The sequence below is a fragment of the Hemiscyllium ocellatum genome, unplaced genomic scaffold (assembly GCF_020745735.1).
Source record: "Hemiscyllium ocellatum isolate sHemOce1 unplaced genomic scaffold, sHemOce1.pat.X.cur. scaffold_1879_pat_ctg1, whole genome shotgun sequence".
In the NCBI taxonomy this organism is placed as follows: domain Eukaryota; kingdom Metazoa; phylum Chordata; class Chondrichthyes; order Orectolobiformes; family Hemiscylliidae; genus Hemiscyllium; species Hemiscyllium ocellatum.
In genome coordinates this window covers 5,802-77,890 of record NW_026867904.1, presented here as the reverse complement: position 1 = coordinate 77,890, position 72,089 = coordinate 5,802, and the positions used below count along the sequence as shown (strand labels likewise).

General features: G+C 45.5%; 1 long non-coding RNA gene across 1 annotated transcript; it reads left to right on the top strand.

Annotated features, from left to right (window-relative positions):
• Positions 1 to 29,955: 29,955 nt before the first annotated feature.
• LOC132810755 (uncharacterized) lies at positions 29,956 to 59,781 on the top strand. The gene is made up of 3 exons (XR_009643065.1): positions 29,956 to 30,059; positions 35,065 to 35,171; positions 59,168 to 59,781. It is a non-coding gene; the product is annotated as an uncharacterized LOC132810755 (long non-coding RNA).
• The last annotated feature ends 12,308 nt before the right edge of the window (positions 59,782 to 72,089 follow it).

Below are 72,089 nucleotides of genomic sequence, written 5' to 3'. Positions count from 1 at the left end.
AATTGAGTATCTACTGCAGAAGTTTAGGAATTAGGATGTTAGGGATTGAAGAACCTGACAGAGACAGAGAGAATGGTGTGGAGATTCCAAACAGAGGAAGGATTATCTGGACTGGAGGATATTACAGAGATCACTAACACAGAATGGGCCAGGATTGATGCCTGCTATCCCCTGTGCTGTCGCATTGAGGACCAGTACAGCAGAGGTGAAAGCAGGACCCTCACAAGATGGTGGGAATGAAGCCTAGAATGTTGCTGTTCCTTGCCCAGCTCTGTATCTATGTCCTGTCTTCCAGGTCTGAATACAGAAGTCTACTACCTCCATCTTGTGCTGTTTACTGTGAGTGATCTTACCGGCTGCAGGATTTACTGAAGGCTCCAGATCTCCCTCTCCATCTCTCTCTCTCTGGCTGACCAACCAGCTTCAATGAGGTGATGGATGAGACAGGAGTTAGGAACATCCTGATTACCTGCATGAGACAGAAATAGACAGAATGGGAAATTAGACTGATGTAATGAGGATAACTCATGCAGAGTGGCACTGAGTCCAGCAGAGATCTCGAGAATCCCAGTCTCCATCCCTTGTATGTGCTGCTGCGTCTATCTGGAGTGGACAATTCTGTTGACTCAGCATCTCAGAGCATCTGTAAGAGGGAGAAATGCTGCCAGAGGCAGCAAATAGACCGACACAGCGAGGGGTACCACATAGAGAGATACTGAGTGATATCACATTACTAGACACTGTATTAACAGGGAATTGTTTGAATTTGTAACAAAGGCACTGGGATAATTGTGAGGGGATTCAATCTTCATATCTCATCATCTCTTTGGCAGTGGCTCACAGATGAGGCTGACTCTCTCCCAATCTCGGGGCGAGGGTGGGAAAGTCTAGAGTTGGCTGTACAAACCGATGTGGCCTTCCACACACACTATTACACATGGGGCATGAGGTGGACATGGGAAGAGGGTGGGTGGGGCGTTGGCGTGACAGCGCTCTCCTTGTGCTGTTTTCTGCTGGATTCCTATTTTCACCACAGCAAGTTTCGAGGTGCTCAACACCTTCCCAATGCTCTTTCCCCACTTCGGACGGTCTTGGCCCAGGACTTAACAGATTTGATTAAGAGATGAAAAAAAAACGATCAATTCTGAGAAGCCAGCATTTAGAAACTTGGACACATTTGTTAAAGAGATCGCTATGGATTCTCCTAGCAGGAGGAGTGCAGTAGGAAGAGGAAACATTGTCAGATGATAGGAACAGGGAGAATTGAAGGTTCTGGAGGTGGTGAGGGTGTAACAGAGAGAGGCAAAGTCCTGAACAATGTTACAAAGCCAGTACGGATTGCTGCAGCTAGAGCTGTTTGCAGAGTTAGGGATGGAGATATGTATTCTCATTGATTCATTTGCGGCCTGAGGATGTCACCGGATGGACCAGCATACATTACCCCATTGCTAATTGCCTAGAGGCAGCTCAGAGTCAGCCACATTGCTGCGGGACTGGAGTCACATGTGAGCCAGACCATGTAAGAATGCTAGATGTCCCTCCCTGAAGGACACACGTGAACAAGTTGATTTTTTCCAGAAAATCAACAATGCTTATACAGTGACCTCACTAATGTCCTGTACAGATACACCATGACATCCCAACTCCTACTCTCAATGCTCTGCCCAATGAAGGGTAACCATCCCAAACGCCTGCTTCACCAGCCTGTCTACCCATGACGCTACTTTCAAAAGACTGTGTATCTGCGTCCCTGGGTCACTGATTGACAAGGGCCCGAACGTTTACTTTACCAGTCCAGCCTGGTCTGTTTTACCACAATACAATATCTTGCATTTCTCCACCTGTTCTTTCTAAACTCACTGACCCACCTGTACTGTTGATCCCTTTGTACTCTTCGATAACCCTCTTCACTGTCCACTTTATCACCAATTTCAGTCTCACTCCCAAACTTGCTAACCATGACTCCTGTATTATCATCCAAGCAGTCACACCTACACATAGGTATATAGGAACTGAAGGACTTAAAGAGATTACACAGACCTGGAGTGTTGTATGCAGAGGAGTAGATTAAACTGATAGGGATGGTTTTAGAGACTCAACAATGTTTGGAAATAATGGGGGTTGCCATGGTGATAGCATGTTTCAACAATTTGGAGGATATAGGTCTGAAGGAGCTTTGTCAGTTAGCGATGGTACAGTACAGGGAATTGTCGTGGCTTCCGTTTCATAAGCAATCCATAAGCACTTACAATAGCCTGTTTGACATGTGCATTATTTCTCGACCATTCATCAGACAGCACTGCAAATACTTCACTGCCTCCGCCTACCAGCTTAGACTGAACTAACATTACTCAGAAGACCTCAGGCCACTCTGTCTGTCTATGCAAAGTCACAGGTAGTTAGGATAGCGAAGAAGGCGCTTGGTATACATTATTGGTCAGACTATTGAGTACAGGAGTTGGGGGGTCATATTGCGGCTGTACAGGACAGTGGTCAGGCCACTTTTGGAAGACTGCATGCAACTCTGTTCTACTTCCTATCGGAAGGATGTTGTGAAAATTGAAAGGGTTCAGAAAAGATTTACAAGGATGTTGCCAGGGTTGAGCTATAGGGAGAGTTGAACAGGCGATGGTTGTTTTCCCTGGAGAGTCGGAGGCTGAGGGGTGACCTTATTGGGGTTTATAAAATCAAGAGGGACATGGATAAGGTAAATAGACAGTGTTTCCCCTGGGGTGTGCGAGTCCAGAATTGTAGGGCAAGGTTTAGGGTGAGAGGAGAAAGGTATAAAAGAGAACTAAGGGGCAACATTATCACGCAGAGGATAGGACATGTATGGAATGAGCTGCCAGAGGAAGTGGTGGAGGCTAGTACAACTGCAACAGTTAAAAAGCATCTGGATGGATGTATGAATAGGAAGGGTTTAGAGGGAGATGGGCCGGGTGCTGGCAGGTGGGTCTATATTGGGTTGAGATATCTGATCTGCAGGATGGGACCGTGAATGTATTGTGGAACCTGGAGGATGTTATAATTTGAACTACAGGTAATTTTTGATTGGATCTTTCAGCCAATCTTACAGATGGTACAATTGCAACATTTAAGAAGCATTTGGACGGATATATGAATAGAAAGGGTTTGGAGGGACATCGGCCAGGTACTGGCAGGTGGGACTAGATTGGGTTGGAATATCCTGTCGGCATGGCCGGGTTTGACTGAAGGGTCTGTTTCCACGCTGTACATCTCTATGACTGTAAGATCGGCTGAATGGTCCAATCAAAAATTACCTGCGGTTCAAATCATAATATCCTCCAGGTTCCACAAGCCATCCTCGGTCACATCCTGCAGGTTCTATGAATCCCGCAACCTCCTGCAGGTCCCAAGTCCCTTCCTACATTTGTACCATCCTCCAGGTTCTGCAGCCCTTCATACCTCGTAACATGGCACAGACTCTCCAACTCTTCCTTCCTCTGCAATGTTCCCTAGAAGGCACTGGAGGATGGTGGGGGTTACAGAGATATGGAGGGACATCAGGATGGCAGGAGTTTGCAGACATTAGGAATATAGGGACTTGAGGAGGTTTCACAGTTTATGAGTGTTGTAGGGTCTGGAGGAACTTACAAAGGTAGGCATAGTTTGAGATTGGAGGATTCTGCAGAAAGCCTTTATGTGGTTAAAGGCAGAATTCTTAGCAGCGTGCAGGAACAAAGGGATCCTGTGTCCCTCAGGTTACCACCCAAGTTGACAGGGTGTTAAGAAGGCATATGGTGTATTGGCTTTCATTAGCAGGGGGATTGAGTTTAAGAGATGCGAGGTTTTGCTGCAGCTCTACAGAACCTCAGTTAGACCACACTTGGAATGTTGTGAACAGTTCTGTTTGCTTCATTATAGGAAGGATGTGGAAGCTTTAAAGACAGTGCAGAGGAGATTGAACAGGATGCTGCCTGGACTGGAGGGCATGCCCATAGAAGGTAGGTTGTAGAAGCTGGGGCTTTTCTGATCAGAGCGAAGGAGGAAGAATGGTGACATGATAGAGGTGTACAAGGGAATGAGAGGCATAGATGGAGTGGATAACCAGAGACTATTTCCCATGGCGAAATGGCGATCACAAGGAGACATAAGTTTAAGGTAATTGGCGGAAGGTTTAGCTTAGATATCAGAGGGATATGGGCCAGGTGCTGGCAGGTAGGACTAGATGGGGTTGGGATATCCTGTCGGCATGGACGGGACTGGTATGTTATTGACACAGTGTGGTGGGTGTGTGGAATGGACTGCCAGCCGTGGTAGATTCAGACGCATTCCAGATATCTAAGCAACTCTTGGATAGGCACATCAATGACAGTAAAATGTAAGGTATGCAGGTTAGTTTCGTCTTCAGAGTAGGATAAAAGGTCAGCACAATATTGAGGGCGGAAGGGCTTGTACTGGAATGTGCTAATCCATGTTCTAAATAGCAAGGGTTATGATGGCAGCAAGAGGTTTCGGGAAGCGGGAGAGGTTGTGATCTGAATGAAGTGACACAAATAGGAGGCGTTGCTAAGGTTGTATGAGGTAACAGAGACAGCAATGGTCTGATCTGGAGCAGATGTCCCAGACTGGGAGGGGTGTGGGGACTGGAGGTGGTTTCACAGAGAGGGAGGGGCACAGAGCCACAGGAGGTTACAGACATGTGGAGAGCTGGCGGGCCTACAGGAGTTCATGGAGATGGGAGGTTGGGAGGAATGGAGCAGTTTACAGGGATAAGGATAGTGGTATTTTACACAGACAGGAATGTTTCAGGTGAATGGAGCTGAGTACAGAGATAAAGTGGGTTGTACAGATTAGAAAAACAAATAGACATATGGAGGGTAGTCGTGACTGAAGATGTTTATAGATACAGGAAGGCTGAGGTTCTGCAGGTTATTTAGATAAAGAGGGTGTGGAATCAGACAGATTCTCCAAGTGACAAAGACAGCAATTTTGGTTGGAGACAGTTTCAGAGATTAGGGAGCATTAGTAACCTCCTCCAGTTTAGTCAGAGTGGGAAGGGTTGTAGGGGAGGGAGACGTTTACACATGTAAGAGCTGGAGAAGATTATGGAAATGAGTAGATAGATGGAGACACTAGAGCAGCTTACATTGACAGGGTGGGTGCTGGCAATGAAAAGATATCACACAGATAGTGGGTCTTGTAGGAACTGGATTGAAAGAGTCACAGGCATTGGAATGACTTCTGCAGACTGGGAGTGTTACAGGGACTGAGAGGTTTGTAGGGTCTCCACAGATTGATGGTGTCTTTAAGAATAGAAGAGTTTATGTAGATACTGAAAGCTTAAACCCAATGCATGCAGTCTTCATTTCAAGACCAGAGCCTTATTATCCCACACCAGCCAAGGATCCCTAACCCTGCCAGCATTTCCCTTTATCCCAATGGGGCAGACTGGTCCTGGATTCTTCAGATCACACTTTGAAAAGGCTCCCATTTGCCAGTTGTTTCTTTTCCTTCAAACAGACTCACCCAATCGATTAGAATCATAATGTGGAGGTGCCAGTGTTGGACAGGGGATGTACACAGTTAAAAATCACCCGACACTTGGTTCCAGTCCAACCAGTTTATTTGAAAGCACTAGCTTTCAGAGCACTGCCCCTTCATCAGGTGGTTGTGGAGCACAATCCTAAGGCACAGAATTTATAGCAAAAGGATGGCAGGGTCATGGAATATTATAGCAAACAAATTTAGTTGAAGCCTTTCATCTGTTACAGTGATCACCAGCGCTTCCAAAGCGAGTTGGATTATAACTGGGCATTGTGCAATTTTAAATTCACAGCATTGACGCTGGCCAGATCCTGCAGAATGGCCCCAAACCTGGCCCTGTTCCAGTTTTCCTCATCAATCTGGGGACCTGCTGATCTTCCTTCATAACTATGTTAAAACAAAGACAGTTGTGGGCACTGTGTTGCACCTGCCTGAGTAGAGTAGGGCCCTCTGCATATTGATTTAGAAACCTTTCTTGGACATATTTGAAAAATTGCAATCTGTCCGAGTCTTTTATACTCCAGGTGGCCCAGTCAATACAGGGAATATTAAAATCTCCAGCCTGTACTCCTCTATTATTCCTATAGTTATCTGCAATCCCTCAACACAGCTGCTCCTCTGGTATCTGTTGGGTCTACTCAGTCTACAATACAGTCCCAACAAAGTGACCACCTCTCTTCTTTTTTCTAACTTCTAACCATGTGGAATTTTAAATGAATATATGTTTTAAAAATTAGAATTAACAATCCATAAATAAGTATTGATAAAAATCCAAACACTTGACCTTCAGAGAAAGACGACAGTTCACTTTCACGTGGTCTGCACGACATACCCACAGCAAAGTGTTTGCCTCTCAATGACCCTGTGAAATGGGCGAGCCAGCTGCTTAGCTCAAGGGCAGCAAGGGATGGGCAATAAAGGCTGGTCAGCCAGAGACACCCACATCCCAGACCTGATTTTAAAACAATCCATTCAGATTGGTCCCAGCACAGTTCCAGTGGAACAATGTCCTGGCCAATCACATTGGTAGGATTATGGACAGGGCTTTAAACTGACAAAGAGGATGCTGGGACAGGCTTCAGGTGAAAGAAGCTTTCCAAATCCAAATAGAAAAGGTGAAGCAACAGAAAATGTGACCGAAGACAACAGAAAGGAACAGGATGGGCCAAATTTTAACTAAAACTGTAGATCAGCAAAACCATTTGTGACAGGAAATTGTGGGAAAGAGTAAATTATGTTTTTTATTAATGGACAAAGTCTCTGCAACAAGGTAGATGGATTTGTGGCACAGAGATAAAAGAGATTTTGACACCAGAGAGATGTTGTTACAGGGCGAACAAAAGGTGGACATAAATATTCAATGTTTCGCAACATTGTGCAAACTCAGGCAAAATGGGTAACACTAACAATAATGGGTAAGACGGGCATTACAGAGAAAGCATTTGGTCTCAGATCATGAAGTAGAGTCAGTCTGAATGTAACCTCTGGCTACTCCTTGCCAAGGACACAAGCAGCAGAACAGTTTTAGACCACTGAACAGCATTCCCTTGCTCATCACTGCATTACACAGGAACTCATTGGAATTTTTAATAAAGGAATGGTGAACATTTATTGAAATTTCAATATTCGCAAAGTCTGGGACAGTCACACGGACAACAGTGATATTGGAAGAGGAGTTCAGAGAATTTTTTTCAGTATTTCTTAGAATAACACATTGTGCAACCGGCGAGGGACGTAACTGTCTCAGAGTGACTGTTGTGTGAGAAAACTTAGTGAATGAGTTATGTCATTCTGGAGAGATCCTCAGGAAAATTGTGATAAAGTGCAGTTTAAAGAAAAATAAAGTTTTCAAGTAAATCACAGAAAGGACAAGCTACAAATAGAAACAAAAATAGCCAATTACATGGGTTTGAGAGGAAAACTGACCAAGGTAAATAGGCTACACAGACTGAAATGTGTGTGTCTGGAAATGAACTGTGGAAAACATTTGAATGAACAGTGTAAAACACTCAACAAAAGGACATTCCATTGAAACAGACAAAAACTCAGCAAGAAATCCCCACCGGTCCCTCACTCAGGACAAAATGGATCATATTAGATTAGGAAGCTGAGAAGATCACCACAAAATACTTAAAATCCTCAAGTGAGAGTTTTAGAGTAAGTTTTAAAGGGATTGCAATGGGTCTGCTAGCAGGAGGAGGGCAATGGGAAGAGGAAACATTGTCAAGGTTTATTGATACGTTAGGAACAGGGAGAGATGAAGATGCTGGAGGTAGTGAGAGAGTTACAGAGAGTGGTCAGGGCCTGAACGGTGTTACAAAGCCAGTACGAATTACTGCAGCTGGAGGGGTTTGCAGAGGTAGGGAGGGACATATTTATTTTTATTTATTCATTCATGGGATGTGGGTGTTACTGCCTGGACCAGCATTCTTTGACCCCATGCTAATTACCCAGAGATTGTTGGTGGATATATATACTTTGCTGGACTCAGGTGAAGTGTTGAATGACTGGCGGATCGCTAATGTGGTTCCTTTGTTCAAAAAGGACAGCAGGGATAGGCCAGGTAATTACAGAGCAGATAGTCTGACAGCAGGGGGAGGGAAATTATTGGAATGAATTATGAGGATGAATCCACACTTGCAAAGATAAGGATCAACTTGGTTTAGTCATCACAGATTTGGCAGAGGAAGGTACTGTCTGAGGAATTCAGTTCAGGTTTTTGAAATGGTGCTGAAGTATATTGATGAAGGCAGTGCAGATGATGTGGGTTACACGGACTTGAATAAGTCCTTTGATAAGATGCAAAATGTAAGGTTGGTCCAAAAGGACTGGGTTCCAAGGCAGGTTGGCAAATTGGATGCAAAACTGGTGGGTAGAATACTTTCACCAACGGGTGTACACAGGGATCTGTGCAGGAACCATTGACCATTAATGACTCGGATGTGAAAGCAGAAGGTATCATTAGTAGGTTTGCAGATGATATGAAAGGTGAGGGTGTTATCCACAGTGAGGGGGATGGTCTCCGTCTGCTGTTCGATGTCGATCAGATGAAAATCTAAGCAGAGTTCAGTTCTGATTGAAGTGAGGTGATACTCTGTGGGAGGTACGATAAGCGAAGGACAGACATAATGAATGGTAGGACTTTGCGGAGTACTGAGGAATACAGTGACCTTGGTGGACAAGTTCATAGATCCCTGAAGGTGTCAGCACAGGTTTACAGGGTGGGAAAGGCACCTCAACTGGGAGCGGGAGAGGGACCCACATCCTGCTGGGGTGAATTGCTAGAGATGCTTGAGAGGACATAACCTAGTCTGGCAGGGTGTTGGACCTTAAATAAACGTAAGGCCAGAAAGAAGATTGAGACTGGTACACGTGTTAAAGACAGCAATTTCAGCAGATAAGCCAGGCAAGAACATAGCAGGCAATGGGGGAAAACTGATGATTCAACTGCATTTATTTCAATACAAGGGGCCTGACAGCTAAGGAAGATGAACTCAAGGCATGGATTGGAACATGGGACTGGGATATTATAGTTATTACAGAAACACAGCTGAGGGAGGGGCAGGACTGGCAGTTCATTGTTTCAAGGTAGAGATGCTCCAGGAAGGGGAGGCAGGAGAGGACGTGTGGTGGTGGGTTTTGATTGCATGAATCATCCCAGCAGGACTTAGAGAGGATATTCCTGTGGGATCGCCCAGTGAAGCTATGTTAGTGGAACTGAGAAATAAGAATGGGTCATCACGTTGATACGATCTGACTGCTGACCCCGAATAATCCATGGCAGACTGAGGAACAAATGTATCGGGACATCTTAAATATCAACCATAATAATGGGGCTGTTATGGTAGGGTTTTTGAACTTTCCAAACCAAGACTGGGACTGCCAGTGTTCAGTGTTTGCAAGGGGAGGCATTTGGTAATTGTGTTCCAGGATCTCCCAATCAATATGTAAATGGCCTGAAAAGAGAAAGGGGTAAAACCTGACCTCCCCTTGGGAATCATGGTAGGGAAGGGGACTGAGATGTGAGTGGGAAAGCATTTTGCCAAAGTGACCACAGTTCTAGTAGTTTGAAAACAGCTTTGGAAAAGGACAGGCCTGGTCCACAAGTGCAAGTTATAAAATGGAGCCTGACCAATCTTGATCGTATTAGCCAGGAACTTTCAAAATGTGATTGGGGAAGGGAATTATTTACAGGGAAAGGGAAGTTTGGCAAGTGAGAATATCTTTAAAGTGAGATAAACTGATCGACTAGCGTCAGCATGTTCCTGTGTGTGTGCAGCTCAATGCTGACAGCATTCGGAAACACTGGCTGTCTATTGAGGGTCTGGTCAAGGAAAAGGGGACACATGTCAGGTATAGCCAGCTGGATCAAGGGAATCCCTGAGGATATACAGGGGCTGTAGGAATACACTTTGAGTAGAAAACAGGAATGGAGAAAGGCTCAATGAAATAGCCTCAGCAGAGAAGGAAAGGGGAATCCAAAAGTGATTGTATCAGTATATTAGGAGTGCATAAGGAACTCAGGACAAAATAGTATCCATTAAAGATCAATGAGGCCATCGATGTGTGGGACTGCAGGATATTTGCTAAGATCCTAAACAATTTTTTCACTCCAGAACTTACTGAGGACAAAGACTGGGGAACTCAGGGAACAAGAGTAATACATGAGACCACATTCGGAGTCCTCTGCAATTCCAGTCTCCCTGCTATAGGAAGGATGTTGTGAAACTTGAAAGGGCTCAGAAAAGCTTTACAAGATATTGCCCGGGTTGTTGCTGAATAAGCTGGGGTTACTGTCACTGGAGAATCGGAGACTGAGTGATGACCTTACAGAGGCTTATATGAACATGAGCGGTATGAGCGGCATTGAGATTGCACAGACATTTGCGAGGCCTGTTCTGCAATACTCTGTGCAGTTCTGGTCGCCCAGTTATAGGGAGGATATTATTAAGCTGCAGGGGATTCAGAAGAGATTTACCAGGATATTGCTGGGTATGGAAGGCTTGGGTTCTGAAAAATGGCTGGATAGGCTGAGTCTTTTTTCACTGGAGCCTGGAGGTTGAGACATGATACTATAAAGGTTTATGAAAAAAATGAGGTATATAGATCCATTTAATGGTAGCTGCCTTTTCCGCAGGATGGGAGAGTCTCAAGAGGAGGGGCCACATTTTTAAGGTTAGAGGAGAGAGATGTTCAAAAAAAAGATATGGGGCAATTTGCTACACCGAGGGTGGTTTGAGTGTGGAATGAACTTCCTGAGAAAGGGGTTGATGTGGGTACAATTACAACATTTAAAGATATTTGGATAAACAGGTGAATAAGGAAGGGTTGGAGTGCTATGGGCCAGCAACAGGCAGCTGGGAAGAGTTGAGTTTTAGATGATGGTGGGTATCAGCTGAAGGGTCAGTTTCCATGCTGTATGGCTCTATGACAAGAATATGGTTTTATTCCATTATTGAAGAAAGGATCAGGGCTGGGTCCACTAATGTGCATCATCTACATAAATGATTTGGTTGAAAATATAGAAGTGATTGTTCGTAAGTTTGTTGATGATCAAATTAATGGTGTAGTGGGCAGTAAATACGGTTATCAAAGGGGATCTTGACCAACTGGGTCAGTGGACCAGGCAATGAAAGATGGAGTTTAATTCAGGTGTTGGATTTTGTTAAGACAAACCATAGAGGACTAATACAGTTAATGGAAGGGCTCTGGCCAGGGTTGTCGAATAGAGAGAAAGAGAGAGAGAGAGAGAGAGAGAGCGAGCGAGAGAGACCAGGGGGTGCAAGTTTCATTGTTCTTCAGAAGTGGCATACCGGATGGACAGGGTGGGAAAAGCGACATTTGGCAAATTTGCCGTCATTGACAGATGAATCCTCGGGGTGGCCCTAAGAATGGTGAATAGCCAAGGGTAGGTGAGTCCAAAACTCGAGGATATAAACGGGACGTGAGAGAGCAAGGATTTGAAGGGGGAGCTGACGGGGAACATTATCCACAGAGGATGGTGCATAGATGGAACAGACTGCCTCAGGCACATGGGAGAAACAAGAACAATTACAGCATGGAACAGATATTTGGGAGGTACATTGAGAGGAGAAGGTTTGAAGAGATAAGGGCCAAAAGCAGGCAAATGAGACTCATTCAGTTGAGGTAACATGGGCAGCATTGAGGAGTAGGACCACAGGTTCTGTTTCCGTGCTGTATCACTCTGTATCCAGTTAAAGAGGATTAATGTACCAAAATAAGGCATGTTGTGGACACTGAAGCAAGTTACAGCGATAGGGATGGTAGTCTGGAATGCAGTACGTCTCAACTATGTGGAGGGACTATCGGGAAGGGAGGAGGTTACAGGGACAACTACTGTTATAGGAGTTAAAAATGACTGAAGACACTGGTGCACAAGCCATGCACAGATACAGTGTTGCAGAGTAGTGAGTCTTAATACAGTGTTGGAGGGAGAACACAGAACAGAAAGATCCCAGGCAGCATTCACACCCTCTCGTGGGAGGCCTGCTTTCCCCTCTGTTGTCCTGATGCTCACTAAGACAGCACAGGCCTGGACTGATAACTCTGAACTCCCGATGCTGTCTCAGTGCAACATAAGTTAAAGTAGATGTGATGATTGAGCATGGGGTGTGTCTATACTGTGCTCCCCATCAAGCACTGTATCTATATCATGTATTGTTAGCCGATGTTTGCAGCCCTCCCATTGCTCCCTGCTCTGTGCACTGTGAGTGATCTTACCTCACTGCAGGATTTATTGAAGGCTCCAGATCTCCCTGCCCTTTGTCTCTCTGGCTGACCAACCACCTTTAATAAGGTGATGGATGAGACACACAGCAGTTGGGAAGTCTATTGAGTCAGGAACTTCCTGAGTACCTACAGGAGACAGAGAAATAGACAGAATGGAAAATTAGACTGATGCGGTGAGGGTTACACAAGGAGAATGGCAATGAACCCCACAGATATCTGGAAAATCCCAGTCTCCATCCCTGGCCTGTGCTGTTGCGTCTCTCTGGAGTGGAGAATTCTGTTGGCTCAGGATCTGGAGTAGCTGCAAGAGCGAGAGACACTGACAGAGGCAGCAATTAGACCCACACAGTGAGGGATACCACATGGGGAGAGACTAAGAGAGATCACCGGAGTGCTGGAAGGCTTCAGGATCACACAATCATGTTGGAAGAATGGGTTTAGCTTCATGTATCAGTGCTCAGGGATGAACAACCAGTGAGCAGGTGAAGTGATGACCCAGTAACATTATTGTTAGGGCATTTGTCCAAAACCTCAGTTAGTGCTCAGGGGAGGCAGGTTTGAATCCAATCATAAGATATGGTGGAATTTAAAATCAATAATTTTAAAAATAGCAATTAACAATCCATAAACAAATATGAAACCATTGCTGATGTACAAAAATCATAATCCCTTAGATTAGACTTTGTACAGTGATACTCTGATATTGATGAGGGCAGTCCAGATGATGTGGGTTACATGGAGTTCATTAAGGTCTTTGACAAGGTCCCACACGGAAGGCTGGTCCAAAAGGGAAGATCCCATGGGATCCAAGGTCAGTTGGTAAAGTGGCTCCACAATTGGTGGAGGGTTGGTTTTGTGATTGAAAGCCTTTGCCCAGCGGGTGTACCACAGGGATCTGTGCAGGAGCCATTGCTGGACATTATGGACATTAATCACTCGGATGGGAAAGCAGAAGGTAACATTAGTAGGTTTGTAGATAACATGAAAGGTGAGGGTGTTGTCCATGGTGAGGGGGATGGACTCAGGCTGCAGTCTAATGTCCATCAGATGATAAACTGAGTAGAGTAATGGCAGACAGAGTTTACTTCTGATCACTGTGAGGGAATGCACTGTGGGAAGTCTAATAAATGAATGATATCCATCATGAATGGTCGGTCCTCCTGGAGTACTGAGGGACACAGGGACCTTGGTGGGCAAGTCCCTGGATGTCTGAAGGTGTCAGCACAGGTAGACAGGGCTGGGAAGGCACCTGAACTGGGAGCAGGAGGGGGACCCATATCCTGGTGGGGAACGTTGCTGGAGCTGCTCGAGAGGATTTAAACTTGTCTGGCAGGGCTGTGTGACTCCAAACAGTCGTAAGGCCAGAAGGAAATTTGAGGCTGGTACAGATGTTGTAGAGAGCAATATAAATAGACAAGGCAGGCACGAACATAGCAGACAATGAGGGAAAACGGGTGGATTAAACTGCAGTTATTTCAATGCAAAGGGCCAGACAGATAAGGCAGATAAACCCAGAGCATGGATGGGAACATGGGATTGGGATACCATAGGTATTACAGAAACACAGCTGAGGGAGCGACAGGCCCAGCAGCTCGATGTTCCGGAGACAGATGCTGCAGGAAGGATAGAACAGGAGGCAAAACAGGCGGAGAGCTGGTGGTTTTGACTGGGGGAAACATCCCAGCAGGACCTAGAGGGAGTATTCATGCAGGATCGCCCAGTTAAACGATACTAGTGGAACTGAGAAATAAAAATTGGCCATTAGTTTTCTATGGTCGGACTACAGCGATAGGCAATGGGAGATGAAGGAGCAAATATGTCAGGAGATTTCAGATATCTCTTAGAATATTAGGGTTGTAATGATAGGGGATCCTAACTGTTCCAAACCTGGACTGGGATTCCTACTAAGTTAAGCATTTGGATGAAAGGAATTTGTTAAGTGTGTTCCTGAAACTCCCAGTCATTATGTAAGTGGCCCAACTGGAGAATGGGGCTAAAGCTGACCTCCCCTTGGGAAACAAGGTCGGGAACGGGACTGAGGTGTTAGTGGGGGAGCCCTTTGGAAAGTCACCACAATTGTATTCGTTTGAAAATAGTGATGGAAAAGGAAAGGCCTGGCCCACAAGTTCAAGTTATTCAATGGAGCAAGATAGTATTGGACAGGAATTTTTAAAGTAGATCTGGGGAGGCGATTTGCAGGTATGTGGATGGGTGTATGACTAGCAAAGATTTAGAGGGATATTGGCAAAACTTGTGGCAAATGTGACTAGAAACGTCATGCAGGAGTTGGTCTGAAGGGCCTGTTTCCATGCTGTATATCTCTATGACTCAATGTCTTGAAATGAGTCCACATTATCGAAGAGGAGGTGCTGGAGGGTTTAAAACACAAAGGTAGATAAATCCCCAGGACTTGATCAAATGTAGCTCAGGACATTGTGGGAAGCTGGTGAAGACATTGTAGGGCCCCTAGCAGAGATATTTGTACCATAGAGAGATGCATGTGATAGGCTGATAGACTGGAGGGTGGCATTGTGGACAGTGAAGGTGGTTTTCTGAGATTACAAAGGGATCCTGATGAAATGTGTGAATGGCTGAAAAACTGTAGATGGAGTTCAATCTGAATAAATGTGAGGGAATGCATTTGGTACAACAAACACGGGCAGGGCTTATACAATTAATAGTAGGACCTTCGGTAGTGTGTTGTAGAACAGAGGGACCCCGGGGTTGAGGTACATAATTCTTTGAAATTTGCAACATGGAGAGACAGGATAGTTTAAAAAAAGGTGCTTGCCTCATTTGCCTTCACTGCTCAGTCCTTTGGATATAGGAGTTGGAAGCCATATTGAGATTATACAGGCCATTGGTGAGTCCTCTTCTGGAATACTGTGTCCAGTTCTGGTCGACCAGTTATAGGAAGGATATTATTAAGCAGGAAAGGGTTGGGAGGAGATTTACTGGGATGTGGCTGGGTATGAAAGGCTTCAGTATAAAGAAAGGCTGAACAGGTTGGTATTTTTCACTGAAACCTGAATGTTGACAGATGACCTCATAGATGTTTATAAAATCATGAGGAGGATAGATCGAGTTAATGGGAGTTGTCTTTCCCATGGACAGGGGAGTTTCAAGGCAAGGCATTACATTTCTCAGTTTAGAGGAGAGACATATAAAAAAAAGACATGAGGAGCACATTGTTACACAGAGGATGGGTTGTGTGTGGAATGAACTTCCCAAGGAAGGGGTGAATGTGGGGACGTTTACAATGTTTAAAAGACATTTGGATTAGGGCAGGAATAAGAAAGGTATGAAGGAATATGATCCAGGAACAGGTAGGTGGGATGAGATCAGTTTTAGAGTATGGTTAGTGTTAACCGAACAGTGTGGTATGACTCTCTGACTATGATTATAATGTTGTGTCATTAATTAAGAAAGGCTGCAAGAGAAAGCCAGGGAGCTACAGGCTGATGAGCGAGACATCAGGGTGGGTCAGTTGTTGGAGGTCGTTCTGAGAGGTAGGCCTTATTACGGACAGCCAGCATGGCTTTGTGCGTGGAATAACATGTCTCACAAACTTGACCGGAGTTTGCTCAAGATGTGACCAAAAAGATAGACGAAGGCAGAGCAACAGACGTTGTTTCTGGCTTCAGCAAACCCCTGTTCAGGGTGAAGCATGATCCATTGGTTAGTAACGGTAGACAACAAAGGATCAGGGAGAGCTTGCCAACTGGATACAAAATGGGATGACAATGGGAGACAGAGGATGGTGGGAGAGGGTTGTTGTTTAAACTGGGGCCTCTGACCAGCAGTGTGCTGTAAGGATTGGTGATGGGACCACTGTTGTGCACCATTTACATAAACAATCTGAGTGAAAAGAGAGCAGTTCCTGTTAGTATGTTTGTGGATACCAAGATTAGTGGAAGAGTGGGCAGGGGATATAGTTATCGAAGGGGATGTTAATCAACTGGGCCAGTGGGCCAAGGAATGAAAGATGGAATTTAATTCAGGTATTGGATTTATTCAGACAAACCAGGGAGGACTAACACAGTTAATGGTTGGGCCCTGGAGAGTGTTGTAGAAAAGGGAGAGACCAAGGGGTGCAGTTACATTGTTCCTTGGACTGGCATCACAGGGGGACAGGGTGTTGAAAGCGGCAATTGGCACACTTGTCTTCATTGGTCAGTGCATTGAGTACATGAGTTGGAGATATTGGTAACACTGTCATCAATATTTCCCCCAGGCAGAGGAGGCCACGGGGTGCCATTATAAAGGTTTATGAAACAATGTAGGGCCTAAGTACGGTGAATAGTCCAGGGTAGGTGAGTCCAAAGCTAGAGGCATAAACGTGAGGTGAGAGAGCAAGGATTTAAAGAGGGAGCTGAGGAGCAACATTATCCACAGAAGATGGTGCTTAGACGGAACGGACTGCCAGAGGAAATGGTAAAAACAAGTACAATTACAACATGGAAAAGATACTTGGGCAGGTACATGGAGAGGAGAAGGTTTGAAGGGATATGAGCCAAACACAGGCAAATGTGACTCATTTCATTTAGGAAACCTTGGCCGAAGAATCATGCCGCTCAGAAACAGACCCTACGTCTGCAGTTATTGGAGGAGGAGAAGACTATTGAGACAAGGCATGTTGTAGAGATTGAAGCAAGTTACAGTGATATGGATGGTCATCTGGACTGGAGGTTTCAAATATGTGAAATAATTGGTGAGAGGGGAGATGACAGAGATAGGAACTGTTATAGGAGTTAGAATGATTGAAGACACTGGTCCTCAATACAAGCCATAGATAGTGTTGGAGAGGGAATAGGGAACAGAAAGATCCCAGATTGCATTACCACCCTCTCATGGGAGGCCTGCTTTTCCCTCAGTTGTTCTGATGCTCCCCAAGAAAGCACAGGCCTGGACTGATAACTGGGAACTCCCGATGCTGTCTCATTACAACAAAACTTGCAGCAGATGTGGTGATTGAGCCTGGGTTGTGTCTGTACTGTGCTCCCCCTCCAGCACTTTCTCTCTGTCCTGTTTTGTTAGCTGATGTTTGGATCCCTCTTACTACTTTCTGCTCTGTGCACTGGAATGATCTTACCTGGCAGCAGGGTTGATTGAAGACTCCGACCTCCCTGACTGTGTCTCTCTGGCTGACCAACCATCGTCCCAGCCAGCAGTTGGCAAGTCTATTGAGTCAGGAACTCCATGCGTACCTGTAGAAGACACAGAAATAGGCAAAATGGGAAATTACACTAATGCTTTGAGGGTGACACATATAGAATGGCACTGAGCCCACAGAGATCTGGAAAATCCCAGTCTCCATTCCTGACCTGTGCTGCCTCATCTCTCTGGAGCGGAGAATTCTGTTGGCTCATGATCTGGAGTAGCTTCAAAAGTGAGAGACGCTGACAGAAGCAGCAATTAGACGCACACAGTGAGGGATACCAGACGGTGAGGTACTGAGTCACTACACCAGAGCGCCGGGTCAAACAATTGTGCAGGAAGAAAGGGTTTTAATTCATGTTGCACTGGGATATACAAACTGTGAGCAGGTGAAGTGATGGCCTTGGGGCATTATTGTGTGACGATTTATCCAGAAACTCAGCAAGTGTTCTCTGGACACAAGTCCAAATCCCACCATTGCAAATGATTGAATGTGGATTGAATGTGAAATAAATGCTTCAAAAATGATGTAATTAAAAACATGTAAGTGAGTATTAAACAATTGCTGAGGTTAAGAAAAATCCATCGGTTGCATCCCTGTCTTTAGTGAAGTAATCTAAGGTGGGACTGGGATATCACAGGGATTACAGAACAACAGCTGAGGGAGGGACAGGACAGGCAGCTCAATGCCCCAGGGGACAGATGCTGCAGGAAGGACAGAAGGGGAGCTGAGAGAGGAGGAGAGCTGCTGGTTGTGATTGGGGTGAAACATCACAGCAGGGACTGAGAGAGGAGATTCCTGCGGGACCGCCCAGTGACGCTGTGTTCATGGAATTCATCAGTAACAATGGGCCTTCCCTTTCCTCTGATTGTTCTACAGACCCCGGTAGCCCCGCCCTCCTGCACCTTGACCTTCACAACATGGCGGCCCAGAGCGCTCCCTCTTCCCTCAAACAAATGGCGGCCGTGACCCTGAGCCGCTTCCCCGATCAGAGACCGCCACCTCCTTCCCCGGGCCTGGAGGGGCTTTTTGGTTTTTTTTTAACTTCTATCCGAGATTTGTGAATTCTGTCCGCTCCTTTCTCCCAGCGACGCTCCCACACCCCGGCTCTGAGCGCCGCTCTCTGAAGCCGATCGCAGCTACTTGCCGGAGAATTCAGCTCCGTGTCTCTCCCTCTCCCTGTCCCGATCAGTGTGACTGCGCATGTGCCACATAGGAACCAAACTGCGCGTGCGTCTGAGGTTTCTGGTGAGTTTATACAGATTATTCATAACTGAAGAGAATCATGGGTGATATATTTGTCATTAACAACAGTTCTGTCGACTTACAGATATAGAGTTGGCTAGTATGAGAGTAGATTGTTCGGTCCAACTCAACCATACTGGCCAAGTATGTAAATTACCAGTCGTTCTGAGTTTGAAAACAAGTTTCTTACTCAATTTGTGCAAATCGATTGAAAATATGTACGTTATCAGATTTACATCACAACTATTTCTTAAAATCTCACATTGATTTATGACAGAGGTTTAACACTCCCACTATGTAGTGAAAACGATCAATCCTGCAAAACAGTTTGCATTCTGACCAATCCTGACGCGTTCACTCCCGAGAATGCTTTGGCCCCGCCCCTCACTCACTCTGGTTGGAGGACCGGCCGCTGCTTGGTCCTCCAGTTCCGCCCCTTCCTCCCATTTGCAGAGTTGATTCGGGCGTGACTCAGCAGCTAAGCACCAGAAACATTAAGGGACAAGGGAAGTTAGAGTCGATGTCTTGTGATGCGGTGAAAATATCCCGAATCTTGACCGGGAGGCCTGGGTTCAATTCACAGCGAGTGCAGGTGTGTCTAATAACAACTTTAAACAGGTTCATTCGGAAAAACAAGGGAACCGAGTAAAAACAATAGAAAATGCATACAATGTGGTGGGGTTCTCAGTGCTCAGATGATTTTAGTCTTTCCCAAGTGTTTCAGGGCCCCAATGGGTCCCAGTACAGACTATTCCACTCCACCTAGTGCGCAGCCAGATACCAGGATTGTGGGGCAAATTGTTGTGGTGGGATCCAGAGGTGCTTTCCCTCTATTTTGGAGGTAAAAATAGGTGAGAAGAAGCAGGGTTTTGTATGGAGTTACCTGCTCCCCTCCTGTTGCAGCAACTTATTATTGCCCTAACTTGACCTCGTACATTTTTGGTAGCGATCAGTGACATTTTGTAAGCCAACATACAAGATCTGTCACTCTGTTTAAGACAGCAGAAATCTCTTGTAGCACAATAGTCATAGAACAATACAGCGCAGAACAGGCCCTTCAGTCCTTGATGTCACGCTGACCTGTGAACTGATTCTCACCCCTACACTATCCCAAAATCACCCATGTCCTTATCTAAGGATTGTTTAAATCTTCCTGATGTGGCTGAGTTGTCTACATTAGCAGGTAGTACATTCCACAACCTTGCCCCTCTCTGAGTAAAGAACCTGCCTCTGACATCTGTCTTAAATCTATCACTCCTCATTTGTAGTTATGCCCCCTCGTGCATACTGACATCATCATCCTAGAAAAAGACTTCCACTGTCTACCCTATCTAAGCCTCTGATCATCTTGTATGTCTCTATCAAATCCCCTCTTAGCCTTCTTGCCAAGGAGAACAGGTTCACGTCTCTCAGCCTTTCCTCGTAAGACCTTCCCTCCAGAGTAGGCAATATCCTGGTTAATCTCCTCTGCACCATTTCCAATTCCTCCTGTCCTTCCCGAAATATGGGCACCAGAACTGCACACAGTATTCCAAGTATGGCTGCACCAGCTTTTTTATCTTTGCAGCATGATATTGCGGCTCTGGAACTCAATTACTCTATGAATGAAACCTAACACACCATATGTCACCTTAACAGTACTATCCACCTGGGTGGCAACTTTCAGGGATCTATGTACATGGACTCCGACATCCCTCTGCACATCCACACTACCAAGAATCTTTCCATTGACCTAGTACTCTGCCTTCCTGTTATTCTTCTCAAAGTGTATCACCTCACATTTAGCTGCATTGAACTACATTTGCCACCTCTCAGCCCAAGTCTGCAGTTTATCCAAGTCCCCCTGCAATCTGTAACACACTTCCACACTGTCCACTACTCCACCGACTTTAGTGTCATCAGCAAATTTACTAATCCATCTACCTATGCTTGCCTCTAAGTCATTTCTAAAAATGAGAAACAGTGGTGGTCCCAAAACAGATTTTTGTAGCACACCACTAGTAACTGGACTCCAGTTGAATATTTTCTATCAACCACCACTCGCTGCCTTCCTTTAGAAAGCCAGTTTCTAATCCAAACTGCTAAATCACCCTCATTTCCATGCCTCTGCATTTTCTCCAACAGCCTACTATGTGGAACCTTATCAAAGGCTTTACTGAAGTCCATGTATACCACGTCAACTTCCCTACCCTCATCTACATGCTTGGTCACCTTCTCAAAAACCTCAATGAGGTTTGCGAGACATGACCTGCCTTAACGAAACCATGTTGATTATCTGAAATCAAATTGTTGTTTGCAAGATGATTATAAATCTTATCTCTTATAATCCTTTCCAAAACCTTTCCTACAACAGAAGTCAGGCTCACTGGTGTATAATTACCTGGGTCATCTCTACTGCCCTTCTTGAACAAAGGCACAACATTTGCAATCCTCCAGTCCTCTGGTACCAAACGTGTAGACAATGATGACTCAAATATGAAAGCCAAATGCTCTGCTATCTCCTCCCTAGCTTCCCAGAGAATCCTTGGATAAATCCCATCCAACCCAGGGGACATGTCTACTTTCACTCTTTCTAGAATTGATAACACCTGTTTCTAACTAATCTCGATCCTTTCTAGTCTAATATCTCATACCACATTCTTCTCCTCTACAATATTCTCCTTTCCCTGAGTGAAAACCAATGCGAAATGTTCGTTAGCACCTCTCCGATCTCCACATGGTACACACTCAACTTCCCATTCTGTCTTTGATTGGACCTGTTCCTACCGTAATCATCATTTTATTCCTCACATACCTATAGAAAACTTTAGGATTCTCCTTTATTCTATTTGCTAAAGACTGCTCGTGTCCTCTCTTTGCTCTTCTTAACTCTCTTTAAATCCTCCCTATCTGATCTGTAACTCTCCATCTCCTCATCTGAACCATCTTGTCTCATCAACACATAAGCCTCCTTCTTCTTCTTAACAAGCTATGCAATTTCTGTAATAAACCACGGATCCCTTACCTTATCACTTCCTCCCTGCCTGACAGGGACATACCTATCAAGGATATGCAATATCTCTTCCTTAAACCAGCTCCACATTTTCATTCTCTGCATCCCCTGCAGTTTGCTACGCTATTCTATGCATCCCAATTCCTGCGTAATTGCATTATAATTGTCCTTGCCCCATTGATAACTCTTGCCCTGTGGCATGTACCTGTCCCTTTCCATTGCTAAACTAAACATATCTGAATTATGGTCATTCTCTCCAAAGTGCTCACCTAAAACTAAATCAAACACCTGGCCTGGTTCATTACCAATCACCAGATCCAATGTGGCCTCCCCCCTTGTTGGCCTTCGACATACTGTATCAGGAAACCCTCCTGTACACACTGGACAAAAATTGATCACCCAACGTATGAGAGTTATAGCATTCCCAGTCAATGTTGGGGAAGCTAAAGTCCCCCATAAGCTCTTCAGCCACGTTCTCAAACAGACTCGCTACCTCTCTGCACAGAAGCTAAAGTCCCCCATAATGCCCACCCTGGTACTTTTGCACTTTCCCAGAATAATTTTGCTAATCCTCTCTTCAACTTCCCTGGAACTCTGTGGAGGCCTATTAAAAAAAACTCTAAGCAGTGTGACCTCTCCTCTCCTGTTTCTAACCTCAGCCCACACTACCTCAGTAATAGAGTCCTCATCAAAAGTACTCTCAGCCACCGTTATAATATCCTTGACTAACATGACTTGCATGGACCCATTGCAGTGCTTCAAACTCCATGAGGCAGCCATACTCTCTATGACAGACAGACTCAGTCTGGAACCTCCTCTGTCAGTATTATTGCCAGAGCCCGTAGCCTTTGCACTACTTAGCCATTTCTTGATGTTATCCAAACTGAATCAAACTGGCTTAAAACTCGCATCTGTGATGTTGGAAACCACTGCAGAAGGATGAGATGGATCATCCCACTTTGCACTTCTGGATACAGATAGCTGCAAATGCTGTTGTCGTATCTGGTGCATGGATGTGTGAGGCCCCTCCATCAGTAAAGGTGGGGATATCTGTGATGCTTCCTCCAGTGAGTTATTTAATTGTCCATCACCGTTCACAACTGGGTGTAGCAGAACTGCAGAGTTCCGATCTGTTCCATTGCATGTAGGATCACTTAGCTCTGTGGCTTGGTGCTGATGCTGTTTGAAATGCAGATGGTCCTGTTTGGTAGCTTCACCAGGTTGGCACTTCATTTTTAGGTACACCTGGTGCTGCTGTTGGCATGCCCTCCTTTCCTGTCCTTTGTGATGGGTGAGAGCAGGATTTACAAACCCATGAGATTACAGATTGTGCTGGAGTACAGTTCTGCTGCTGTTGATGTCCCACAGTGCCTCAGAGATCCAGTTTGAGATTCTACATCTCTTCAAAGTCTGTCCCATTTAGAACGGTGATAGTGTCACTCAACACAATGGAGGTTTTTCTCAACTTTCAGCCAAGACTTTGTCTCCAAGAGGAATGTGTCCTGTCCGATACTGTCATGGACAGATGTATCTGCAGCTGGTCAATTCATAACAATGAGATCAAGTATGTTTTTTCCCTCTTGGTTCCCTCACCACCCATTGCAGACTCAGTTGAACAGCTGTGTCCTTTAGGACCTGACCGGCTCAGTCAGTAATTCTGTTGCAGAGCTAGTCTCGATTGTGAACATTGAAATCCTGTACCCAGAGTACGTTTGACACCATTTTACTTCCCCAGTGCTTCCTCCAAATGGTGTTCAACATGAAAGAGAAGTGATTCATCAGCCAATGGAGGACGGTACCTAGTAATCAACAGGAGCCATGAGACTTCCTGGTGTCCGGAGTCAATGCTGAGTACTCAGAGGGCAAATCCTCCCTGTCTGTGCCACCACCTCTGCCTGGTCTGTCCTGCCGGTGGGACAGGACATATTCAGAGATTTCAGGAGAAAGTGAAGACCGCAGATGCTGGAGATCAGAGTCGAGAGTGTGGTGCTGGAAAAGCACAGCAGGTCAGGCTGATGAAGGGCTTAGGCTCGAAACGTCGATTCTCCTGCTCCTCGGATGCTGCCTGACCTGTTGTGCTTTTCCATCACCACAATCTCAATATCTTGGGATGGTGATGGTGGTGTCTGGTCATTGTCTGTAAGGGTTGATTTCATGAGTATGAGAATGTCAGGCTGTTCCTTGATTGGTCTGTGAGACAGCTCTGCACATTTTGACACCAAACTCCAGATGTTAGTCTGGAGGACGTTGCACCATCCAGAGGGCTGATTCTGTGGCTGTATTTTCTGGTGCCTTGTTAGATACCGAGTGGTCCACCCAGTTTCATTCCTTTGTTGAGACTTTGCAGTGATTAATACAGTGAGTAGCTGGCTGGGCCACTGTCGCGTTGGCAGGATTTTTTTTTGCCATTGACAATGGTTTCATGGAGATCAGGAAATTCCTAATTCCAGTTATTTTTTCTTGAATTCAGATTCCACCATCTGCCAAGTTGGGATTCGAACCAGGACTTCAGTCATTTGTTTTAATATTTTGGATAAAAGTTAAATATATTAGGTTTGTTTAATCACTTTAAATATCACTTACCCAGGTTTTGTTTCTTTGTGAAACACTGTCCATCCTCCTGTCTCCTCCATCCAACAAGAAGAGTTTGGAGCACATGGCGTTTCTCTGTCACTAAGACTGAGATAATCCAATCTGCTGCTTCCCTCCCTCTCACTAGCCCACAGAGCCAAACTGCCTCACATGGTGTTCCTGGTTTTTGTCCTAAACTTACATCTTCTTCCAGTCTCTTGTCAAGCCTTATCAGAACTCATCTTGACCCTTTACCCTAATTTCACTAAACTATAGACTTTCCAACTCTCTTTCCTCCTCCTTCTCATCAGTCCCCCTCACTGATTCACCAATATTGTTCCTTGTTCTGTCTTTTCTGGTTTTATCCTTCTCTCCCAAAATCCTGCTCCATCTCCACTCTCTCCCTTTCCTTTCTGAATTCCTTGCATTTGGTGTCCTTGGCCCCTCCTGTATCTCACGTACACACTGCCAGGAGGTGCCATTGTGCAAAAGCACCATGTTGGGTTTCACATGTACACTGACGATGCCCAGCTCTCCCTCCCCGTCATCCCTCTCCGTTACTCCACTGTTACTCAGTTATCAAACTGCTTACCACATTCCCACTACTCGATTCGGTGCAGTTTCCTCCAATGAAACATTGTAATGGTTAAACCCATTGTCTGACAAATTCCTTTCCCTTACTGCTGAGCCTCTCCCTCTCACTGGGAACGATGCAGCAGAACTACACTCTTCACAATATTATTACAGTTATATCTGATGTGAAGCTGACCTTCTGATCAGACATCTACACAATCCCAAACACCAGGAATTCCAATCTCTTAAATGTTGCTTGTCTCCTCCTCACTCCAGATCCATTGCTACTGAAACCCCTTACCCGTGTTCCCTTAAACTTGATGAATCCGAAACAGAACCCTTGATTCTGTGACTGACTCAGAATCTGGTTTCAAACTCCCCCCTCTGTATTTACCCTCAGACACATCAGTATTTATTCTGTCAAACCCCTTAAGAATCTGGTGGTGCAGTCTGATTGTAGGTTGTGGAAATGGCAGGGGATGATGTGTTGTATCTGGGTGGAAGTTAAGGACTTGGTGGGGGGAGGGGGGTGTTCTATCCTTGTTGCAGTTGGAGGTGTGGGTTTCAAAGGCAGAGGTGCAGGAAGTGGAGGAGATATAGTGGATGGTATTGACCACATGGGAGGGGAAATTGCAGTCCTTGAAATACGGGCCATTTGGTATGTTCTGGCCTCACTGGAACACTGCAGTAAGCATGAGACAGACGTTGGCCAGGGAACAGGCTCGTGTGTTAAAGTGGCAGGCAGCTGGAAGCTCGGGTCTGTTTTTGCAGCAAAACGTAGATCATCAGCTGCCATTTCCGCCACCTCCACTGAGATGCTGCCAGACCCAGATTCCTGTCCCCTCCATTAACAGCTATGCACTCTCCCAATTAGATCATAATCCACTCCTTTGTCTTTCCAAATGTTCCTGTCTCTCTCTGGGTTCTGTCCCTGCCCATTATTTACTCTTTAACCCCTATCTCCTGCAGTACAAAGATCTGCAGGTTAGTTGAATTGGCCAAGCTAAATTTCCCATAATGCTCAGGGATGTGTAGGTGAGGTGCATTATTCAGGAGAAATATACAGTAATAGGGTAGGGGAATGGGTCTGGGTGGGATACTCTTCGGAGATACGCTGTGGACTTTTAGGGCCGAATGGCCTGTTTCCACACTGTCAGGATCCTAATTTTCCCAGCTCTCATCGGTCCTGAGGAAGGGCCACTGGACAGATTCCTGTTCCCAGATGCTGCCAGACCTGCTGAGCTTTCCCAGCACCTCCTGCTTGTTGTTCCTGATTCTCACCATCCATCCACCTTCCGGGTTTGATTCAGGCAGGGGGAGGATCCCACCACTGACCTCACAATGGGGTCCAGCTGATTGATGGCAGCTTCGGACCAATAGGAAAAGGGGGTGGGACTGGTGGACCAAGTGGAACCAGCTGGTCATCCAAACAATGGGAGTGAATGAGGGGCGTGGCCAGTGGGATGACACGTCACCAGTAACTCTCCCTGTGCAGTGCCACGTGACTCGGCCATTGGTGAATGTGGGAGACACAAACAGAGAAGGGGAGAATGGCCTCGGAGACAGGAGATAATGATGCACTTTAGACTGGGAAGTCTTAATTACACTCTGTGCGGAACGTTAGTCTGAATTAGAAACTCTTTCCCACCTTTGCAGCAGATGGGAAAATGGCTGCGGCCCTCAGGCGGTGAAAGGTCCTGGGATATGGCCGCCATCTTTATTGGGGGCAAGGTACAATGAGGCACATGGACATGTCCCATTCCTAGGATGGGGGGGCGGTGGTTGGGGGGGCGGAGGTGGGGTGTCATTGCACATATCACTCGTCTGGCAGGAATAGCGTGTGATTTTAGGAGAGGCATTTACACATCAAGCACATACCAAGAGAAAAGTATGTCTTTATATTCTTCCTGTACTGACTGAGTTTTGTTTTGTGAATTCATTTCATAGGATATTAAATCAGAATAATTGAGGCTGGGATCTCAAAAGCAAGTTTTTACAGTCAGTGGAGTCATCAGGATCTGAATATCATTGGCATTTAACTGTGGAAGGAGAAAGGTTTGTCTGTTCTGTTTGTGGGAAAATATCTCCGATATTTTTGTTAAGCAGAAAGATGTACAAATTTGTGGTTGGATCACCCTTTGGGTGTGTGCTCTGTTCTGGGCCCTGCAGCTGAGGAAGGAGATATTGCCCTGAGAGGGAGCACAGATTTATCCAAATTACACCTCGTCTCTTTGTAAGAACCCTCAGATTTAGACCCAGGCACCCACTCCGTGATGTTAACCCGTAAACTTCATATTTTCAATTACCTGCAAACTTCCCATTAAATGTCCTTTTGGATTCAAATTCCAGTACCTTTTCAGGTGCAATGTTCCAGCTTCTGACAACTGACTGTTCATTCAGAAACTGCTAAGGTCCATGTTGACTCTGGGGTTACAAAGGGCTGAATTGAAAGATGAGATGCTGTCCCTGAGCTCCCATTGAGATACATTGGAACAGTACAGGAGGCTGAGGGCAGTGTAGGTGTGAGCAGACAATGACAATGACAGGGCTGCACTGTGGGTGCTACTTGGCTCAATGAGTGTTTTGGAGTTAGATGAAAACAGAGCGAGGGGAGACAGGGAGAAGGTGAAACTGAAATTCATTTTTAGTTCAGGCCGTTCAGAAATTCACATGGTCCCAATGGGAACAGCCAGTTTTTAAGTGATACCTGCGGGGTATTTGTTAACAGTTTTTAAAGTAGTTTTCCTGAGGGCAGTTGAGAGTTAACCACATTGCTGTGGGTCTGGAGTCACATGTAGGCCAGACCAGGTGAGGATGACCGTTTCCATCCCTGCAGGACATGAGTGAACCAGATGGGTTTTCTAACAATCGACAATAGTTTCATGGTCATCATTCGCCTTTTCATTCTAGATTGTATTGAATTCCGATGCCGTCATCAGCCATGTTGGGATTCTAACCCTAATCCTCGGAACATTGCACATATCACTCGTCTGGCAGCCATTTCCTCCCTTTTTAGCAATGTTTAAAAGAAAGTTCCATCATTCTACGCATACAATGTGAGATAAAGTACTGCAACCTCCATGTGTCAGCCTCTCCAAAAGGTCAATCAACGGAAATTTGTTTGGGGGTGAAATATTTCACTTTTTTTTGTGGGGGGGCGGGTGGGTGGTGTTTATTAAACAAAAACGAATCCAAATAAAAATCTGATGCCACAGACGTGTAATTTCTGAAGCCGGAGGGGGATTACAGAGACAGGGAGGGTTGTGGGGCCAGAGGGGGACTGTTGTCCAAACATCACTGTGGTGTACATGGACTGCAGCATTTCAGGGAGGCGGTTAGCCACCACTTTCTCCAAGACAAGGAAAGGTGGCCAATAAATACTGGTCTGGGCAGCAAAGGCAACCCCCAGTGAATAAAACCAAGCAGAGACCTCTCTGAGCTGACTTGCTGTGAAGTTAAAAACCTCTGGAAATGGAGTAGGCAGAGAAGAGAAACAGTGACATTTCACAGCTGCCCTCGGAGAGACCTCCCCCTTGGAAGTACTCAGAGCCGGGGATCAGCTCAGTGAGTTTCAGTCTCTTCAAACATCAATCTTAGTCAGTTTTATTTTATTAAATCTACAATAGTGAGTAAAGTGAGGATTTCTTTTTAATGTCTTACGGTCTCTTGATTAAATGTTTAAGATATAAAACATAAGTTATTCTCGGGCAGTATTTATCGAGCAGTAAGACTGTGCCTTTGCCTTGGTCTGTAGATTATTAAGGCAGAGTGATGGCCTGTTGTAGAGTGGCGTGCTGTTCCTGTTGGATGTGGGAAATTAGGGAGAGTTTCAATGATCCTGATGATTATGTCTGCAGGAAGTGTGATTACAAATTCAATTGGATCGCATGGATTGGTGGAGGAGTGATTAAAGGCAGTGAGGAATTGACAGGAGCCGGGGGGTGTGATAGGTGCAGTCTCAGGATTGCAGGATACTGCAGATACAGTCAGGTAGTTGGGTTACCCCCAGGAAAGCTAGGAGGGGTAGGTAGGTACTGCAGGAGTCTTCTGTGGCTATCTCCATCTCAGACAAGTGTACTGTTTTGGAAAATGTAGTTGGTAATAGACTTTCAGGGGAATGTAGCACTGACAGCCAAGTTACTGGGACTGAGTCTGGCTTCTAACATAATGTGAGGTATATCCAGTTCCACACGATCGATGGTGATAGGGGACTCTCTAGTCAGGGGCACAGTCTGCCATTTCTGCACCTGACAGTGAGGCATCAGAATGGGGTGGTGCTGCCCTGGTGCCAGTGGCAAGGATGTCTCACAGAGGGAGCAGAATATTCTCAAAAGGGAAAATAACCAGTGGGAGGACATTGTACATTGGTACCAATGGCATAGGAAGGGGAAAGCATGGGCTCCTGACGAGCAGGGAGATTTGCTAGTGCCACTCGGGAGACGTTAAACCAGTGAGGGAGTCGGGGTAATCCTAAAGAGATAGTGAGAAAAGAGGTGAGTCTGAGGCTGGTACTGTTCACCGGTCAGACTGTCAAGGCTGGCAAGAGCAAGCTACAGAATGAGGTGGGACGGACCAGTTGCACTGCATTTATTTCAGTGCAAGAGACCTGACAGGTCAGGCAGGTGGGCTCAGGGTATGGTTTTGAACATGGTACTGGGATATTACAGCAATTACAGAGGCAGCACTCAGGGATGGGTAGGACTAGCAGCTTAATGTTCCAGGTATAGATGCTATAGCAAGGATAGAAAGGGACCAACAGCAGGGAGAGAGGTGTTTTTGATTAGGGATAACATTATGGCTGGGCTTCGGGAGGATATTCCTGGGAATACCTCCAGGCAAGTTACTTGTGTAGTACTGAGAAATAAGAAAGGGATGACCATCTTACTGGGATTGTATTATAGACTCTCTCCCAATAGTCAGCAGGGAATTGAGACAGAATTTTACCAGGAGACCTCAGTTATCTGTAAGAATAATATGGATGCAATGATAAGGGGTTTTAACTTTACCAACATGGCCTCGGAGTGCTGTAGTGTTAAGGGCTTGGATGGAAAGGTATTTGTTCAGTGTGTACGAGAACATTTCTGATTGAGTTTGTAGGATGTACCTACTAGAGAAGGAACAAAACCTGACCTGTTTCCTTTATTCATTCACAGGATGAGGCTATCACTGGCTCGGCCAGCATTTATTGCTGCGTTTACCCAGTGGGCAGTTAAGAATCAACCACGTTGCTATAGGTCTGGAGTCCCATGCAGACCAGACCAGGTAAGGATGGCATTTTCCTTCCCTAAAGGTCATGAGTGAACCACATGGGTTTTTTCAACAATTGACAATGGATTCCTTCTCGTCAATAGATTATTTTTTCCAGATATTTATTGAATTCACGTTCCAAAATCTGCCGTGATGGGATTCAAACCCAGGTCCCCAGAACGTTATCTGGGTCTCTGGATTAATTGTCTAGTGATAATTTCACTCCATCATCACTGCCTCTTAGGAAATGAGGCAGGGTGAGTGCCTGAGGTATCAGTGGGGCAGCACATCAGCACCAAAGATCCCACAGTATTGTGGCTCAGTGGTTAGCGCTGCTTCCTCAGCAACAGAGACCTGGGTTTGATACCAGCCTCAGGCAACTGTCTGTGTTGGAGTTGGCACATTCTCCCCAGTGTTTGTGAGGGTTTCCTTCGGATATTCAAATTTACTCCTACAGTCCAAAGATGTGTAGGTTAGTTGGATGAACCATGTTAAATTTCCCATTGTGTCCAGATGCAGTATATGAGGTTTTGGGATGTGCAGACAAATCTCTGCCTGATGTGAAAAGATCGTTTTGAGGTCCTGGACAGAGCTCAGTGACGTGTGGCTGAACGTTTTACATTTCCCGTGGCGGTAAGGGAAGGTCAAAGGTGTGGAGCATGTGTTGGTGGGAGGGTGTGGACCTAACAAGGGAGGTGCAGAGGGAATGGTCTCTGTGGAACGCAGATAGCGGTGGGGAGGGAAATATGTCTATGGTGGGGTCTGACTTTAGGTAGCAGAAATAAGAGGTTAATGCGCTGTATCTGGAGATTAGTGGGGTGGAAGATGAAGCCCGCAGGGCTGTATTCTTTATTGTGGCTGGAGGGGTGGGGTAAAGGTGGAGGTGCGGGAAGTGGAGGGTATGTGTTGGAGGGCATTGTTGATCAAGTCGGAGGAAAGTTACGGTCCTTGAAGTAGGCCTTTCTGGGATGTCCTGGAATAGAATCCAAAGAGATTAAACGAATATATCACAGACAAAAGATTAACTGGACCAGAGAATAGGACCGCTTAAAGGTCAACAAGGCTGTCTATGGAATCTCAGAGGGTGTGAAATATATGCAAATATTTCACGTCATTTTTACTGGAGAAGTATATGGAAGCTCGAGAGTTTGGAGAAATAAACAGTGATAACTTGAAAAGTGTCCATGTTACAGAGGAGGTGGGACTGGATATCTTATATCGCATCAAGGTGGATAAAGCCGTGGAACCTGATCAGGTGTATCCTGGAACTTTCCGGAAATCTAGGGAAGTGATTGTTGGGCCTCTCCTGTGATATTTGTATCCTTGATAGTGACAGGTGAGGTGGGTGCCATTATTTTAAAAAGGTGGTAAGGAGAGGCCATGGAACAAGAGAACAGTGAGCCTGAAGTCAGGCAGGCAAGTTGTTCGAATGGACAGGATATCCATCTATTTGGAAAGGTAAGGAATGATCAGGGAGAGTCACTGTGGCTTTGTACATGCACAATTGGGTCTCACTAACTTGAGTGAGTGTTTTGAAGTGACAAAGAAAATTGATTAAGCCAGGCGGTGAATGCTGTTTATATGGACATTCAACAAGGTTCCACAAAGCAGACTGGTTAGCAGGGTTAGATCACATGGAATGCAGGGAGAGCAAGCCATTACAAAACTACCTTGAATGTAGGAGACAGAGGATGATGATGGAGGGTTGCTTTGCGGACTGGAGGCCTGTGAGCAGCAGTGTGCTGCAGGGATGGATATTGGGCCCTTAAATAAATGACTTGGATGTGAATATATGAGATATGGGCAGTAGGTTTACAGAAGACACCAAAATTGGAGGTGTAGTGGACAGTGAAGAAGGTTAGTTCAGAATACAACAGGATCTTGATCAGATGGGCCATTGGAGCAAGGAATTGCAGACTGAGTTCAAATTAGATAAATGTGAGCTGTTATATTTTGGAAAGGCAAATCAGGGCAGGACTTATGCACTTAATGGTAAAGTCCTGGGGAACATTGCTGAACAATGGGACCTTGGAGTGCAGGTTCATAGTTCCCTGAAAGTAGAGTCACAGGTAGGCAGGGGAGTGAATGCAGCATTTGGTACGCTCCCCGTTATTGGTCTGTTGTGATGTCATATTGTAGCTGGACAGGGCACTGATGAAGGCCCTTCTGGAATTCTGTTTTCAGTTCCAATCTCCCTGTTCTTGGAATAATGTTGAGAAACTTGAAAGGGTTCAGAAAACATTTGCAAGGACTTTCCTGGGGTTGGACGATTTGAGCTATTGGGAAAGGCTGAATAGGCTGGGACTATTTTCCCTGGAGATTTGGAGGCTGAGAGGTGATCTTATAAAGTCATGAAGGGCATGGATAAGGTGAGCAGTCAGGGACTTTTTCCCAAGTTCGGTGGCTCCAGAACGAGAGGGTACAGGCTTAAGGTGAGAGGGAAAAGATTTAAAGGGGATTTAAGGGGTATCGTGTTTAAGTTGAGGGCATTGCAAGTATGGAATGAGCTGCCAGAGGAAGGGGTGGAGGCTAGTACAATTGCAGCATTTAAAAGGCGTCTGACTGGGTACTTGAAGAGGGAGGTTTTAGAGGGATAAGGGTGAACCGCTGGCAAATGGGACTCCATTAACGCTCTCCGTTAATGGTCAATGCATTGAATACAGAAGCTGGGACGTCATATTGTGGCTGGACAGGACGTTGATTAAGCCACTTCTGGAATTCTGTTTTCAGTTTGAATTTCCCTGTTCTGGGAAGGATGTTGTGAAATTTGAAAAGGTTTGGACAAGATTTACAAAAACGTTACCAGGATTGGAGGATTTGGGCTACAGGGAGGGGCTGAATAGGCTGGGGCTATTTTCTCTGGAGAGTCAAAGACTGAGAGGTGACTTCATTGAGATTTATAAAATCACGAGGCGCGTGGATAAGGTGAGCAGCTGGCATCCTTTTTCCTCAGGTTAGGTGGGTCCAAAACTAGAGCACATGAGTTTAAGTTGAGAGGGCAAAGATTTAAAAGGGATCGAACTGGCAACATTTTCAAGCTGAGTGTGGTGTGTGTATGGGAGGGGCTACCAGATGAAGTAGTGGAGGCTGATAAAATCACAACATTTTTAAGGCTTCCAATTGGGTACATGAATAGGAAGGGTTTTGATGGATACAGGCCAATAGATGGTAAATGGGAATTCATTAGTTTAGGATTCCTTGTTGGCACAGACGAATTGGACTGGAGGTCTGTTTCTTTGATCTTAATAAATTAAGATGCATTCCTCTCTTTTGTGCAGAGCTAGCTGAAGCACAGATAATTATCCTTGGAGCTGAGAAGGTGAAGCAGTGATTTTGACCTGGTGCCGATTTTGTTCCAAGGTCTTGAATTTGCAAAGAGAGAGAGGAATTGTTAACCCTGTCACAATTTTTAGTAACTACTTTCAAGTAATTGGCAAATAATACAAGGTGAAAATGTGAACATTATTTTACTCAGTAAGTTCTGAGCATCTGGAACAGTCTGAACGACACAGATTCAGCAGGTATTTTGAAACAGACTTGGAATTTTACTTTTTAAGGAAAGATTTGGGGGTAGTTGGGACAGATTTGCACCATCTACAGAGGGAGAGAGGACAGCTCCAATGGGCTGAATAGCCCCCAGCCCCTGTGCTCTGTGATACTGCCCCATTCACTGTGAATGATGAAGCTCATCCCAGAGCAGAGAGAGGGAGGAGCTCACCTCTCAATCGGCGCCGGCTTGATTAACGGCATCTCCAGACCAATAGGAGGAGAGTCTGTGTGGTCCTGCAGCCAATGGGAGTGAATGAGGGGTGTGGCCAGCAAGACGACACCTGTCCATGAGCTGTGCAGGTGCAGTGTCACTGGGTGGGGGTGGGAGAGACAGCAGGGACTGGGACAGAGGCTGCTGGACCTGAATTACACACTCCCGGTAAATTAAAACCAAAAGAACTGCAGATGCTGTAAATCAGAAACAACAACCAGGAGGGTCTGGAGAAGCTCAGCAGGTCTGGCAGCATCTGTGACGAGAAATCAGAGTTAACGTTTCAGATCCGGTGTCCCTTCCACAGAACAGATGTTACTGAGAAAAAAAAGTCCGTTTATGTGCAGAAGATAGTGTGGGGGGATGGGGGCAAGATAAAAGGGGTAAAGGTGGGGATAGAGTGAGAAGAGCGGTTGGATAAAGGAGTGGATAACGATCTGACTGGGGGAGGGTGACTAGCTGTTAATGGAGACTATTAGTGGCTAACCATAGGTAGTGTGTAATGACAGGCTGTGACATGAGGTGGCTACGACATGAGGTTGTTAACCTGCGGTTAGCCACTAACTGTCTCCATTGTAAGCTGTTGCCCACCTATATCACTGCACGATTGGAGCTGCTGAGGACACACACCTTTGGAATATCCTCCCTCACCCCCTCTGTCCGCCTTAAAGATGTATCTAAAAATCGTTCTCTTTAATCAACGTTTCCATCATCCGGGAAGCATTTTAGGAGATTTCTCAATGTGAAAGGCTACAATCAATGCAGGTAGTTGTTGTTATTGTCTGACATCAGGAGAAACAGGGATGAGCCCTCTCTCTCTCTTATATCTGATGAACAGCAGCAAAAGCAGGAAGCACTGAGCATGCTCCAGCCCACAATGGGCCTCGGATAATTGATGTCAGCGCAGGACCAATAAGAGTGGGGGGACGGGGACTCGAGGACCAGGATGTGCCAGTTGGTCCTTCAACCAATCGGAGTGAATGAGGGGCGGGACAATACTCAACCACGTGATAAGCTTCACTGACAGGACAGTGTTGTTGTGGCCAAGGCATTGGAGATGTGTGAAGGTGCAGGGCAGGGGAAAGGAAAGACATAGACCAGAAAGAGAAGGAAATTTTCATGGTATGGCATGAAAGGTTTTACAGAACTTAGTGTACATTGTGAATCACAAATTTGAAAATCCCAAATTCTGCCCCATTTTCCCTCCTTATAATGCATTTTGCACTCCCTGAAATAGCAACTGTGTTTCTCCCTCCACAGATCCCAGTGATCAGTGCCAAAGCCCCATTGCCTGTGGAGAGGGTGATGTTTGATTTCCCTGTCCAGCTGCAATTCGTGTGGTGAAGGTGCTCCCACAATGTGGTTGGGTAAGAGCTGTTATAGATTATTCACTCAGCAATATTGAAGAGTTGACAATGTATGTGCATATCAGCAACAGTTTGTTTTTTTTAATCATGTTTATAATTTCACAGAAATACTATTGAAAAATTCTGGCATAAGGCCACAGATTGAGATACTAGGTCAAGTGATCAAAAGCATTGCCAAATGAGCAGGTTTTCGAGAACACCTTAAAAGAGGAAAGCAGGTCTGAGAGGGTTCAGGTGGGAATTCCAGACAGTGTTGCCTTGGCAACAGTAGAAACAGACAGACAGGTGAAGCAATGAATAAACACAAATGAGTTGTCAAGGTCTTGCAGGGTGTGTGGTGCAGGGAGACAGGGATGTTCACAGGGTGAGAATTTTAAATTGTTGCCTGTAAATAGGAGCCTTTCGATGGATCAACTAGTTTTGGTACAAGTGAGCACTTGGGCAGGAGGGTTTAAGATACTCTTGAGATTACATGTAAGTTGAATGTGGGAGGCTGGCCAAGAGTGTTTGGATAATTAAGTCTGGAGATAAATACTCGTCCATCCCTGCATTCAGTAAATGAGCTGAGACTAGGGTGGAGTTGGGTGATGTCACCAATGAAGAAAGTGTGTTTTTGGAGTTGGGCTCTTCCTCCACATCACCCCCACCTCCCTCCCCTCACCAAATCACAGGTATTGTTCCTTGTTCTGTCTGTCTGTCTTTTCTGGTTATGTCCTTCTCTCCCATTCTGCTACGAAGTAATATTTTGACCTCACCGTTGTTGGAAAAACCTACTCCATCCCCACTCTCCCATTCCTTTCTAAATTCCTTGTATGTGGTGTCCCTCAAGGATCGATTCTTGGTCCCTCCTGTTTCTCACCCACATACTGTCAGGAGTTGACATCGTCCAAAAGCACCGTCTGAGGGTTCACATGTACACTGACAATGCCTAGCTCTCCCTCCCCATCATCCCCATGTGGGCGGCACGGTGGCACAGTGGTTAGCACTGCTGCCTCACAGCGCCTGTAGACCCGGGTTCAATTCCCGACTCAGGCGACTGACTGTGTGGAGTTTGCATGTTCTCCCCGTGTCCGTGGGTTTCCTCCGGGTGCTCCGGTTTCCTCCCACAGTCCAAAGATCAGGTGAATTGGCCAAGCTAAATTGCCCGTAGGGGTAAATGTAGGGGTATGGGTGGGTTGCGCTTCGGCGGGTCGGTGTGGACTTGTTGCCGAAGGGCCTGTTTCCACACTGTAAGTCTAATCTAATCCCTCGCCATTACTCAGTTATCAAACTGCTCATCACACTCCCACTACGCGATTGGCTGCAATTTCCTGCAACGGAACATTGAAATGGTTAAACCCATTGCCTTCAGTTGCTATTACAAATTCCTTTCCCTTACTGCTGAGCCCCTCCCTCTCCCTGGGAACTGTCTGAGGCAGAACTACACTCTTCACAATATTGCTCTCATATCTGTAACCCCAAGGTGACCTTCTGATCAGGTATCTACACAATCACAAACACCAGGAATTCCAATCTCTAAAACGTTGCTTCCCCCCGCCCCCTTCACCCCAGCTCTATTGCTACTGAAACCCCTGACCCGTGTTGATGTTGCCTTAAACTTGACGAATCTAAAACAGAACCCTTGATTCCGTGACTATCCGAGTATCTGATTCCAGATCCCTCATGATGGGAAACATCCTCTCAGTATTTACCCTGTCAATCTCCTTAAGAATCCTGCATGTTACAATGAGATCACCTCTCATTCTTCCCAAATCCAGTGAGTAGAGTCCCAACATTTTCAGCTTTTTCTTAAAAGATAATCCCTACAAGCCAGGGATCATCCCAGTTAATCTTTTCTGAAATGCCTCGGATGAAATTATGTATTCCCTTAAATAAAGGGACCAAAACTTCTGTCATTACTCCAGATGTGGTCTCACTCGCACTTTGTAAAGTTACTCTCAGGTATATACTCCAAACACTTACACTGAAAACTCCTTGTAATAAGAAACAGCGTTCCATTCCCGATCCTGATTCCCTGTTGTAACTGTGTTTCCTACGCAATTACCCCTGGTCCCTTTGTGGTGCAGCTTTCGACAGTTTCCACCATTTCATAGCACTCTGTTCTTTTATTATCTCCTCCAAAATGAGCAACTTCACAATTTCCCAAATTATGCTCCATTTGCTAACTTGTTGCCCACTTCTCCAATGAATCCCTCTCTGTAAACTGTTTATAATCCTTTTGGAACTTTACCGTTCTGCCTTTTCTCAGAGATTTCCCCGCTCATTCTTCTAAACATTTCCTGAAATCACTGGGCAGTGGGAAGCAGTTGTTACCTTTTCAGAGAGACTCTTTGGAATGACTGGGAGGAGCTTGCTGCTCATGGGTCAGAATGGAGACAACTTGCTCATCGAGCTGCATGAGCCTTTCACCCCCCCCCCCCCCCCCGTGTCTAATTGATGAGGCACAGCAGCAGCACGGAAGGAAAGAAAAGGAAGCACACATCCTGCTCTCCACATCGCACTGACTCTTGAAACATTGTGTCCCATGTGACAAAGATCTGCCCTGTTCAGTCACATGAAGACCCAGTGTGGAAACTCACAGAAACCCATACAGATTTCCCCCTGAACTAACTGCTGACCCCCACAAGGGGTAATGTGTCCAGTCATCCTGGGCCAGGAGGAGGGGGTGGTGAGAGTTTCTTAAATGAACTGACAGTGACAGTTTTATAAACGTGTATTACAGGTGGACATTCAGATGATAATCTCAGTAATTGTAACGCCAAACTGTGACAAAATTACTCAATTCATCAGGAGCTGGATATTCACATTGTGTATGAGTATTGTATTCCAGCTCATTCCCATTTGCTGCATAAATGTCCTCTTTTGAATCACCCCACACTCTCAGTAGATCTCCCCCAAGTCTTCAATATGTGTCCTGTAATCCTTTTCTGATGAACTCATGAGTGTAAGGTGGATTATTCTAAATCTGTAAACCCCTCTGTCACAGGGCACCCGCAATTTCCTCTGCTACAAGGAGAACAATCTGTTTCCCCAAACCCCTGATTCCCCAATGTCTGTTTGCTCCCTATAAGGCACACATCAGGATTGTGTTGGAACATTCTCCACTTGCCTGCATCAGTGCAGACACCAACAATATTAAAGTGAACATCCTCCAGGACAAAGCACTGTGCCTGAGTGGTGTCCCATCCACCACCTTCAGCGTTCCCTCTCCCCATCCCCAGGGTACAGTGGCATCACTGTGTAAAAGGTAGTCAGCATTGTCTGACCAGACCATAGGGCTGCTGTCTCATTAGGGAGAAATGTCTGGTGGTGGGTTTAACCTGAAGGTTACCACAGCCCAGGCAAGGGGAGAGGTTGAGAACAAGTGTCCATCTATTGTAGATGGATATTCTTGATATGTATTAACAACACCCATGTCTCTGCAACTAAAATCCCCCATTCCTTGTACCATCCTGGTAAATCTCCTGTGCCCCCTCTCAGGGACCCTGCTATCCTTCCCAATGTGTGGGTGATCTCTGGTTTGCACAGACCCAGCTGCTCTGTGTTCCTGTGGGTGATGTAATCATAGAGCAACAGTTGCATTAAACCTCACTGTCTGTAAGGGTGGGAGACACAGAAATCCCGGTAGCATTTGAGATGTATTTAGTGTGCACTTGCAATGCCATGATAGATGAGACTTTTCCACAATTATTGGAAAATAGATGAGGACAGTTAGGTGGTAGTTTTCTTTGTCACAGACCCGATGTACTACCAGAGCCTTTTTCTGTTCTGTAGACCGCTAAGATGTTTATTATAGGAATATGACAAGCTCCATTGGACTTCAGGTCAGAAAGGGTGATACTAGAGTAGATGACAGGTGATTGGCCGATGTTTTGGGAGGAAAAGGAGATTGAGAGGTTTAAGGAAGAATTCAGAAGCTCAGCACAGAATCGGAAAGGGCCGTCATCAAGTGAGAAATAAACATTGGGAATCCTGAAGGCTGGAAATAAAAAAGGCACATATAGCAGAGCTTTGAGAGACTGGAGGGGATTAGAGATAGGGAGAGTAATGAAGCTGGAGGAGATGAAAGTTGGAGAGGATTCTGAGGATTGAGGATGTTACAGAGATAGAGATATTTCTGATAGACTTTTTTGAGTTTTGAGGCTGGAGAGGATTTATCGAGATAAGGAAGAGTTGTAAGACTGGATGAGGTGGCATTGACGGAGAGTTCCGAGCATAGAGGAATTTACAGAGATAACGAGCGATAGAGCCAGAACGTTATACAGCACTGACACACACCCTGTGTTCCAACCAGTCCGTGTCAACCATAAATTCGAACTGAACTAATCGCATCTACCTCCACTTAGTCCAAATCCATCCAAGCATTCCCTATCAATATACAGGTCCAAATGCTTTTTCCTATTAGAATCCCATTCCCCTACCGTTTTACTCTACATTTACCCCTTACTAATTCACTAAACCCAATCATCCCTGAACACTATGGGCAATTGAGGACTGCCAGTTCACCTACCCTGTACATCTGTGGCTTGTGGGAAGAAACGGGAGCACCTGGAGGAACACACGCTGACACGGGGAAGCATATCCAAACTCCGCATGGACAGCCACCCAATGCAGGAATTGAACCTGTGTCCCTGGCAGCAGCGCTAACCATTGAGCCACTGTGCCACCCTTAAATTGTAATTGTATTCACCGCTACCACGTCCTCTGCTAGTTTATTCCACATGTGAATCACTCTCTGTACAAAAACAAAAAGTAAAATTAGGAACGTCTTTTTAGGGTCTTCCTTTTCTCACCCACTCTTGAATCGCGCCCCCTCCTGGAAAGGGCACCTGCTGTTCACATTACCGATACTCTTCAGGATTTTATAAACCTCCAATAAGTTCACCCCTCAGCCTCCTACACCCCAGTGAAAGAAGTCCCAGCCTACCTAGCCTGTCCTTATAACCGAAAGCATCCGTTACCATCAACATCCTGGTAAATCTCTTCTGAACCCGCTCCGACTTAATAACATCTGTCCTATAACAGCACAACCTGAACTGAGCACAGTATTCCAGAAGAGGCCTCACCAACATCCTGTACAACCTCAATGTAATGTCCCAACTCTTATACTCAAAGGTGTGAGCAATGAAGGCAAGTGTGCTGTACACCTTCTGAACAACCCTGTCTACATGTGACATAAACTGCAAAGATCTGAACCCCGAGGTCTCTTTGTTCTATATCACTATGCAAGGCCCGATCAGTGTAAGTCCTGCCCTTTTATCAAGATGAAATATTTGGCATTTATTCCAATCCAGAACATCCTTCTAGTATAAAGGCAATAGAAGTATACTTAAGAGGAAAATCAGTAAGGCAAAAAGGGGACAGGACACAGCTTTGGCGAATAGGGTAAGGACAATCCAAAGGGTTTTTATAAATACATTAAGAGCAAATGGGTTACTAGAGACAGAATAGGGCTCCTCAAGGATCAGCAAGGCAGCCTGTGTGTGGATCTGCAGGCGATGGGGTGGGAGGGGATACTAAACAAGTATTTTGCATCAGCATTTACTGTGGAGAAGGATATGGAAGATATAGAATGTTGGAAATCGATGGTGACACCTTGAAAAATGTCCATATTACAGCAAAGGTGGTACTGGATGTCTTGGAACGCAGAAAGGTGGATAAATGCCCAGGATTTCATCAGGTGTGTCCTAAAATTCTGTAGGAAGCTAGGGAAGTGATTGCTGGGCCCCTTGCTGAGATTTTTGTATCAGCGATAGTCACAGCTGAGGTGCCAGAAGACTGGGGGTTGGTTAATATGATGATACTGTTTAATGAAGGCGGTTTGGACAAGCCCGGGAACTACAGACCTGTGAGCCTGATGTTGGTGCCAGACAAGTTGTTGGAGGGAACCCTGAGGGACTGGATTTGCATGTATTTGGAAAAGCAAAGACTGATTAGGGATAGTCAGCATGGCTTTGTGTGCGGGAAATCATGTCACTTACTTGACTGAGCTGTTTTATGAAGAAGTAAAAAAGTGGATTTTTGAGGGCAGAGCGGTAGATGGGATCTATATGGACTTCAGTAAGGCGTTCGACAAGGTTCGCCATGGAAGACTAGTTAGCAAGATGAGATCTCATCATACCAGGAGAACTAGCCATTTGGAATATAGAACTGCCTCAAAGGTAGAAGACAGAGGGTGGTGGTAGAAGGTTGTTTTTCGGACTGGAGGACTGTGACCACTGGAGTGCCACAAGGGTCGGTGCTGGGTCCACTACTTCTCATCATTTTCATAAATGATTTGGATGTGAACATAGGAGGTATTGTTAGTAAGTTTCCAGGTGACACCAAAATTGGAGGTGTAGTGGGCAGTGAAGAAGGGTAACTCAGGTTTCAATGGGATCTTGATCAGATGGGGAAATGGGCTGAGGAGTGGCAGATGGAGTTTAATTTAGATAAATGTGAGGTGCTGCTTTTTGGAAAAGCAAAGCCTAGCAGGACTGATAGACTTAATGGTCAGGTCCGAGGGAGTGTTACTGAGCAAAGTTTCCTTACAGTGCAGGTTCATAATTCCTTGAAAGTAGAGTCGCAGGTGGATAGGATAGCGAAGGTGATTGGTATGATTTACATTATTGGTCAGAGCAATGAGTACAGGAGTTGGGCAGTCATGTTGTGGCTGTACAGGACATTGGTTTGGCCACTCTTACAATATTGAGTGCAATTCTGTTCTCCACCTATCAGAAGGATGTTGTGGAACTTGAAAGGTTCAGAAAAGATTGGTGGCAGAATATTCTTTAAAGGGTAGAATAACCAGTGGGAGGTCATTGGACATTGGTACCAATGACACAGGAAGAGAAAAAGATAGGTCCTGATGACAGAATATAGCAAATTAGCCTGGAATATAAAAAAGTAGATACTCGGTCGTAATATCTGAATTACTCCCAGTGCTACATGCTAGTGAGAGTAGGAATAGCAGGATGGAGGAGATGAATGATTGGCTAAAGATCTGGTGTAGGGCAGAAGGATTCACATCTTTTGGTCATTGAGTTCTCCTCTGGAGTAGAAGTGACTTGAATAAGAAGGATGGATTGTCCCTGAATTGGAAGGTGACTAATATCCAGGCAGGGAGATTTGCTAGTACTACTCGGGAGGCATTCAACCAGTGAGGGAGTGGGGGTAAACCTAAAGAGATAGTGAGAAAGGAGGTAAGTCTGAGGCTGGTACAGTTCAGAAATCAAACAGTCAAGGCAGAACGCGGTAGAACCGAGCAGTTACACTGCATTTACTTCAATGCAAGAGGCCTGACAGGGAAGGCAGATGAGCTCAGGTTATGGTTTGAACATGGGACTGGGATATCATTGGTATCATAGAAATATGACTCAGGGATGGATGTGACTGGCAGCTGTATGTTCCAGGGTATAGATGCTATAGGAAGGATAGAAAGGGGGACAAGAGAGGAGGACGAGTGGTGTTTTTGGTTAGGGATAGCATTAGAGTTGTGCTTGGGGACGATATTCATGGGAGTAAGTTCAGTGAAATTATTTGGACGGAACTGGGAAATAAGAAAGGATTGATCACCTTATTGTTAATATCTGCGTGTGTTTCATCTGATTGCTCTGGTTTCCTCCCACTATGTAAAGATGTGCAGGTTAGGTGGATTATCCAGGCTGAATTACCCACAGTGTTCAGGGATGTGCAGGTTGGGTGGATTATCCAGGCTGAATTACCCACAGTGTTCAGGGATGTGCAGGTTGGGTGGATTATCCATGGGAAAGGCAGCATTACATGGGTAGGATGGGAGTCTCTGAGGGTCAGTGCGGATGTGATGGGCTGAATGACCTGCTTCCCCACTGTCTGGATTCTCTGATAATTATAATAGTTTTAAAATAGTTCCAAAAAAGAATAGACCAGATCTAAAAGTTGCTGTTCTAAATTGGATAAAGGTGCATTGTGATTGAACAAGATAAAATCTTTCAATACTTCTTTGCTATTCCCAGGTAAAGGGACGGCTGAAAAGTGGGAACGTAACATAAGGAATAGGAGCAGGAGGAGGCCATCTGGCCCCTCCAGCCTGCTCTGCCATTCAATAAGATCAGGGCTGATCTCAGCTCCACTTTACTGCTCTCTCCCATAACCTTTAATTCCTTTCCTGTTCGTAAATCTACATTTTGACCTAAAGACATTCAAGATGAAAGCCTCAACTGTTTCAATCAGCTGGGAATTCCACAGATTCACAACCCTTTAGCTGAAGAAGTTTCTCCTGAACTCAGTCCTAAATCTGATACCCCCTTATTTTGTTGCTATGCACCATAGTTTGTCCAGTCCACAGTGGAAATGACCTCCCTGATTCTATCTTATCTACTCCTTTCATAATTTTATATTTTTCCTATACAATCTCCCATTATTCTAAATTCCAATGAGGATCTCTGCTCAGAAGGCAACCCTTTCAACTCCAGACTCAAATTAGTGACCCTGCTCTGCACCCCTCCAGCGCCATTACATCCTTCCTGAAGTAGGGGACGAAAACCTGTACACAGTACTCCAGGTGTGGCCTCCCCAGCCCCCTGTACAGCTGCAGCATAACCATCCCTCTAGCAATGAAGGACAATATTCCCTTCACTGCCTTAATTACCTGCTGTACCTGCAAACCAACTTCCTGTGATTCATACACAAGGACACCCAGCTCCCTCTGCACAGCAGCCTGCTGCATGTTTTCACCATTTCATCATCCAGTTTGTTGTTAGTCCGACCAAAATGGATGACCTCACATATCCCAACATTGTCCTCCATCTGCCAGACCCTTAACCACTCAATTAACATCTCTGTATCCCTGTGCAGACTGACAGTGGCCTCTGCACACATTGCTCTACCACTCATCTTAGTGTCGTCCACTTTTCATGAATCCATGCTGTGTCTGCTCGATGAGACAATTTCTATCCACATAGCTCACTATTTCTTTCTTGAGAGATCAGACATTTCCCCCACTACGGAAGTTATGCTGACACGTCCATTTTAAAATATTGGCATCACATTTGCAGCTTTCCAATCTGTTAGAACCGTCCCAGAGTCAGCAAATTTTAGTGAATTATCACGAGTGTATTTGCTATTTACCCACTGCCATTCCTTACAGTCCCCGGGGATGCATTCCATCACGGCCAGGAGACCCATCTACCTTTCGGCTGGTATCTTTCCCAGCACTGCCTCTTTACTGAGAATGATTGATTGTTTCTCTGTCTTCATCTGCCATTGCCCCCATAGGCCTGCGACAATGAGTATATAGACAGTATGTTCCTGTTAAGGCCGAGGCTAGGAAGTGTGAGGAATGCTGCTGTCAAGAGGAATTGTGGCTCTGGTCAAGAAAATGAAGGAGGGATATGGCAAGTCCAGACAGCTGGGTTTGTGTGAATACCTAGAGGTATATAGGGGCAGTAGGAGTATACTCGAGGGAAACTAAGAGGGCAAAAAGGGGACGAGAGAGCTTTGTGAAATGGGTTTGGGGAAAATCCAAAGAGATTCTAGAAATACACTAAGGACAAAAGAGTAACCAGGCAGACAATAGGGACCCTCAAAGATCAACAAAATTGTCTATGGATCTGCAGGAGGCAGGAGAGATACTATCTGCGTATTTCATGTCAGCTTTTACTGAAGGAGGATATGGAAGTGAGAGTTTGGAGAAATAAATAGGGATAACTTGACAAGTGTCCATATAAGTTATGAGGCACTGGAACTTGTATAATGCATCAAGATTGATAAATCCCTGATACATGATCAGGTGAATCCCAGAACTTTGTGGGAAGCTAGGGAAGTGATAGTTGGGTCCCTCGCTGAGATATTTGTATCACCGAGGTGCTGGAAGACTGGCGCCATTATTTGAGAAAGGTGATGAGGAAAAGTCAGGGAACAATACACTGGTGAGCCTGGAGTCAGGTAAGTTGTTGGAAGGGCTTCTCAGGGATAGGATTTAGATGTAATTGGAAAGGTAAGAAATGATTAGGGACAGTCAGCATGGCTTTGTGTATGGAAATCACTAACTTGGACTTCAGAAAGACATTCAAGGTGAAAGAACTAGCTATTTGGATATAAAATTGGCTGTAAGGTTGGAGACAGAGGGTAGTGGTGAAGGGTTGCCTTTCGGACTGGAAGCCTGTGATGAGCAATATGGTGTAAGGATCGGTGCAGGGTTCACTGCTTTTCATCATTTATATCAATTATTCCTATGCTTAGTGACTTTACATAGACACCAAATTGGATCTGGAGGAAGTGGATCGGGAAGAAGGTTACCTCAGAGTACAATGGGACTTCAATCAAATGGGCTGGGGAGTGGCAGGTGGAGTGAATTCAGATAAATGTGAGGTGCTGCATTTTGAAAAAACAAATCAGGGCAGGACTTATACATTTAATGGGAAGGTCCTGGGGAGTGTTGTTGAACAAAGAGACCTTGAGGTGCAGGTTGATAGTTCTTTGAAAGTGGAATCATGGATAGGCAGGGTAGTGAAGGAGGCGTTTGGTGTACTTGGTCAGTGCATTGAGTATTGGAGTTGGGACATTGTTTTGCAGCTCTACAGGACATTGATTCAGCCACATCTGGAATTCTGCTTTCAGTCCTGGTCTCCCTGCTGTAGGAGTGATATTACAGAACATGAAAGGATTCTGAAAAGATGTGCAAAAGTGTTGCCAGGGTTGAGGATTTGAGCTATAGGGAGAGGCTGAATAGGCTGGGGCTGTTTTCCCTGCATCATTGGATGCTGAGAGATGACCTTCGAGGTACATAAAATCGTGAAGGACATGGATAGGGTGAACAACCAGGGTCTTTTCCCAAGGTTAAGTGAGTACAAAACTAGAGGGCACAAGGCTAAGGTGTGAGGCAAGAGATTTTAAAGGGATCTTAGGGGCAATGTTTTCAAGCTGAATATGGAATGAGCTGCCAGAGGAAGTGTGGAGGCTGGTACAATTACAATATTTGAAAGGCATCTGACTTGGTACGTGATTCAGAAAAGTTTAGAAGGATATGGGCAAAGTGCTGGCAAATGGGACAAGATTAATTTGGGATAAATGGGTGGCATGGATGAGTTGGATTGAATGGTCTGTTTCTGTGCTGTACATCTCGGAATTTAACTATTTGAGGATAAATTTGGAGTGCTACGGGTAAATGGGAGGGGAGGAAGAGCAGATTGGCAGCATGTCCAGAGGGAGAGAGTATAGCCGCAATGGGCTGAATAGCCCCCAACCCCTGTGCTCTGTGATACTGCCCCATTCACTGTGAATGATGAAGCTCATCCCAGGGCAGAGCCACAGACATATACAGCACGGAAACAGACCCTTCAGTCGAACTCGTCCGTGCCGACCAGATATCCTATCCTAATCTAGTACGATATAGCAGCAGTTGGCTCATATGCCTCTACACCCTTCCTATTCATACACATCCAGATGCCTTTCAAATGGTGTAACTGTACTAGCTGCCACCACTTCCCCTGACAGTAGCTTCCGTACACGCACCATCTCTACATGAAAAAAGTAGTCTCTTGGGTCCCTTTTATATCTTTCCCCTCTCACCTTAAACCTATGCTCTCTAGTTCTGGACTCCCCCACCCCAGGGAAAAGACCTTGTCTATTTATCTCATCAATGCCTCCCATGATTTTATAAACCTCTCTATGAGGTTACCCCTCAGCCTCCCACACTCCTGGGAGGATCCCACCACTCATGTCACAATGGGGCCTGGCTGATTGACGGCAGCTTCAGAACAATAGGAGACTAGATGTAATCCTCCAGCCAATGGGAGTGAATGAGGGGTGTTGCCAACAGGCCAGCATGTGACCATGAGCTGTGCACGTGCAGTGTCACTGGGCAGGGGTTGGGAAGAGACCCAGTGAGTGTGAAGGGAGTGGGAGAGAAATGGAGTTAGTGTGGACTGGGAGGGTTTCTCAACTCATGATGTAGGCTGCTAGACCTGAATTAGAAACTCCCAGTAAATGAAAACCAAAAGAACTGTGGATACTTAAATCAGAAACAACAACCAGAAGGTACTGGAAAAGCTCAGCAGGTCTGGCAGCATCTGTGAAGAGAAATCAGAGTTAACATTTTGGATCCGCTGACACTTCCTCAGAACTGATGTCACTGAGAAAAAATGTCAGTTTATATACAGAAGGTAGGGGTTAAGGAGTAAATGATAGGTGGTGATATAGTCCAAAAAGAGATATAGCAGCAATTGGACAAAGGAATGAATAATGATCTGGCTGGTGGAGGGTTAATAGATGTTAATGGAGACTGTTAGTGACTAACCATAGGTAATGTGTAATGGCAGGCTATGTAATAACAAGGCCTGGTGTGTGGGGTGGGCCACTAGGGCGCAAGGACGTGGGAGACTTAGGACCTAAAATTAATGAATTCCGTTTTAAGGTCAGAGGCCTGAAGGGTCCCCCAAGTACAAAATGAGGTTTGTTCTTCCAGCTTACGTTAAAGTTTGGCGCAGGAGAAGTACAGCCGGTCAGACAGTATCCAAGGAGCAGGAGAATTGACATATTGGGCCTGAGCCCTTCAGCAGGATTCTGAGTGGGGAAGAGGGTTGACAGATAATAGTGTGTGTGGGGCTGGCGAGAAGGTAGTTGGGAAGGCGATAGGAAGATGCTGGTGGAGGGTAATGGTGAGAGGGTGGAGTGGGTAATTAAGAAGGAAGATGGGCAGGTGGGACTGTTCGAGAGGGTGGTGCTGAGTTGGAGGGCTGGATCTGGGATATGGTGGGGGGAGGGGAAATGATGAAACATTGATTCTGTACTTAAAGGGTCCCAAGGTAGAAGATGAGGTATTCTTGCTCCAGGAGTCATGTAGCTAGGATTTTGTGGTGGAGGTGGCCCAGGACATGCATGTCCTTGGCAGAGTGAGAGGGTGGGTTGTAGAAACGGTTGACCACAGGACAGTGGGGTTGATTGGTGCACGTCTCCCAGAAAGGTTCCCTGAAACATTCTGCAAGTTGGCGTCCTGTCTCCCCATTGTAGAGAGCAATGAACACAATAGATGAGGTTATTCAATGTACAGGAAAATCTCTGCTGGATGTGGAAGGGACCTCTGGTGTCTTGGATGGAGGTGAGGGGAAGGTGTGGGCACAGGATTTACACCTCTTGCAATGGCAGGCAAAGGTGTTGGGAGTGGAGGATGGGTTGGTGGGGAGCATGGGTCTAATGCGGAAGTCACAGGGAATGGTCTCTGAGGAATGCTGAAAGGGGTGTGGAGGGAAAGATATCTCTGTTGGTGGGGTCTGATTGTCGGTGGTGGAAATGGCAGAGGATGATGTGTTGTATCTGACTGAAAAGCGAGGACTTGGGGGTTCTATCCTTGCTGCGGTTGGAGGGGTGGGGTTCAAGAGCAGAGGTGCAGGAAGTGGTGGAGATACACTGAAGGGTATTGTTGACCACATGGGAGGGGAAATTGCTGTCCTTGAAATACAGGGCCATTTGGTATGTTCTGGAGTGTTCTGCATCAAGCTTCCCTGGAACACTGCATTAAGAATGAGACAGATGTTGGCCAGGGAACAGGCTCGTGTGTTAAAGTGGCAGGCAACTGGAAGCTCAGAGTCTGTTTTGGTCTGAGGGGGAGCATAGATTTGTCCAGATTGCACTTCGTCTCTTTGTAGGGACTGTCAGATTTAGTCCCAATCACCCACTTCATGATGCTAACCTGTAAACTCCTTATTTTCAATTCCCTGCAGCTCCTTATAAACACACATTCCAGTACCGTTTTAGGCGGAATGTTCCAGATTCTAACAACTGTCTGTTCACCCAGAAACTGCTGAGGTCCATGTTGACTCTGGGGCTACAAAGGATTGAATTGAAAGATGAGATGCTTTTCCTGAGCTCCCATTGAGATGTATTGGAACAGTACAGGAGGCTGAGGGCAGTGTAGTTGTGAGCAGACAATGAAAATGACAGGGCTGCACTGAGAGGGCTGCTTGGCTCAATGAGTATTTTGGAGTTGGGTGTAAACAGAGCGAGGTGGGACAGGGAGAATGTGAAGCTGAAACTCCGTTTTGTTTCAGCCCATTCAGAAATTCACATGGTCCCAAAGGTAACAGCCAGTTTGTAAGCGATACCTGTGGAAATTTTGTAACGGTTTTTAAGGTATAACGTATCAACATAAGTAAAGAATACGGGATTTTGATTACAATGTTTGAAGGGTAGGAAGATTGCTCGCTCATTTAAATTCTCTAAATGGGAGTAACTAGCTGAATCTAGAGAGCCTGTGTGACAGGAGACCTCAGACCCATGGTGTTCACCTCTTGTACAATGTGGGAAAATTAGGGATGTTTCCAGTGTCCCTGACAGGCTGTGTGTGCAGGAAATGTGCCCATCAGCAGCTACTGGGAAACTGCTTTTCAGACCTGGAGCTGTGAGTGGACTCACTGTGGAGCATCTGCAATACTGAGAATGTTATGAACAGCATGTTCAGTGAGTTAGTCACACTGCAGGTGAGGGTTACACAGGCAGAAAGGGAATGGGGGATCATCAGGTCAAGTAAAAGGCTCAGGAAGGAAGTGCAGGAGTTCCCAGTGGTTATTCCCTTCCCAAACAGATACTGTATACCGCTTGGGATTCGTGTGGGTGTGTGCGTATGTGTTGGTCTCAGAGGCAATCAGCAACAGCCAGGTTCATGACACCGTAGATAGCTCTGCTGCCCAAAACGGGAAGAAAGATAGTGACAGGGGATTCAATAGTCAGTGATACAGACAGGCACTTCTATGGCCACAGCCATGAATCCAGGATGGTATGTTATCTCCCTGGTGATAGGATCCGCGATATCCTGGTGCAGCTACAGAACATTCTGGAGCTGGAGGGTAAACAGCCCGTGGTTGGAGAACACATCAATACCAACGACAGCATGAAACAAAGGGATGAGTGTTTGAAAGCTGGATATTGGGAGAGCAGGGACACATTATAATGCAGCTCCTGAAATGAAATGATGTCAGACTTGCTCCCAGTGCCATGTGCTAGTGAGAGCAGGAATAAGAGGGTAGATCAGCCGGATATGTGGCTGGAGAAATGGTGTACCATGGAAGGGTTTAGATTCTTCAGGCATTGGGAGCGTTTCTGGGTTAGGTGGGAACTGTACCAGCCTGACCGGTTACCCCTGGGCAGAGCTGGGTCAAATCTCCTGGGGAGGGGGGGGGGGGGCGCTATTGCCAGTTCCATTGGTGAGGTATTAACTAGTCTGGCAGGGGGGTGGGAGCTAAAGTGTCAGATTAGATGGGTCAGATTCAGGACAGAGAGTGGGAGGTAGAATATTAGTGATGTCGTCAGCGGCTCTGAAAACCGAAGGAAAGGAGGATTAAACGAGGATTGAGACCCTCTTCATCCATCAGTCCTGCCATCCCAGGAATCAGAGTCAACAAAATCTGGCGCTGTACAGCTATCTGTCTCCAGTGCTTCAGCAAAATGGTGGGAATCTGCAACAAACCCAAGAAGTGCTGGAGATCCCCAGCAGGTCGGGCAGCATCTGAAATGGTGACACCTGCAGGAAACATTACAGCCTTGGTCATCTTTTTCACTGTCCACTAAACCTCCAATTTTGGCGTCATCTGCAAAATTACTAATACCTCCTATGTTTACATCCAAATCATTGATATAAATGATGAAAAATAGTGGATACACACCAGTCCCTGTGACACTCCACAGGCCTCCAGTCTGAAAAACATCCCTCCACCACCACTCTCTGTCTTCTACCTTTGAGCCAGTTCTGTACTCAGATAGCTGGTTTCTGCTTTATTCCATGCGATCTAACCTTGCTAACCAGTCTCCCATGAGAAAGCTTGCCGAATGCCTTACTAAAGTCCACGTTGATCATGTCGACCAGTCTGCTCTCATCAATCATTTTTGTTACTTCAAAAAACATTCTACCCCCTGGAAAACATAACAGTTACAGCATCAGAATAATCAGCCCACCGTGTCTGTGCAGGTCATGATGCCATTCTAAACTAATTCCATCTGCCTGTACATGATCCATATCCCTGATAACCTATGCCTGCTTATGTGTCTGTCCGAATGCCTGTTAAATTGTGATTGTTTCTGCCTTCCCCATCTCCCAGGAGAATACATTCTAGTCACTTATCAACTTCTGTACAAGACACTTGTCTGACACAACTCCCTTTAAACTTGCACAGATTTGTTGGAAACGCTGAGCAGGTCGTGCAGCATTTGGGAAGACAAATCAGTTAAAGTGTCTGGTCTGGTCTGGTCACCCTTCCTCACATACATTAACTCTAATTTCTTTTCACAGATGCTGCTAGACCTGCTGAGCTTTTCCAGAAACTTCTGATTCTCTTCCTGGTTTACAGCATCTGCAGTTGTTTCGGTTTTCATATCCTTTAAACTTTCCCCCTCTCCTCTAGAATTTGTCATTTCCACCTTTGGGAAAAAAAATCACATTATTCGTTTGGACTCCCCTACTCTGGGGGAAAAAAAGAAACCATGACTAGTCACCCTATCATTGCTCCTCATAATTTTATAAAGTTCGATAAAGCCACCTAAAGTGTCCAGTGCTGCAGGGAAATAGCCTCAGCCTATTCAGCCTCTCCCTATGATTCAAATGTTCCAATACTGGTAACACCCTCGTAAAACTTTTCTGAACTCTTGCAAATTTCCCAACATCTTTCCTCTAGCAGGGAAACTGGAATTGAAAGCAGTCTGGGCATTTCAAAAGTGGCCAAGCCAATAAACTGTGCAACTGAAACCTGATCTCCCAACTCCTATACTCAATGCACTGCCCAATAACAGCTAGCATACCAAACACCACCTTCACTGACCTGTCTACCTCAACCACACTTCCAAGGAACTATCAACCCACACTGCAAGAACCTGCTATTAAGAGGTTGAGTCCTATTCTGGTAACATCTTTCTGAAATCAGGGAGACTACAATTGAATGCAGTATTCTAACACTGGCCTCACCAATGCCCTACTCAGCCACAACGTGACCTCCTAACCCCCATACTCAGTGACAGAATCCCTACAGTGTGGAAGCAGGTCTTTTGGCCCAAGAGACCATACCAACCATCGGAACAGCATTCCACCCTAACCTACCATTCCCTAAAGCTAATCCAGCTAACCTGCATGATTTTGGATTTGTGGGAGGGAATTAAGAGCACCCAGAGGCAGCCCACGCAGAGACACAGGGAGAATGTGCAAACACCACACAGACAATGGAATCGAACTAGAGTCCATTTATTGATCAGCATGTTCCAAATGCCACGCTCAGCACCTGATCTCCCTGAAACTCACTTTCCAGAAACTATGCAGTTGTTCTGTGACGTTCAGACAGAATTAAGCTGAGGAGGAGAAAACAGGAACAGGGTTGAGTTGTAGATCTATAAAATAACTCTCCATCTTCCCCCCTCTCTATTCCCCTGTCTCCTCCCACTCTGTCTGCTCCCCCCTCTCTATCAGTCAGCCCTTTGTTGGTCACCACCACCCCTGTCGCCCCCCCCAATCGTTCTGTCCCCCTATCTGTCGGTCTGTTGCGCCCTCAGTCTTTCCCCCTCTCTGTCAGTCGCTCCCCCGTCAGTCGCACACCCACCTTCCCCCGCCCCCACGTCGGTTGCACCCCCCTCGGTCCGTTCCCCCTCTCTGTCGGTCCCCCCCCCAACCGTCAGTCACCCCCTCTGTTCCCCCCGTCTGTTCCCCTCCTCTCTAATCTCACTTTCTATCCTCAACCATTTCTGTCCCACCACTCTCGATCCACCCACCCTCTCTCTCCCTCCACCCACCCCCTCCCAGTCCCCGAGTTCTGTATTCCCCCCACCGCAGGGAAAATATCTTCTCTATTTACCCTATCTATGCCCGGCCTGATTTTAATAGTCTCTTTCCGCTCACCGTTCAGCCTCTGATGCTCCAGGGAAAACAGCCTATCCAGCCCTGGCAGCATCCTATAATTCTTTTCTGACCCCTTTCAAGTTTGAGAACATCCATCTGATCGGAAGGAGACCAGAACTGCAAGGAATATTACAAAAGTTGCTGAATCAATGTCCTGTACAGCCGCAATATGACCTCCCAACCCCTGTACTCAATGCTCTGACCAATAAAGGCAAGCAGACCAACTGCCACCATCACTAATCTATCTACTTGCTACTCTACTTTCAAGGAACTATGAACCTGCGCTCCAAGGACTCTTTGTTGAGCAGCACTCTCCAGGAACTTACTATTAACTGTAAGTCCTGCTAAAGTTTGTTTTCCAAAATGCAGCAGCTCGCAATTTTCTAAACTGAACCCCTCAGCCCATCACCCAGCTGATCCAGATCCTCTTGTACTCTGAGGTAATCTTTTTCCCTGTCGACCACACCTCCCATTTTGCTGTCATCCGCCAACTTATTTACAATACCTCTTATGTTCACATCCAAATCATGGATATAAATGATAAAACATAGTGGATCCAGCACCGATCCTTGTGACACTCCACTGGTCACAGGCCTCCAGCCTGTAAAGCACCCTCTGCCTTCTACCTTCGGGCCAGTTCTGTCCTCCATACGATCTAACCTTGCTGACCAGTCTCCCGTGAGGAACCTTGTCAAACGCCATACTGAAGTCCATGCTCTGACCTCAGCAATCTTCTTTGTTCCTTGTTCAAAAAAACTGAGTCAGATTTATGAGACATGATTTCCCATGCACAAAGCTGTTATTAATATCCAGGATTTAACTCTGTACATCGGGGTCTGCGTTGCCCAGTTATAGGTGTTAATATTCGGGATGAAGTTCAAGTACGCCAGTATTTTGTTAGTGACTGTGTGTTGAGTCTTGTTAATATCGCCAACACAGGTTTTGCCCACGAGGAAATGGTGGCAGTGTCCTTACCTCTAGACCAGGAGGATTGAGCTCAGAGTTGAGGAACAGCATCTTTGAAGAGGATGATCAGAAAACCTGCCCAAGCCACCAGGCCATACTGTCTCCCAGCTGTCCCTGCCTCAGCCTCCAAACAGAACCTTCCTGTAGTTTCGCTCCTGTCAGACTCTCCCATTGCTCAGTTTGTCCAGGATCCCCTCCTGCTGCTGCACTGATCCTGTCCCTCACTGACCTGTCCATCCCCAAGTGTCCTCCACATTCATTCATTGTTTACAATCTCATTACCCCAGTTCTCCAGCCCCACCCCTTCCCATCTATGGAGACGACTCAGTGGTTCGCATTGCTGCCTCACAGCACCAGGTACCCGGTTTTGATTCCGGCCAAACCCAGAGTTTATGCATTCTCCCCATGTCTGAGCGGGTTTCCTCCGGGTGCTCCAGTTTCCTCCCCCAATCCAAAGATGGGCAGGACAGGTGAATTGGCCATTCTAAATTGCCCCTCGTATTAGTTACATTAGTCAGGGGTAAATTTAGGGTAGGGGAATGGGTCTGTATAAGTTACTGTGTGGAGGGTCGGTATGGACTTGTTTGGCCGAAGGGCCAGTTTCCATACTGGAGGCATTCTGATATATTAGGCAGCAGCTGCTGTCAATCACCCGGACTCCTGTATGATCGGGAGCACGTGCTGTAGGAGGGGAGGCCAGTGTACGGGCACAGTGCTGGCCAATTGTGGGAGTATGCACAGTACGGGTCAGTGCCAGCGAGGGAGGCTGTGGGTGTGACGGATTAATCTGTCATTGGCAGCTTCCTCCCTCTGGGAGCAGGACCCAGGGGAATGGCCCCTTTCCTGGCCCCCCTGCCATGTGATCAGGCTATCAGTGGGGCAGCATTTTGTAGAAAGTTATCAGAACTCTTTTGTGAAGATTCAGGGTTTTTATGGAAAGGGACAAGGATGGGCCTGCAATTAGAGCTCTAATTCGGTTCATTTTAGTAAGACGGGTTTTGGCCAGAGTGTGCAGGAAACAGGTGTATGCAGGGTATGCAGGATGGTTGTCGTCCGAGGGTTTCCGAACAACACCCCCGCCTACCCCCCCGGACTCAGAGCCAGACTCATTGATTTGTTTCTTAGTCCGCAGACAAGAGCTAGGAAACTGAATTCAAAGAGAGGAGAGAGTGTGAGAGAACTGGGTGTGGAGGGAAGGAGTGAGGAGGTTGGTTTGGATTTCAGTTCACAGAAGAAAGAAATTGTTAGACTGAGAGTTAAAACTTTGGGAAACATGAAACTACAATTTAATACTATAATTGTCTTATAAAGATCCATCCTGTATTAATGTGGTGAGTTGTTTTCTCAGGTGTAGGATACTGAAAGGGTGGATTTGCAGATGAGAAATTCAAATTGAACTTCATGTTCAGATCTGATAGTTACTTGATCCGTGCCGGTCTGGATATTCATTGGCCTTTTCATGTGGAAGGAAAGGTGTGTATTCTGTCCGTGGGCAAATATTCCAAATCTCAATGTGACTGGAAAAATACTGAGACACAGCCAAGTCCATGTTAGTGTGGTGACTGGGGAGAGTGACTTCATTTTATTTTTGAAAATCTGAAAAATCATGGCATGTTTCCCAGGAACAATTAAGCCACAGCTTTGCTTTGCAGAAGGACAAGTCTTTAATTAACCATACAACCAGAAAGACACAAGGATACCTGCACCATGGGAATACTATGAAAATGGGATTGTTGAAAAGGATTGTAATCCATTGGCATTCTCACGTCGGTTTCAGCGCCGTGGGTAAACACTGGAAATGTGCTGAATGCAGTGTAGGTTTCAGTTATTAAAGTGTAAAAAGTGCAGAACAATTTACAAGGATGTTGTCAGGGTTTGAGTTATAGGGAGAGGTTGGACAAGCTAGGATTTTATTGTTTAGAGCAGAGGAAACTGAAGGGGGACTGTTCTAGAAGTGTATAAGAACATGAGGGGCATGGATGAGGTGAATGCACTGTGTTTTTTCCCAGGGAATCAAGGACTGGAGGGCATCAGTTGAAGGTTAGAGGGGAAAGAATAAAAGGGAAGCTGAGGGGCAACTGTTTTACACAGAGGGTGATATGTATATGGAATGAGCTGCCAGTGGAAGTGGTTGTGGTGGGTACACTCTCATAACAGGTAAAAGACATTTGGACAAATACATGGATAGGAAAGGGTCAGAAGCAGATGAGCCAAGTGCAGGGAAATGGGGTCAGTGTGGATGGACATTCTGGTCAGCATGGCCCAGTTTGGGCCAAAGGGCCTGTCTCTGCTGCAGGATGCTATTTCTCCCACTAACACTGTTGGTATCCTGGGATGTATTCCATCAGGGTAATGAGACTTGTGTACATTTAGCTCCATTAGCTTGCCCAGCTGTAACACTTTCATGATAATGGTTATTTCTAGGTCCTCCCCTTCCTCAGTCTCCTTATCAATTACTGGCATGTTCTTCATATCCTCCACTGTGAAGACTGACTGCTGTGTACTCATATTCCTGAACCCTGCTGGATAGCAATAATTAGGTACAGAACCCTGCGAGGTCTTCTTTGAGTTTTTATTGATGAGACATGGCAGTTACTTGGATAGTGTACATGCAAAACACCTCCAGGCCGCATCAGGTAACTCCCCATCTGTCCGGTGTACGGCTCCCATTCTTATACCTTTGTGGTTTGGGACTTTGAATAGAGACTGTCTCTCAGTATTTTCTCCATGGCAACGGTCAGTTAGAAAGTCTAGTTCAGTTTAGCATTTGTGGTTAAAACATACACCCCTCCCCCCACACCCCTGTGGCTCCCTCAAGTATCTGACAGGCGCTTCAGTTTCAGTGGGGTTGCCTATCAGGATTCTGATATGGAGGAGCCGGTGTTGGGATGGGGTAGACAAAGTTATAAATCACACATCACCAGGTTATAATCCAACAGGTTTATTTGGAAGTACAAGCTTTTGGAGTGTGCTGTGATTTTTAACTTGATCAGGATTATCTCTATGGTCACAGTTACAATTACAGAGGCCATATGTTCCCCACACAATAGGTTCCCCTCTAGCAGTGTAAACTGCTATTCTGGCCCTGAGGATAGCTACTCATCACTTTTCTCCCCCAGTCCCATCTAGCTTTCTGTTGATTGTTAAAGTTTTTTTCTCTTCTCCTAGTTTCTTCGTGGTCGTTGCCAATTTGTTTGCCTTCTATTTCAATTTGATAGACTCCCTTATTTCCTGAGCCACTCATGGCAGATTATACTTTTTCTGAGCACTTCGAAAAATTGCTTTGGTATTCCCCCACTGTCCGTCAACTTTCCCACCCTAAAGTCTTTGCTTCCAGTCTACATTAGCCAGCTCCTGTCTCAACCTATTGTAGTCTCCTTTGTTTAAGCACAGGATCTTGGGATTGGATCTAATCTTCCAGCTTTCCAGCTGTGTTCTAAGTTCAACCAGATTTATCAGAAGTCTTTTATCAGATTACGAGGTGAGGCGAAGTTTCCTGGGTACTTTGCGTTTCATTGTCAAAGACCTTAGATATGTAGTAAAGTATAGGATAGATATTCACAACAGAGTATTCTGGACGGTGTGAATGTACTACACAGTCTAAAAACCATAAATCACTGTCTCCCCTGAGTTTAAAATTGCAAAATCATTATCTCCCACTTGCTTCCTCACTATCTAGGTTTGGAACGCTAATCCACCTGACTATCCTGCTTTTTCCAAAATCTCCTTTGGTGAAGGTGGTGAGTTTTGGATTCAGCTTTCCAGTTATTACCGTAAGAAGATGAGCACTGGGCACAGGAGAGGCAATGCAGCCCTTCGAACCAGCCCCACCATTTAATACGGTGATGATTGAGCTCACCTCGGTCTCAGCTGGGTTTTCCCGCCTGCTCTCTCTCTCCCTTCATCTCATTACAAATTCAACATCTGTATCTCTTCATTAAATCTGCTCATTGTCCTGGTATCCACCGTATTTTGAATAGGGAATTCCACAGATTCACAATACATTGAGATAGGTACATTCTTCTTCATGAGAATAGAATAGAGTCCCTACAGTGCAGAAACAGGTTATTCATCCAGCAAATCCACACCAACCTATGATGAGCATCCCATTCAGACCCACCCTGTCCCTGTAACCCTGCATTTCCCATGGCTAATGGCCTAACTGGCACATACATGGACACTGTGGGCAATTTAGCATAGGCAATCCACCTAACCTGCACATCTTTGGACTGTGGGAGGAAGCTCGAGCACCCTAGGAAACCCACACAGACATGGTGAGAATGTGTAAACTCCAGACAGTCGCATCTGGCTGAAATAAAACCCGGGTCCCTGACGCTGTGAGGCAGCAGTGCTAACCACTCAGCTACATCTGCTTAAAATCTGCTACCCCTTATTAACCACCCCACCCCGCAATCTATGTTCCTTACGTCAGAAATCAGGTTGTGGAAGCGGATGTCTCAGTAAAATCCAGTGACAGTCCATGTGTCCTGTGTGTATGAATGGGGATCCAACCTCCAGCCCACACTTTTCATTCACTATCCAGAAACATGTCTCCAGTGGCTTCATGGGGGCTACAACTCCCACAATCCCTGAGGCAGGGACTACGCGTGTGAGGGGAAGCCCAGAACTGCACATGTACAGAATATGGGAAGATTTTGGAGCATGTGCTCTGGGGTAATTAGCGGAAAGCATTTGACATTGTGATTGGCTGGAGGAGGAAGAAATCCGCTTGTAGTATTGACAGGTTGGGGGTTCAAAGGGTCACCACACCCACATGGGCCCAAGTTCCATCCCCAACTTGTCATAATGCTGGGCATCGACCAATGGGAAACAGAAGGATCTGAACCATTCTCCCAGACTGAAGGTTCCTCTTCTGTCCAGGATCTGCTACCACGATTTCTGTTTCCTTTTGTTTCATTCTGCTGTTACATTGACTTGCAGTAACTGAAGGGAAAGGAAGTGAACCCAGAAAGGGTGCAGAGTCTAACCAGGGACGGGAAGTGGTGGCATGGGTCTGTTTATCAGTAACTCCATGAGAATGGGGAGGGTGTACATTAGGGACAGCAGAGGCAGAATGGTGGGAGAGAGTAAGTGGGCTGGAGCGTTACAGCTTTTGCGGAAGAAAGGGGAAAAAAGATATTATAGAGAAACTAGAATTGTCTGCCCTGAATTTCTAATCTGTACATATTTGTTTATTCAGGGTGCTCAATGGTGAAGATTCACAGCCTGAAATCTCAAACTCATGTGCAGATTGTGATTAAGTTAACCAGCATTTGAAGAACCAAAGATAGAGAATAACTTGGCCAAAATCCAGCAACACTCTCCTTCCCAACATTGTTTGTCTCTCTGCGCCAAATGGACTGTGAATGGTTCAAGACAGCAGCTCACTACCATCTTCTCAAGGGTAACTAGAGATGGGGAATAAATGCTGGCTGAGCCAGTGATGCCCATATCCTGGAAATGGTTTCTATCTCTAGTTGCTGAACCCCAGTTGATGTTACTGCAGGATGATGAGGGATGCTGAGTGCATCCCCCAGGAGGCAGCACCATCACATTACCCCTGCCTACACCCACACAGTAACACCGCAACATCACTGGAACAAAAGGCAGTGAAACCAAAGGAGGACTTGGATATAGTTCTTCAAGGTAATGTCATGAAAGGGGATTGGAACCCAGCAGGAACAGGAGACTGAGCTGGATGGTCTGCTGTTTCCCATTGAATGGTGGAGCAGGATTGAAAGGCTGAATGGTCTCCTCCTGCTGCTATCTCCCAGGTATGTATATAGCCATGGAGCCCGGGAAGGAAGGAGTGGGCAGGGATTGTCCAGGAGATTGCACTTCCACAACAGTTTTCAGTGAGGGATGGTTTGATGGATTTTATTTAACATTTATCTTTAACACAAGGTTTGTAAATTTGCTTTTAAAATATTGTAGCTATTTATTCCACAATAAATAAAACTAAAAGAAATGAAACTATCTGAATGTAACAGTTTTTAAAATTTCAACGCCCTGTAAAACAAATCCTGTCTATTCCTGGACACCATCACTTTCCAGTTACTCAAGCTCCAGGGAAATACTCCCTCCCTGTCTGAACCTTTGGTTTGATTTAACTGCTTTTCAGTTCTGGTTATGTGAGCTGTGAAGTGTTCTTTATTCCCCATTTCTCTGACCCAGATGTGTTATCTCACACAGCTGAGCAACCTTCCCACCATCAACATCAACACCCTCCATTACACCATTTTGGTTCCCATATAATCACCAGCAGTAAACCACCCATGTAACCAATTGAATATTTATAAACAACGCCCCTTACAGGCAAAGCAAACCATTACAAATGACAAAGTGGGAAGAGACCAAATCAAAGTAGAGTTGGGGGTGAGGGGGCAGCGATGGAGATAAAGCACTGTATCCACTGCGGTACCCACCTCTATCTAAAGACATTGGGAAAATTGAGATGCATTACATGCTCCTTCTCCAAGGACACCCTGTTGTGTCGACTTTATCCACAATCATATAATAGAATCCCGACAGTGTGGAAGGAGAGCATTGGCCCATCAAATCCCACAAACTATCCAAACAGCATCCCATCTGGAGCACTCCACCCCTGTAACACTGCATTTGCCATGGCTGATCCACCAAGTCTGCACAATCCTGGACACTGTGGACAATTTACCATGACTGATCCACCTAACCCACAAATCTTTGGACTGTGGGAGGAAACCAGAGCACCTGAAGTGGACCCACACTAGCCTGGGGAGAATGTGCAGACTCTACACAGGCTGTTGACCAAGGCTGGACTCCAACCTTGTACCTGGTGCTGTGAAGCAGCAGTGCTATAGAGCAATTTAAATCAAAATAAATGACCCCGGCTCATTGCTGTTTGTGGAGACTCATTGCCCAGAGAGACATCCTGAGATTCAGAAAGAGACAATATGAATTTAGTCAACTCCTGTCAAGTTAATGTGATTAACAACAACATCAATACTCCAACAGTGTCATCAGACCTCGTGCCTACTCTATCATTTACGATTTTTACCCCATGGGAAGTTTGTTACCAGCTTCAATGACAGCCATAATGCTCTGACCACTTTGACAGAGCCAGTGCTAGTCAGTTCTAATAGTTATCAATAGATTGTATCTAAACAGGATGCCCCACAACAGGAAGTGCTCTGGCACTCAATGCCCGTAAGTCAAGGTCATTTTCCTAAAACCACTCACGACTGGCAATACCATTGAAGGTATTTTATACAGTTACCTTACAGTCTCAATTGCAAGTTCCAGTCCATGAAGCAGCCAGTAACATGCCCCAGTGAATTGAATTCTAACAGCAGCATTGCCCTGGCAGGAGAGATTGAGGAGCTTGAAGCTGTCTTCTCTGGACTAACTAAACATGAAACACTTCAAATGAACAAAAATCTTCAAGAGCTCAAGAGGATAGATACAGGAAGGAAGTGCTCCCTGGCTGGTGTGCCTGGAATGAAATAAGCACTAACTACAGTATCTTTACCCAACATCCCCTTTAGCTGCATCGATGTTGAAGATTTATTTGCTGCTCTAATTCCACTCTCTTGATCACTCCAATTTTTAACTGCTGTAATGTTCCTGACTGTTCAAATGTATAAAATTTAATTTAATCCATCCGAAAGCCTCTCTGTACCTGTGCCTCACTTGTGTTCACCAAGACACTCATTCAATCTGACCTCTTTACAAACCCTGCTCTGATATTTCCTTAGAGGGCTCAGAATTAATTATTCACAGAATTGTTACTGTACAAAAGGAGGCTGATTGGCTCATCAGCTCTCCAAAGGATCACCTCACTGAATGCCATTCTTCTCCCTTTACCCCATAAACCTTCCAATAACACCAGCGAGTTCACAACTAACCACAGCGATTGGATTTGTTTTGTTTGTTCATGGGATCACGGCATCACTTGCTGGGGCAGCATTTGTCATCCATTCTAACTGCCCAGGAAATGGTTCAGAGTCAACCCCATTATTCAGGGTCTGGACTCACATGTCGGCTGGACTAGGTCAGAATTAACACAGTTTCCCAGATCCAATGACATGAAGAGTTGTTTTCTGGCCTATGATCCTATTTCAGAAATAATAATGTTTGCAGTTGAATTAAAACTGAAAGACCAAAATGGATTTTATTCTGATTGAGCCTGTCCTCCTGTTTTCTCAGTTATTATTGACAATCTCACCACCCCCCCCCCCCCTCCGCACCAGAACCTGTTCCAGAGAGTGTTACAGAACAGGCAGAATGGTCAGCTGCAGCTGGTCACCTGACCGGTCACTGGACCCAAAGGTTCACTCTCCACAGATGCTGCCAGACCTCCTGAAAATTTCCAGCACTGTCTGGTTTTGTTTCCGATTTCCCAGCATTTGCAGATGGTTAGTTTTTTCAATATTCATCTTGTGTGTTGCAGAGGAGTTTATTGATGAGTTTGGAGAGTTTTGAAAATTGCAAGTTAGGCCACAAATTATCCAAGATCTATTGAATGGAAGAGCAGGGTTGAGGGGCTGAATGGCCTCCTCCTGTTCCAATGAAAGTTGTCCATCTGCAGCTTGTGGTAACATTTCCCTCACTGCTCACTTCACCTCCATGTCTAACACACTGTTACTGTCTGAACAAACTTCCTGTGTTTGAACTAAACCTGTTAATGTTCAGTAGCTCCCTCTCCTGCCTCCCGGGTTTAACTGTCATTATGGAATGCTGTCTCATATTACTGCGGGAATGCCCACAAGGACTAATCCAGGAGTCTGTATCCCCTGGAATCCAAAAACCCCATTTATTTCCTTCTTCCTATTTCATCCTGGCTATTGAACTCTCGGTTTCAATCCATTCTCCTGTCATGCTCTTCAACATGCTCATGTGGGTGGGCTAGAGGCAGCTGGGATTTAATGAAGGGAAGTGGGGATTAGGCGGAAGCACGAGGAGATGTGACAGCAAAGACAGTTCTCATTGTAAGGGCAGAGTTTCTCCCTGACACAGAGTGTGGTGAGGCACCTGAGTTTGTTGGGGGAGACGGATTCAATCAGGGATTTGGGAAAACACAGACACTGACTGACCTATCCATCTGATTGTTAACTCAGACAAAAGGACAGAAAGAAAGAGGCACATTTAAATAGCAGCTTTGATGACCTGGGGCAATGAAACATGCTTCAAACCCAATGATTTCAACCTCAAATCTCTGAAAATACAGACACAAAGCTTCCTACTTTGGGTCTCTCCAGCGTCCTTTATTTCTTGAGAAAAGAGTTTTAAGCTGTGTAGCCATTCCTGGTGATTGTAACCTCTGTGTCCTTGTAAGATATATGACTGAACCTTTATTTTCCTGTTCCCTGTGAGTGACATCAGCAGCAGAAACAGGTCCTGAGCTGTGCGGGTTTCGGTTGGAGTATTTGTATTTACAAATTCATTCTCACCCTCACATACAGTGTGAAATTGCTGTAAAACAGAAGGAAAGGATTGAGTGAGAACCAACAGAAACACCAAGGCAGCATGTGTACCTGAGCTGAATGAACCTGGCATGAGGAAAACGTGTCGACAATCACAACTAGTTAGAATCACAGAATCCCTGAGGCGCAGAAAGAGACTAATTCGATCCATCGAATTTGCAATGGCCCTACCTCCATAACCCCACATTTAGCATGGCTAAACCAACCCACCTAACCTACACACTACAGGCCATGTTAGCACGGCCAATCCATCAAACCTGCACATCTGTGGGAGGGTCACATATTATGTCTAAGTGCTCAGGATTGTGGATGAAGGCTCACAAACACTTGACTCTGACACAAATGCTCTTTTTTTTTCCAAAATAAAATCTGGGGGAAACTGCAACCAGAAAGATTTCTGATTATCTCATGAGGAAGAAAATTCAAAACTCGTGCCATTGACCCAGGGGGCGCAGTGAAAGTTACAGAGGTCTGGGAACAATCAGAAATGTAACAGGTTGTGAGCAAGGTGGGGGTGAGACAAGGACAAAAAGACAGCCTGTCACTCGGGGGAAGACAGGAGAGATTAAACAGCAGAAATGGTAGTCCCTCAAGGCCACGGGGAATGGAGTTAGGGCTGGGAACGAAACAAGGAAACAAGTTGAGCAGCTGTCAAAGAAATACATTGAAAAACAAACAGATTATATCAACATAGAGGGCAGAGTACACAGTCTGAAATTGTTGCTGTCATTGGTGAGTACAGAACGCTGTAAGGCCTGGATCGTTCTATTACAGCCAACACATACAGGATGGACCAAGTAGCCTCGATCTGTGCTGGAACTTACTGACAAATTTAGTCTGACGTTTGGAATTCAGGTCGGATGATATTCATAAATTCTCAAATTGGACTTGAGTTTAATATTCTGGAGAAATGTCAAATAAATCACAATGATCCCATTCTGCAGACTTTAGTCCATAGCCCTGCATGTTCCAGGGTTTCAGTTACATCCATGTCCTTTTATTCTAACGTGATGTTGGCTACTGCCTCTACCACCCCATCAGTGAGTTCCTGCCCACCACCATCCACTCCCCTTCTTTCTGAGAATTAGTTTCAATCTAAAACCTCCAGTTTCTGACCTCTCTGTTATGAATAGCTCCTTCCTATTCACTCGATCTGGATTCCTCAGCATCTTATCACTTAAATTAAATCTCAGCTCATCCTCCTCGGAAAACATCCCCAACTTATCCAACCTTTCCTCAGAGCAGACATTCTCCAATAATGGAAACATACTGATCAATCTCCTCTGTACCCTCTCTGGTGAGAACACATCAACGTGGGGACGAGGAGTGAGTGTAGTACTTTAACCATGGATTAACTCGTGTTCCTGACATTTCCAGTGTCACCTCCGTGTTCTTGTAGTTGTCGCTGATACAAGAAGTGTCCTGGTTTTCCCACATGGAACTGGATATGCACTTCATGGGGCTGGGATTCCCTACCATTTGCTAACTAATCCTAAATTAACTCCAGATTAAAACAAGATTATCAGTTACTCAACAATCAACTTCTTCCATTATTCTCAAGTCACCTTTTTAAAATTATTACTATCTAAACACAACAGGCTTTAATTTGCTGAACAAGTATTCAGGTATCTTCTCTGTTAGAATCACTTGAAGATTACTCCCTTTTGCTAACTAATCCTAAATTAACTCCAGATTAAAACAAGATTATCAGTTACTCAACAATCAACTTCTTCCATTATTCTCAAGTCACCTTTTAAAATTATTACTATCTAAACACAACAGGCTTTAATTTGCTGAACAAGTATTCAGGTATCTTCTCTGTTAGAATCACTTGAAGATTACTCCCTTCAGCTACATTTGGTGAATTGAAAACTAATTGTAAATATATGAATATCAAATGGATTTGAGTTTGATGATAATTAATCTAGTCTGACATTCATGTTCATTAATATCAATATAAACAGCAATGGGGTTGATTCATACCTGCCCTCTGGGCAATTAGGGATGGGCAGGAAATGCTGCCGGGCCAGCGATACCTTCATCCTGTGAATGAATAAAGGAAAATAAAAGTCTCTACCCAGTGTGAATCTGTACATGTTCAACACTGCTGTGAACATTTCCAAAGCTAAGTTCTGTATATGCAAAAAATTTATGGACTGGCAATACCATTGTTCATTACTTGGTGTGAAAAGAGAAAAAAAAAGTCCTTCAACTTGTGGTTATAAGTAAATTCATTGGTGTCTCAGCAGGATGGATGCCTGAGTGAATCCCTTCCCCTCCTCTCAACCCCCCCCCCCTCCCCCCCCCCCCCCCACACACACACACACACAGAGCAGGTGTACAGCTTCTCCTCACACTGTCTGGTTTGGCCCGTTTCCAGATGGGAATGGGTAAAGAATTCCCTTCTGGCATTCCCCACATTTCCAGAGTCTGTCCCTAGTGTGGCTGCACTAGTGTTTTGATTTCAGATAAGTGCTGGCAGACTGTTATACACACCATTACGCACCCCACCCACCACCCCTCCCCCTCCCAGAACCCAGTATAAAGCAGTAAAACATTATCTCCTGCTGAGGAAGGACAGCCTGTGTTAGACTGAGTAGGAACACTGAGCAGATTTACCTCAATGACAATTTAATCGGTGACCAGAGCAAGTAAAGCAAGTCCACATAAAATGCATTATAGCACAGAGAGAGGCCCATCAAATCCAAGCTGGCGCACTGTAGCAGAATCCCATATTCTCATTCCCCATACGTCCACACAAACTCTGCAATTTTATTTCCCTCGGATCTGATCTATTTGTTTTTATCAATCATTCATCTTCTCTGCTTGCACCACCATAATAGGCAGCATGTTCTGCATATTTCCAAACAATACAGTCAGCAGAAACACTTGCTCATCTCCCGCTGTATCAAAACTTTACATCTGATCTTAATTCTTGTGCGATCACCTATCGAATACAGATATTTTTGACTGCTATACCTAGACATGTTATAATCTTATACAGCTCTATCAAAAATATATTCAACTTGTTTACTTCAAAGAAAATACAAATTTCTTCAAATCAATTCAGTGACTGCATTTTCTTCATCGTGAACCTCTCCAGTAATCTGTACTCCACACTCTGAAGATCACTCATATCCTTCATTGTTGGTGCTTATTTTGTTCCACAAATCCAGACGAGACAAGTTTTCTGCACAACAGCAGTAGCTTTATTATTGTGCAGCCAGCGAGAGTTTCAAAGTGTCTCTAAAGTAGCTGAGTGTCTACTTGCAGAGACTGTTCTTCATGAATCTCTGCCTTACCCATAGAGACAGTATATTTAATAGGAATTAGACAAAGACATATCAGTCACATGGGCGATTGCCATTACATAGTTTAAAGTAGGTGATTATGACCTTACAAAGCTTGATGAATGGTGACGTCCTGTGATAAAGTGTGAATGGATTACAGAAACTGATTATCGTATTGCTCATGATTATGTGTTGATGGGAAGAGATTAAGGCAGAAGGGTTCTTCCTTCAGTAAATGGGGAATTCAGTTACCTATGCTAATATGGAGGGGAGGTAAGACAATGGGAGCGGGAGGCAGTTTCACAGGGTTGTGCCCAGGGCTCTCAGTCTTGTCTGGAAAGGACAAATCCCTCTGTCTGGGGTTACAGGGGAATCCACGTGTGGCTGCAATATGTTCTATTTCGAAGGTACAGTCCGCCTCCCCCTACTGAGGTGTTCTGTCTGTATTGTAAGAGTACAGGCCTCGTACTCTTACAATGCAGCAGTAAGTCCTTTGGCAGGAGAATGTTTAACCCTTGAGTCGCCAATGCATCCTGAAAGAAAGCAAAGTATGGAACTGGCCCCTCTGTGGTATTTTAACTTCCCCATTCTGACCAGGAATCTGTTGATCAGAATTGGATGCAATGATTGATTGTGACCTAACTAGAGCTTTGTCAATGGTCAGCATCTTTTCCATGAGTTTGTTATCATTCGCTCTATTAATGAAGCCCAGTATCCTATACGTTTACTCAAAACACTTTATGTTCTCTCTCCTTTAATGATTTGTACACATTGTCCCCCATCCTGCTGTCCTGCTCCCTGTGTCTGTTCCAATCAAATATATATTCCCTTTCTACATTGCTTCTCTCAAAATGCATCAACTTCCTATGTATTCTGAAGAAGAGACATATTCCACTCAAAATATTATCTCTCACTCCATACATTCTACCCCCCGGAAAACAGAACCGGACAGCACTGCGATAATCGGCCCACTATGTCTGTACAGATCATGATGCCATTCCAAACTAATTCCATCTCCCTGTATATGATCCATATCCCTGCCAACCCATGCCTGCTTATGTGTCTGCCCAAATGCCTCATAAACATTGTGATTGTTCCTGCTTTTACCATCTCTCAGGCAAGTACATTCTAGTCACTGACCACCTTCTGCATGAGAAACTTGCCTGATACAACCTCCCTTTGAACTTGCACAGATGTTGTTGGAAATGCTCAGCAGGTCATGCAGCATCTGTGAAGAAAAATCAGTTAATGTTTCGGGTCTGGTCACCCTTCCTCAGAAACGTTATCGCTGATTTCTCTTCACAGATGCTGCTAGACCTGCTGAACTTTTCACAAAAATGTTTTTGTTTCTGGTTTACAGCATCTGCAGTTGTTTTGGTTTTCATTTCCTTTAAACGTCCCCCCTCTCCCCTTAAACCTATGGCCTCTAGAATTTGTCGTTTCCACCTTGGAAAAAGAGTCAGATTATTCACTCTGTGCCTCTTGGGTCACCCCGCAGCCACTGACTTTCTAGTGACAACAACCCAAGATGTTCCAACCTCTCCCAATCCAGACAACATCCTGGTAAACCTGTTTTCAACCTCTCCAAAGCCTCCACACCCTCCTTATGTGGTGATCAAAACGGCACACAATACCCCAAAGGTGGCCTAATTACAGTTTTATATTCACTCCCCTGACAGAAGAAGGCAAGCCTGCCATCCACCTCCTTCACCACTTTCAGGGAGCTGTGAACATGCACCTGAAGATCCCTCTGTACATCAATGCTGCTCAGGGCCCTTCCGTTTAGTGTGTACATTCCTCTTGCAATGTGCCTCCCAAAAGGCATCACCACACATTTGTCCAAATCAGATCTATCTGTAATTTCTCCGTATAACCTTCTCACTCATCTTTCTTGTTGTATCCTTTGACAACATTCTTCACTGTTCACAGCTTCATCAATTGTACCATCTACAAACTTGCTAATTCAGTTGTTTACATTTTCTTGCTAATCACTGATATATGTTGCAAACAACAGATGTCCCAGTTCTGATCCTTGTGGAACAGAGGCACTGGCCACAGACCTCCAGACAGCAACATGCCCCTGCACAACTGTTGCTGGGAGAAGTATCAAAGAGGAGCCTGAGTTTAGCAGCGTGGTGACCTTTATTCAGCGCTCCTTACTTAAGCATGATGGGAGAGTTCCCTCTCGAGAACTCTGTGGCTTCCCCAGCCAAGTAAGGCTGGGTTTCCTTCATGCTTTCCGGTAATATTTTCTCCCAACCTGATCTCCTGGGTTTGGAATGTCAACTCGGATATTTCTGTGCTCCCTTTCCCAGTTTCTGATTCGCTGTCCCTCTGCAACTTCCCATCTCAGCTCATGCAGTTGCTTTGCCAGTTCATTCAAGAATTGTTTAACGCTATCCTTGCCATTGGACATCTCGGGCACTCCCACTGCCACACCCTGTGGCACCTGCGTAGTCCGTCTGGTCACTAATTCAAAGGGGGACTGCCTTGTTCCCTTTGCTGGAGTTGATGGTAATTTAATTAGGATGGTGGGGAGTACTCTAACCCATCTCTGCCTGTCTCTGGGAGGGCCTTAGTCAGACTAGCTTTCAGTGTCTGCTTCATTCCTTCTGCTGTCCCTGAGCTCTGGGGGTGGGATGGGAGATGGGGTTTCTGTTCAGTACCAAACAGGCCACAGAGCTGTTTAACTACGTTCCCTGTAACATGTGTCCCTTGGTCAGAATCTGCAGTGGAATGCTTCCACCCACTGCGTAAACCGGTTTATTAAGACCCAGCAGGATTTCCTTCCCTGAGATTGGGATGGGGGTGTATGTAAAATCTGTAATTGTTCCCATGGGTCCCTAGGTCCCTGCTGTGCCTCCATTTTATCCTGATTGCTTTCCCTGGCTCATATAGCGTGTACAAAACTACACCCCTTCAACAAAAAGCTGCTGTATCTCTCCCTGTCCAGGCCTCCCCCTGTAGCGGAGCATCTGATATTGCATTGTATCCTGCCCAATATGGGCTGACCCATGATATGTTTTTAATAATGTTTGTCTTTTACAGTGTGGTGGCACTGCTGGATCATCCAGACTCTGTCTTGTCCTATTACTGCCCCACCCTTTTCCTATTCCTGTTTCTCCTGTTGTGGGACTGTTTCTGGGAATATCTTTCAACCTTACTCTCTCACTTCTGCAGCTCCTGCCACTGCCATCTCCTCAAATGTCTGCACTGTTTCAGTCAGTATTTTACCTGCCTTAGCCCCATACTCACTGCCCCGTTGGTGTGGGGTTTCTACTTCCCTGTGAGCTCTAATCTTCATTATTGCTGCTTCACTGGGAAAGTCAGCTGCTTCCACTAACTCTCTGACGGGTTCCTCATGCTCTATGTGGTCCCCAGACAAGGTGATGTACCCTCACCGAGCCCAGACCAACACATGGTCATGAACGATACCAAAGGCATGCTGACTGTCTGTGAATATGCTGACTCCCTGACCCCTGGCTAATGCCAGTGCTTCTGTCAGGGCTTGTGATGGTTCTGCCAATTCTGGCCTCCACAAAAGGCCTCCAATAATTAAACAATCTAAAGTTTGCCTTACCCCTTCGCGATGTGCAGATGGATAGTTTTAAAATCATGGCCTTTCGTTCCAATGGGATTATCCCCTCTGCCTTCCTGATATGATCTCCCTGATATGATGTCCCAGGTACGCCTCTACTTACCTTCCCAGTTGCACTCTCTGTGGGTAATTTTAAGCCCGGCCTGCCTGAACTGACACAATACTATGTTTAATATTTGGATATGTTCTTTCTCACCAACTGAGGTAATGAGGTGTTGGTAAGATTAAAAAGACTAACTCCATCAGCCATATATCGGTGGGATATACTGGAATATTATTGGATCCCTGAGATAACTGGATCCAGGTGTACTGTTTTCCTTTGATAGTAAACATCAGTTTATTCTGCCATTATGGACCAGAACCCATTCACAATATCAAGGGCTGAGACTATATCCTGTTGCGATTTCAATCCATTAAATACAGTGGTGTGGTTCGCTACTGTAGGATACTCTTTAGTGGCGGATTTACTGAGGGAGGTATAATCAATAGTGAGATGGGATGAGCCGTCTGGATTCAGTGAATTAGTCTGGGATACTGTCGGTCTGACTGTTCCCTGCTTCTCTCAATCTGTTACTGTCACAATGACTGCCTCCTCAGCCCCAGCTTTAATGGGATCCTGTTTGTGTGGGGAGTGAGAGGGCCTCGATCTTTACAGGATCTACAGATAATAACGCACATTCCTGTTTGAGTTCCCCACACTGCTGTTTGGGTCCTAGCTATAACTCCCCAGATTCTCTGACTGTTCCAGTCTCTCTGCAAGGTATCTACCCTGGAGATGTCGCCTCTCCTTTGCTTCCTGTCCCGGGCCTGGCCAGGTTGTTCCAATATTACAGTTCGGGTTTCTACATCACTAGTTGCTCCTAACTGTTCTAAAATGGCTACTCCCAGAATGTTCCCTTCCTCAGTTTCACACTCCCATATCTGAGTATATTTTGCCATATCGGTGATCTGCATCGGTTTATTTCATCCAGCTTCCTCGATTCCCTCTCCAACTGCTCTCATTTTAGTAATTGACAGGGTGGGAGCAAATCCATATCGGTAACTGATATAGCTGCTCCTGTATTAATATTTATTAATACAGCAAACACAGCATCAATAAATATTCATAAGCTATGCATGTGCCTACGTGAACACAGGCCACACAATGTGAACATCTACCTCCCTCTCTCTGCCTACGTTCCTTGGCTATGTGCCATTTCCTGCTTCCCTTGTACCATTGTGGGTCTGGTTCCCCCCCTGTACTGAAGCTATTCCTCTGTGTTTCTGCGTTTGCCTCAGCTCTCATGACCCAATTCAGAAGGTGGTTAGAATTATCTCCCACTGGGAGTCCCATGTTTATAATTACAGTTAAATAGGGTCCCATGTCATCTTTTAAACACATCAAACCTATTTCATCATCACAGTTTGGGGTTTGGTAATCCCCCGTGTTCCTTACACACCTCAGGCTTCCTCTCTGTATGATCCTCGATATTACCCTTAGGTCCCTGAGACACCAAGGTTATTTTAGACCATTCAGCCTGTCTCCTCCCCAGTGTGTCCCTGTAATATCTGTAAATGCCTGGAGGTACTGATCGGCTGTGCACTGGGGTTGGGGGGGGGGACCGGCTCACACCCCCACCCTCACATTGCAGGGACAGTTTCTGCTGTACACATCAGGAAATCTTGGCCTGAGAGATCTTGGCTGACACCATCTTCGGTGAGACTGTGTACCTCAACTACTTCATCCATATTGTCTCAATAAGGCCCATTATTACCATTTTCTCTATCAGGCTG